Source organism: Talpa europaea (genome assembly GCF_964194135.1).
Source record: "Talpa europaea genome assembly, chromosome: 3".
Taxonomy (NCBI): domain Eukaryota; kingdom Metazoa; phylum Chordata; class Mammalia; order Eulipotyphla; family Talpidae; genus Talpa; species Talpa europaea.
Window position 1 is genome coordinate 62790063 of NC_140069.1, and position 68940 is coordinate 62859002.

General features: G+C 38.0%; 1 protein-coding gene across 4 annotated transcripts; it reads left to right on the plus strand.

Annotated features, from left to right (window-relative positions):
• Nucleotides 1-26435: 26435 nt before the first annotated feature.
• LYPLA1 (lysophospholipase 1) lies at nucleotides 26436-60210 on the plus strand (the record flags this gene model as incomplete). 4 transcript variants are annotated; one of them, XM_084230150.1, is made up of 9 exons in its annotated part: nucleotides 26436-26504; nucleotides 27339-27370; nucleotides 47735-47800; nucleotides 49313-49360; nucleotides 51008-51078; nucleotides 56322-56395; nucleotides 57684-57785; nucleotides 59110-59286; nucleotides 60157-60210. In XM_084230150.1, the coding sequence occupies 9 exons, from the start codon at nucleotides 26436-26438 to the stop codon at nucleotides 60208-60210; spliced, it is 693 nt and encodes a 230-aa protein (XP_084086276.1). The 4 variants fall into 4 exon arrangements, with proteins under 4 accessions (XP_084086276.1, XP_084086278.1, XP_084086279.1 ...); XM_084230152.1 differs by having other exon boundaries at nucleotides 59152-59286; XM_084230153.1 differs by lacking the exon at nucleotides 57684-57785.
• Nucleotides 60211-68940: the final 8730 nt, after the last annotated feature.

The window sequence follows — 68940 nt, forward strand, 5'->3', positions numbered from 1 at the left end:
ATAGTCTTTCACATTCACAAGGGAAAATAAAAAGAGATAGGTTTACATACATGTGTAGTAGTGGCACATTATAATTGTATTGCTTTTTTTTAAAGATTTTATTTATTTATTTATTTATTTATATAAGCACTGGGTACAGTCAGAAGTGTGGGAGGGTGTCTACGGCCATACCACCCTGAGCGCACCCGATCTCATCAGAAGTGTGGGAGGGTGAGAGAATTCACCAGAGCCAGAGCAGAACGGAACAGGCAGACTGACGGAAATACACTGCTGAGGGGAGCAGCGGGTGCGACAGGAGAGATCTGTCACGCCATGTGGGACCCTTGCCGGCAGCCAGGGATCAAACCGGCGCTGCAGATGCTGTGGACAGCTTCGCAGCCCAGCGCTCAACTGCTGCGCCACCAGGGGAGGCCCTGTATTGCTTTTAAATCAGTTTCAGGGAAGGAAAAAATTTTCCCTCTACACATCTATGTACCCAAATGTTAATAAAAGACATTAATGAAGAAATTCATATAGAACCACAAAAAAATGCAAATAGCCAAAGCCCTACTGATGAAAACAAAGGAGAATGGAGGTATCACACTTCCACACTTCAAACTATACTATGAAAACCATAATAGTTAAAACAGTATGGTATTGGAACAAAAACAGACTCACAGACCAATGAAACAAAATAGAAAGCCCATAAATAAAGCCACACATATATAGCCAATTAATCTTTGGCAAAGGAGCAAAGAATATGCAATGGAAGAAGCAAAGTTTGTTCAATAAATGGTCTTGGGAAAATTGGACCACTACTTGCAAAAGAATGAACTAGACCCAAATTCCCCAAAATAGATGACTGGCTCAAGATGTGGTATTTGTACACAATGGAATACTATTCAGCAATCAAAAAGATGAACTCATGCTATTCACAGCAACATGGATGGAGCTAGAAGGAATTATGCTCGGTGAAATAAGCCAGAGGGAAAAAGAAAAATATCGGATGGTTTCACTTATAGGAGGAATATAGGGGAACCAAATAAGACATGAGATGGGTGGAATAACAATACAAAACAAAAACAAACAGATAATTATAAATCAGAGACATCCTGCAGGGAGGAAGAGGGAGAGGGATCAGAAGGAGGGAGGAAGGAGCACAGGGGACTGTGGTGATGGTACATGGGTGCATTGGTAAAGGAAATTCTATGGGGACTATACCTGGGGGAAGGGGGAGGAAGCAAAAATTGTTTAAAAATCAACAGTGATGTAAAAAATATAAAAATAAAATAAAATAAAGCCCAAAAAAAGACATTAAGAGGAGGAAAACAAACAAAAGCATGTTCATTAATATGCCTCCTGTTTATAAAGAAAGATTTGGAAGAACTGAGTAACTTCCCAAATTGGTCCAAGCTATCACCTTAAATATCTCCTTCAGCTAAAGATAAAACAAAGATGGGTGGTGAAGGAGAAGCCAGTTATGAGAGATGACCAAACAAAGCAAAGCAAACAAAATTAGGCAGATTTAAGCAAATGTCTTTGAGTCATAATCCACTCTATCACCACCTTCTTTCCCAACTCAGAGTGACATCAACTCTACTCTAGACAGCTATGGACAAGAGGATGGGACTGTCTCTCCTCTTTCCTCCCAGTCTCAGGTGTGTGTTTCTTTCTGAGACGGTATGCTGCTGGCCTTTCTAAAGTGCTCACCATTGCGTTGCATAGACCCTATTCTAAAGTCAGTGCAAGAGAATTGAAACTCCTTTTATCCAAACAGGTCCTGACTTGTAGGGTGGAAAGTACCATGGCAGATGGTAGGCTGAATATATTGGCCCTGAGAGTCCACACCCCAGTGTCCTCACAGGGTGCAGCTTGTTATGTGACAAATGGTATCCCTGTGAAATTCATTTATGAAGAGTTAACTCCCAGAACCTTACAATGTGACTGTGTTGAAGGAAGGATTCTTAATTATGTAATTAAATTAAAATGAGGTCATTTGGGTAGGCCCTAATCCAGGATGATTTGTGTCCTTGTAAGAAATGAAAATTTGAACCATGACCTGTTTAGAGGGAAGATATCGTGAAGACACAGGAAAAAAGATGGCTATCTGCAAGCCAAAAATGTCACCTCAGAAGAAGCCAATCTTGCCAACACATTGGTCTCCAAAATTATAAATATTTATCTATATGTGCATACAGATATGTTGTTTAAATCACCTATTCTACAGTGCTTTGTTATGGTAATCTTAGAAAACTCCTACAGATTGGTACCAGTGTAGGGTAAATGAATGTCAGGTTTTTCTGCCCTCCTGTCAGTGGGATTAATGATGGATCCCTGTTATCCTGAATGCATGCCTGATAGTGGGCACCTGGAGTAGGGTGTGGGCATACGTACGTGGGATTACCTGGGCTGAGACTGGGCATATAAGGGTGGCATCACTAGGACGCCAGAGGAATGAAGTGAGAGAACCAGAAGAGAGAAAAAGAAGCAGAAACTTTAGTCTAGAGAGCTTTCGAGACCATGAAAGAACGCCAGAGAGCCCAGAAAGAGTGAAGACTTGCTGGAGGCTTGGGAGGCCTCCCAGCCTCCCTGACAGGGGTGCCTGCCAGGCACCCCTGCCTGCCATGTACCTGGTAAAATACCAACAAAACCCTGAAAAAGCCATGGAGGGCTCCAGGACTCTCCTTTACCCATCTGCTCCAATCATAGAGATCCTGCACTGTCCCTTCTTCCTGCCACTACAACCAGTCAATAGGATTCTGCTCTAACAAACACTTAAAATTGTGGGAGTGTTTTTGAAACTAGGTAAAGGTTAGAAGCTAGAAGATTTTTGAGGTGAATATTTGAAAAAGGAACCAAAACATAAAGATTTAGAAAATTCTCAGCTTATACGTAAAGCACAAAAAAAATGAGAAAGTAAGTTGTAGTGCCAGCTGGCATGGAACAGGTTTTCTATGGATCTGGGCAGATGGATAAAGGAGAGTCCTGGAGCCCTCCATGGCTTTTTCAGGCTTCTAATGATCTCTCTACACCATTTATAGTGAGGCAACCAGGTGCAGGGCAGGCAGGGGAGCCTGGGGGGGGGGGTGTGGGAAGATGCAGGCCTCCCTCCCCTCCCCGCCACTGCCCCAGCAAACCTTCACTTCTGGGCTCTCTGGCATTTTCGCGTGGCCTCTTCCCTGGTCTCTACTGCACTCTGCCAGAAGTCTTCTGCCGCCCCATCCTCTGCTGCCACCCTTATATGCTCAGTCTCTAGGCTCAGGTGTGCCCACTCACGCACACCTGAACCACACTCCAGGTGCCGCCATCAGGCACACGTGTAAGACCATAGGTGTCGATCGTTGATGCTACTTGTGGGAGAGGAGAAAAACCTGATCACTTCCATTTACCTTACACATGTTCTGAAGAAAAAACCAAGGATGTGACTAAACAATAATTTACTAGAGGGTTTCAACATTAAGTTTGAACTGAAATGAAAAAATCAGATTGATAGTGGTAATGTATTCTGAGGAAAAGAGAAAAAAGAATGATAAGTGAACAGAGCCTTAGAGAACTGTGAGACACCATTTGGAATATCAACTTGTGTGTGCATATGTAACAGGAGAGGAGAATGAAAGAAAGGAAAAGAACAATATTAACTACTGTAGGGTAAGTAATATGGTCAGCCTTTTATGCCGCTGGCCTCTGTGGCTATTACCTGCAGCCTTGAATGCAGGAGGTACTTGGGAGCGTGAGCATGGGACACGCATGCCTGATGGTGGACACCGAGCACGGTGTGGGCATGCATAAGTGAGCACACCTGAGCCTGGAGGCTGAGGCAATAAACAGGGCATCTCTCAGAGACAGGAAGACATCTACAATGGCAGGCTACAAGAGGACAAGCCAGAGTTGCAAGAGCAAAAGACCATGAGAAATGCCAGCGAAAGCCCAGAGGAAAGAGTGTATAGAGATTAGCAAGTTGCTATCTGCCTGCTGGCTTGTTTCCCCTGTGTACTATTAAAAAACCTGTGGGGATGATGCCAAGGGCTCCAAGTTTCTCTTTTAAGCTGCATGAATTGACTGTGAACCTACCAGCCTGGGATGGTTGCAAAATAACCATCTAGTGAATGAAAACTTCTCAATTATGATGAAAAATGGTCCATGTCCACGAAGCTCAAAAACCTTCCAGGGAGGAGGATAGGCCTCCCTGGTGGCCTAGAGATTAAGTCTCAGGGCTATCACACTATCTCTGCTGTGGCCTAAGTTTGATCCCCAGTCAGGGAGCTAACCTATATGGTGCAGCAGACCTCTCCTGTCTGGCGCGCTGCTCCCTTTAGCAGTGTATTTCAGTGGATCTACCTGTTCTGCCCAATTCTGTCTCTGATGAATCCTCTCACCCCCCACCCCACACATCTGGCCTAATCCCCAGTACTTCTAAGCATAAGTAAATAAATAAAAAATCTTTAAAAAATAAAAAAAGGGCCTCTCTGGTGGCGCAAGGGGTTAAGCACCACACTATGAAGCAATCCACAGCCTCTGCAGCATGAGTTCAATCCCTGGCCAGAAATAAACCCAGATGGCACAGAAGACCTCTCCTGTCTCACCCACTGCTCCCCTCAGCAGTGTATTTCAGTCAGTCTGCCTGTTCTGTTCCCCACTCTGTCTCCGGTGAGTCCTCTCACCCCCGCATTTCTGGCCTCTACCCTGGTTCTTGCATGCATAAATAAATCTTTTAAAAAAATTTAGGGGGGCTTCTGGCCTGCAGTCCCAGCCCAGAGGGGGAGCAGGAAAACACCACTGGGGCAGACCTGGTGCACAGGGAGTGCATCCCGCATTGCCATTTTAGAACAGGGACATTTCTTCAGTAAAGACTGCCTGAAACCAGCAGAAGGCTCCCAGAGGAGCCAGAGGTGATCTGGGAAGTTCGCCCACGCCAGGCCTCTTCTGGCCTGCAGCCCAAGCCAAGAGGGGGAGCAAGAACCCACCGCCAGGGCAGACCAGGCACGCAGGGGAGCATGTCCCCGCAGCAGCATTTTAGAACAGGGACCTTTCTTCAGTAAAGACTGCTTGAAACGTACAGATGTCTCTCGGAGGAACAAGAGAGGAGCAAAGAAGTTCACCCAAGATGCCAGCCAGTCCCAGCAACTCAGTGTCCCAATGCATATGGCAAATTAGAAAAGAAACAGTAGGGAGTAGAAGAACCACACGCAACCTAGCAACTCCTCAGGAAAAAAGCACACCACAAAAAGAAAACCACCCCCCAGATTGCAACGACAGTAACTTGGAAGAACTTCTGAGCCTTCCAGAAAGAGAATTTAAAATTGCCATGATTAAAAAACTGGCAGAAGTCCTAAAGGAAAACAATGATAAGGGAAAAATAATCAATGACCAGAGGAATGAAATCGAGTCCCTAAAGAGGCAAGGAAAAGAAATGCAGGAGATCAAGGAATTAATGGAGGCACTAAAGAACTCTGGGAAAAGCAATGAAAGCAGAATAGATGAAATGGAAGAATGAATAAGTACTCTTGAAGACACAGAAATTAAAAGAACCAAAACAGAAAAGGAAAGAGAAGTACGAAGGAAAAAGACCAAAGAAAGACTTTGAGAACTATTTGACTCCATGAGGAAAGGAAATATAAGAGTTATAGGAATACCAGAAGGAGAGGAGAGAGATGTAGGAACAGATAAAATATTCAAGGAGATAGTTGAAAAGAACTTCCCAAACGTGAAGAAGGAGATGAAAATTGATATATAAGAAGCAAGAAGAACACCAAACTTCCACAACAAAAGGAAAAATACAGCAAGACACATAATAGTAAAGCTCCCAAGAATCCGGGACAAGAAAAAAATAATGAAGCTGAAAAGAGGGAAGAAACAGATAACATTCAAAGGGAAACCAATCAGGCTGACATCAGACTTCTCCAAAGAAATACCACGGGCAAGGAGAGAGAGGAGGGACATAGTCAACAGACTCCAAGAAAACAGATGCCAACCAAGAATACTCTATCCCACAAAGCTGTCCTTCCTCTATGAAGAAAGAATAAGGACCTTCCCAGACAAACAGAAACTCTGGAATTTCATTACAATAAACCCCCACTCCAAAAAATACTACAAGGAGTCCTAAAGCCAGAACCTCAGAGGGATGAATAACAACGAAAGAAGGCCAAAAAAAAAAGTTATTAAAAGAATAAATAAATAAAATAAAAGGAAAGACAAACACAATGGCAAATACAGATGATAACATATCAATATTAACTCTTAATGTAAATGGACTAAACTCTTCAATAAAATGACACAGAGTCACAGGCTGGATTAAGAAACAAAACCCAACCATTTGCTGTCTCAAGGAAACACATTTAGCTACAAAAGATAAAAATAGACTCAAAGTTAAAGGATAGAAAACAATCCTACAAGCAAATGGACAAAAAAGAAAGCAGGAAAAGCTATACTTATATCAGATAAAACAGATTTCAAACTCAAAAAGATAAAAAGAGACCCCAATGGTCACTACATTATGATCAAGGGGACAATACTTCAAGAAGAAATAACACTCATTAACATAAATTCACCAAACGAAGGAGCACCAAAATATATCAGACAACTATTGTCATCTCTGAAAACAGACATCAGAGAAAACACATACATAGTGGGAAACTTCAACACACCACTATCAACAATGGATAGATCAACGAGACAAAAAATAAGTAAAGACATTAAAGCTCTAAATAAGGATCTAGAGTGCTTGGGCTTAACAGACATCTATAGAACACTAAACCCAAAAAAAAATGAAGTACACATTTTTCTCAAGCGCACATGGATCAACTCCAGGATCGATCACATACTGGGACCCAAGACAAATATCAACAGATACACCAAGATTGAAATCATACTAAGCCTCTTTTCTGACCATGAAGGCATCAAACTAGAAATAAACCATAAAAAGAAAGCAAGGAACTCTCCTACCTCATGGAGATTGAAAACTACACATCTGGAAGACAACTGGACTAACGAGGAGATCAAAGAAGAAATTAAAAAATTCTTTGGGTTGAATGACAAGGAGGACACCAATATCCTAAATGTATGGGATGCAGCAAAAGCAGTAATAAGAGGAAAATATATAGCAAAAGAGGCTCACATCAAGAAACAAGAAAGAACTCAAAGAAACAACCTAATATCAAAGCTCAGAGACATAGAAAAAGAACAACAAAAAAACCCCAATCCAGTAGAAGAAAAGAAATAATAAAAACCAAAGCAGAAATAAATGAAATTGAAACTAAAAAAAAATCCAAAGGATCAATGAAACCAAGAGCTTGTTCTTCGAAAAAATCAATAAAATAGACAAATCCCTAGCCAGGCTCACAAAGGGAAAAAGGGAGAAAGCACAAATAAGCAGGATCATAAATGAAAGAGGAGAAATCACAACAGACACAGCAGAAATCAAAAGAATAATCAGTAACTACTATGAACAGTTATATGGAAACAAGTTCAACAATCTAGAGGAGATGGACAAATTCCTACAACTCTACAATCACCCAAAGCTAGATAAAGAAGAAATAGAACACCTGAACAGACCAATTACAAGCAGCAAAATTGAAATGGTAATCAAAAACCTCCCCAAAAACAAAAGCCCAGGACCTGATAGATTTACAAATGAATTCTACCAAACATTCAGAGACGAATTAGTGCCTATCCTTCACAAACTCTTCCAAAAAATTGAGAAGGAAGGGACAATACCAAACACGTTCTATGAAGCCAACATTACACTGATACCAACACCGAACAAGGACAACACAAAAAAGGAAAACTACAGGCCAATCTCCCTAATGAACACTGATGCAAAAATCCTCAATAAAATTTTAGCCATCAGAATCCAACAATGTATCCATAAGATAATTCACCACGACCAAGTAGGATTCATTCCAGGGACACAAGGATGGTTCAACATGCGAAAATCAATCAACGTTATTCAACACATCAACAAAAAGAAATATAAAAACCATATGATAATATCAATAGATACTGAGAAAGCTGTCGACAAAGTGCAACACCCATTCATGATAAAAGCCCTTGAAATTCTTGGGATACAAGGAACATACCTCAGCATCATAAAGGTCATATATGACAAGCCAACAGCCAGTATCATTCTCAATGGTGAAAAGCTGAAAGCATTTCCATTAAGATCTGGAACAAGACAAGGATGTCCACTCTCACCATTGCTTTTCAACATAATACTGGAAGTCCTAGCCAGAGCAATAAGACAAGAGAAAGACATACAAGGAATCCAAATAGGAAAAGAAGAAGTCAAACTATCACTCTTTGCAGATGATATGATAACATACATAGAGAACTCCAAAAACTCCACAGAAAAACTAATTCAACTAATCAATCAGTCCAGCAAAGTGGCAGGATACAAAATCAACACACAAACGTCAGCAGCCTTCCTATACACAAACAATAAATCTGAAGAAGAAATAAAAAAAAACATCCCTTTTATTATCGAAACAAAAAAAATCAAATACTTGGGAATAAATCTAATAAAAGAGGTAAAGGACCTGTACAAAGAAAACTATAAAACACCCTTAAAAGAAATAGAAGAAGACACAAAGAAATGGAAAGACATCCCCTGCTCATGGATTGGAAGAATAAACATTATTAAAATGGCCATCCTACCAAAAGCAATACACAGATTCAATGCTATTCCAATAAAAATTTCAATGTCATTCTTCAAAAATATAGAACAATTATTGATGAAATTCATATGGAATCACCAAAAACCCCGAATAGCCAAAGCTCTCCTGAATAAAAAAGAAGGGAATGGAGGCATCACACTCCCAGTCTTCAAACTATACTACAAAGCCATAATCCTCAAAACTGCATGGTATTGGAACAAGAACAGACACACAGACCAATGGAATCGAATAGAAAATCCAGAAATAAACCCACAGATTTATGGTCAACTAATCTTTGACAAAGGAGCAAAGACTATGCATTGGAGCAAAGAAAGTTTGTTCAATAAATGGTGCTGGGAAAACTGGGTTGCTACATGCAAAAGAATGAAGCTTGACCACTACCTCACACCGTACACAAAAATCAACTCAAAATGGGTCAAAGAACTAGACATAAGACCTGAAACCATAAAATACATAGAAGGAAATATAAGCGAAACACTACGTGATATGCACATCAAAGACATCTTTACAGACACATCACCCAAAGCAGTGATAGTGAAGGCAAAGATAAACAGCTGGGACTACATCAAATTAAAGAGCTTCTGCACAGCAAAAGAGACAATAACAAAATCAAAGAGAAACCCCACCGACTGGGAGAACATTTTTGCACAGAACACTAATGATAAAGGACTGATCACAAAAATCTGCAAAGAGCCAATGGGACTCAACAACAACAAAGAAAATAATCCAGTGAAAAAATGGGCAGAAGAGCTAAAAAGAAACTTCTCTGAAGAGGAAATGCAAATGGCCAACAGGCATATGTAAAAATGTTCAACATCACTTGTAATCAGGGAAATGCAAATCAAAACTACCATGAGATACCATCTTACACCACTGAGAATGGAACATGTTAAAAAAAACTAACAACAATAAATGTTGGCAAGGATGTGGAGAAAAAGGAACTCTCCTGCACTGTTGGTGGAAGTGCAAAGTGGTCCAACCAATATGGAGAGTTATGTGGAGATTTCTTGACCTACTAAACATAGAGCTTCCATATGATCCAGCAATTCCACTCCTAGATATTTACCCAAAGGACACAGAAACATTAATTCCAAAGAGCACCTGCACCCCTATGTTTATAGAAGCACTGTTTACAATAGCTAAGCTTTGGGAACAACCCAAATGCCCAAAAATAGATGACTGGATCAAGAAGATGTGGTACATATACACCATGGACTATTACTCAGCATTCAGAAAAGATAAACACATGCAATTTGCAGCAACATGGATGGTGCTGAAAGGGATCATGCTCAGCAAAATAAGCCAGAAAGAAAAAGAAAAATACCGGATGGTCTCACTCATAGCAGGAATCTAGAAAACTTAAATAAGGGACCAGGAAAATGAATAACTATAAGAATGTGAAAATCAAAATCAACAAGCAAAATAAACTAGAGACACTCTATGGGGGTTTGGGGGTGGGGAGGGGAGGGATCGTAGTTAAAGTAAGGGGGTTGTAATTGTATGGGGAATATAAAAATAAAATTTATTTAAAAAAAAATTTAGGGGGCCTCCCCAGCGGCGCAGCAGTTGAACGCTGGGTTGGGAAGCTGCCCACAGCCTCTGCAGTGCTGGTTTGATCCCTGGCTGCTCCCCTGCCACCAGAGGAGTGTCCAACATGGCTCGCAGACCTCTCCTGCCGTCCACTCTCCCCTCAGCAGTATACTTCAGTCCTTCTGCCTGCTCTGCTCCCTGCTCTGGCTCTGGTGAATTCTCTCACTCTTCCGTGCTTCTCACTGTACCCAGTGCTTGTATAAATAAATAAATAAATCTTAAAAAAAAATTAAAAACCCTTCTTTGATTGCTGAGTAATATTCCATTGTGTATATGCACCACATCTTCTTGATCCAGTCATCTATTATTGGGCATTTGGGCTGTTTCCATAGCTTAGCTATTGTAAATAGTGATGCTATAAATATAGGCGTGCAGGTGCCCTGTGGAATTAATGTTTCTGTGTCCTTTGGGTAATACCTAGGAGTGGAATTGCTGAATCATATGGAAGCTCTATCTTTAGTAGGTCAAGAAATCTCCACACAGCTTTCCATAGTGGTTGAACCACTTTGCACTTCCACCAACAGTGCAGGAGTGTTCCTTTTTCTCTGCAACCTAGCCAACATTTGTTGTTGCTAGTATTTTTAATGTGTCATTCTCATTGGTGTAAGATGGTATCTCATTGCAGTTTTGATTTGCATTTCACATGCAGTTTGCAGCAACATGGATGGAGCTAGAAGGGTCATGCTTAACGAAATAAGTCAGAAAGAAAAAGAAAAATACCGGATGGTCTTACTCATAGCAGGAATTTAGAAAACTTAAATAAGAGACCAGGAAAAAGACTAATCAATATAAAGTAAAAATCAAAATCAACAAGCAACCATAAATCAGAGACACACTGTGGGGGTAGGGGCTGGGAGAGGAAGGACTAGAGTCAAAATACGGGGGGGTGCAAAGGTATGGGGAATATAAACATAATGAAAATGCATACATTGTGCAAAGATGACAAATGATGTAAGAATTATATAAAATAATATATTTTAAAAAATTAAAAAACTCTCTAACTAGGATAAATGAAAGGGGTTATACGTACGTACACCCAGACATAAGTACGTACGTATGTATGTACCCAGATGTACGTACACCCATTACAGTTCAATGCCAAAATCTGAAAATGTATATTCAAAAGAATTGAAAACAGGAACTCAAACAGATATTTGCATATTTATGTTTATTGCAGCAATATTCACAAAAACCAAGGTGTAAGACCACAGGTGTCACATATTTAAAATGTACAATCAAAGAGAGTTATGCAATCATTATCATTATTCAGTTTTAGAAAATTTGTCTCCCACAATGGAAAGCCTATATCCATTTAGCATCACCCCATTTCCTTCTAACTCCTCCCAATCCCCTGGCCCTTGGCAACCATCAGTCTACTTTCTGTCTCTATGGAGCTACCAGTTCTGGACATTTCACATAAATGCATCATACAATATATGGTCTTTGATTGGCTTACTTCACTTACTATGGTTATCGATGTTGTAGCATGTGTCAATTCTGTTTACTGCTCAGTGATACTCCATTGTGTGGCTATACCATATTTTGTTTATTCATTAATTAGTGATGAACATTTGGGCTGTTTACACTTTGGAGCTTTTGTGAATCAATATGCTATGCTGTGAGCATATCAGGTTTTTGTGAGGACATATGCTTACCATTATCTTTGATATATACCTGGAAGTGGAGTTTCTGTGTCAGATGATAACTTTATGCTGAATATTTTGAGGAACTGCCAGCTGCACCATTTTACATTCCCATTGCCGGGTAGGAGTGTTCCCATTTTTCTATGTCCTTGCCAACATTTGTTATCTGTCTTTTCAATTATAGCCATCCAAGTAGATGGGAAATAGTATCTGAAATAGTATCTCGGTTTTTTCCCCAGACAAAACTTCTTCAAATGTTTACTTTGTTTTTCCACTTAAAGGGACAGAATAAAGGCTAAAAAGTAAGAAAAGCAGAACAGCTTTCAAGAAACTTAGTTTTTCTTTACAGGCAAGAACACAATATTTATGATTTTTTTTCCCCAGTCTAGGGGTGTTCTTTTCCTAAGTACAAGCATTAATGAAATATTAATAGGTTGTAACTCTAACCGAGAAATCTATTTAACCAGCTGAGACTATTTTTTTTCTCTTAGGTACAAATGAAATAAATGACAGTCTTTCATTTGTAGAACCATATTAAAGCATTCTTGTTACACTTTAACACTAAGCTATTAGAGACTCATCTTTAAAAACAAAAACAAAACTAGGGAGACTGAACTTGAAATCTTACCAGATACACGATAGTTAATATCACACTCATGGGGCCTCCCTGTGGCAAAAGGGGTTAAGATGCAGCACTGTGAAGCAATCCGCACCCACTGCAGCATGAGTTTAATCCTGGGCCAGGGAGGTGACCCACACTGTGCAGCAGACCTCTCCTGACTTGCCTGTTGCTGCCCTCAGCAGTGTATTTCAGTCAGTCTGCCTGTTCTGCTCCCCACTCTGTCTCTGGTGAATCCTCTCACCCCCAACACCTCTGGCCTGGACCCCAGTTCTTGTATGCATAAATAAATAAATCTTTTTAAAAAATCACACTCCACTCATGCTATAATCATAATCCTGTATTTAGAGATACTTTTCAACTTTTACAACCACCAAGAAGAATAGATAGTAATGTATTTCAGTGGGATCTGGAGAGAGCTTAAAGGGGGAGAAGGAGGACTGAATATATATTTTTTCCTAAAAGGCTAGTAGTCTACTCTGAAGAATGATGTTCCATTTTTTGAAAATCACTTAGCATGTATGGTTTCTTTGTCCAAAATGAAAGCTGTGCAAAGTATACACATTCATGCAAAGACGAAAAAGGTAAAAATGGATTCCTTTTGCAGTTATTAGTAACAGATATATTCAGGAGCACCGGGACAGGACTCCCTCCACCACAACCTTTGGGTAAGGTAATATAAAATCAGATAACTGTAAGTTAACTAAAGTTTTTAACGTTCTAATTTAAACGAAGTCGTTCTGTTTGTTTGTTTATTTTTTGTTTGTTTTAAATTAAGGTAACCTTGGTTTACAACATTGTATATCTTTGAAAAGCAGATGAGTAAATGAAAAGCACAGCCAAGATATGAGAAAGAATTTTCAAAAATCTGTCTGACAAAGTACTTGTGTCTAGAATGTATATCCTTATAATTCAAAATATAAACTTATAAAAATAAGTCTAAAAACTCAGTAATAATAAGACAGACAACCCGGTGAAAGCATGGACAAAACTAGTTTTGCTAGTTACGTAAAATAATTATTTTGGAACAGGTTTTTGGGAGAAAGCACAAATACACAGGATCATAAATGAAAGAGGAGAAATCACAACAGACACAGCAGAAATCAAAAGAATAATCAGTAACTACTATGAACAGTTATATGGAAACAAGTTCAACAATCTAGAGGAGATGGACAAATTCCTACAACTCTACAATCACCCAAAGCTAGATAAAGAAGAAATAGAACACCTAAACAGACCAATTACAAGCAGCGAAATTGAAATGGTAGTCAAAAACCTCCCCAAAAACAAAAGCCCAGGACCTGATGGATTTACAAATGAATTCTACCAAACATTCAGAGACGAATTAGTGCCTATCCTTCACAAACTCTTCCAAAAAATTGAGAAGGAAGGGACAATACCAAACATGTTCTATGAAGCCAATATTACACTAATACCAAAACCGAATAAGGACAACACAAAAAAGGAAAACTATAGGCCAATCTCCCTAATGAACACTGATGCAAAAATCCTCAATAAAATTTTAGCTATCAGAATCCAACAATGTATCCATAAGATAATTCACCACGACCAAGTTGGATTCATTCCAGGGGCACAAGGATGGTTTAACATCCGAAAATCAATCAACATTATCCAACACATCAACAAAAAGAAATATAAAAACCATATGATAATATCAATAGATGCTGAGAAAGCTGTCAACAAAGTGCAACACCCATTCATGATAAAAGCCCTTGAAATTCTTGGGATACAAGGAACATACCTCAACATCATAAAGGCCATCTATGACAAGCCAACAGCCAGTATCATTCTCAATGGTGAAAAGCTGAAAGCAATTCCATTAAGATCTGGAACAAGACAAGGATGTCCACTCTCACCATTGCTTTTCAATATAATACTGGAAGTCCTAGCCAGAGCAATAAGACAAGAGAAAGACATCCAAGGAATCCAAATAGGAAAAGAAGAAATCAAACTATCACTATTTGCAGATGATATGATAATATACATAGAGAACCCCAAAAACTCCACAGAAAAACTAATTCAACTCATCAATCAATTCAGTAAAGTGGCAGGATACAAAATCAACACGCAAAAGTCAGTAGCCTTCCTATACACAAACAATAAATCTGAAGAAGAAGAAATCAAAAAAACCATCCCTTTTATTATCGAAACAAAAAAAATCAAATATTTGGGAATAAATCTAACAAAAGAGGTAAAGGACCTATACAAAGAAAACTATAAAACACTGTTAAAAGAAATAGAAGAAGACACAAAGAAATGGAAAGACATCCCCTGCTCATGGATTGGAAGAATAAACATTATTAAAATGGCCATCCTACCAAAAGCAATATACAGATTCAATGCTATTCCAATCAAAATCTCAATGGCATTCTTCAAAGAAATAGAACAATTATTGATGAAATTCATATGGAATCACCAAAAACCCTGAATAGCCAAAGCTCTACTGAAAAAAAAAAAGAAGGAAATGGAGGCATCACACTCCCAGACTTCAAACTATTCTACAAGGTTTTTGAAGGTTCTTAAAGAGTTAAATCTCGCCATTCATATGACCTAGGAACTGGCCCCCCCCCCAGAAATTGTATGCACATATTTAAATGACAACTTGTACAAGATTGTTTATAGCAGCATTTTTTGTGTGTGTGTGATAGCCAAAAACTGGAAACAACTCAAAAGTTCATCAGCTGAACAGATTTAAAAAATATGGTAGACTGACATAATGGAATGCTACTTAGAAAAAAACAAATGAGCAACTAATTCAGCATGGGTAAATCTCTAATCAACTATGTCCAGCAAAGAAATACTAGAAAACAAAAGAGAATCTATTGCGACAAAATAATCAGAGGTTCCCTAGGGATGTGGCACAGGAGGAGGAAACTCGCCCGCTGCTCCCCTCAGCACTATATTTCAGTCGATCTGCCTGTTCTATTCCCCACTCTGTCTCTGGTGAATCCTCTTACCCCCACACTTCTGGCCAGTACTCCAGTTCTTATATACACAAACAAATCTTTAAAAAAAAAAAGCATAAGAAAAATTTGTCTGTGATGGATGCATTCATTATTTTGATTGTGGTGATAGTTTCAGCAGTATAGACTAATACAAAATTCATCAAATTATACACTTAAAATATGTGCAGTTCATGTGTATCACTTATATGTCAATAAAACTGCTGAAAGACATAACACGATATTTTGAAGTTGTTAAATTTCTTTGAAAGGTCTTTTGTAATTTGTTGTTTTAATTCAATACGGCTTTGGAAATCAGCTTATGCTGATATGTTTATATATTGAAACATTTTTACCTTTGTATAATATCTCATTGTACGAACATAACACAGTGAATTTATCCATTTTCCTATTGATGAGCGTTTAACTAGTTCTCAGTTTTTCACTTTACAAAGTATTTTGCTGTTAATAGTCCTATATGCCTCTCTGTGCACACATCTGTGAAGCTTTCCAAGGCGTACTCTCAGAGTAGAAGTGTTGTGTCGTAATTATTCACATCTGCAACTTTATAAGATTTTCCCAAATTGTCCATGAGCATCATTTCCCTGTATACTCCCATTAGCTGTGTATGCAATGTAACCCTGTTCTGTTCTTTCCAATAATAAGAACCTAAAGTAGTAAATTGTATTTATGTGCATTTCTTTAATTATTAGAAAAGTGTACTTCTTTGTTTTAGTCTTTTGCATGTGTCCTTCTGGAAACTGTCTAAAATTTGGTGGGGTTGTAACAGGGACCCCACAGGGCCAGGAGGCTGTGTGGTAGCAACGGTTGCCACCCCATTGCTCCAGTGTGTGCAGGGTCAGGCCAGCACAGGAGGCTCAGAAAGCAGCAGAAGCAGTGAGCATTTCACCCCCTCTTCCAGAGCAAGCAACCCCACTGGAGTTCCGAACAGCTTTGCTTGGCAGCCTGCCTTGACCTGCTGCCTACAGGCATTCCCCTTCCCTTGTAGCAGCCAAAAAACCGGCTGGGCCAGGAGGATTTGAAAGCTACCAGCAGAGGTGGCAGCAACTTTGGTTCCACGCCCAGCGGCTCCATGCCATACTGCCTCTCTTGGGCTGCATCTGCAAAGATTGCAGATTCCACAGCAAGCTAGACCTGGGGATCCCACAGCAGCTACTGTTCTGGACAACATGGTGTGCTTCCAACAGAGCCCAGCCCGCAGCTGGTAGGAACCATGTCCCAGGGCTGTTGCAGGCCCTACCACCCACACTGCTATGTTTTCCCTTTTGTATTGTGAAACATTGTTGCTATGGGTATGACAATAAGGGGCTTGTTGGATTGATCACTGTAGAAATGGTGAGGAGAGTTGAAAGTTGGGAAATTTAAGCCAGATCCTCATGGCAAAACCTGCTTTTCCCTGCTTCCTGAGTGGTGGAGCATGCTGTCTTTGTTGGGGCTCAGGCCAGCTGCCTCAGCCAACTGCCTGTGGGTGATCCCCCTCTCCCAGCCCCAGTGTGTACAGTGGTGACAGGCATTTTACTGCCCATAGCCCCCAGTGGCTGACCCAGGATGCTCTAAAGCTGCCTTAGCATGCTGTCAATGGACAGTCCCTCTCCTGGTGCCAACCCTGAAACCATGGGAGCCCTGAGAGGTGGGGCACTGGGAGGTGGAGGCACCCTAAGTTCTACAACTCCCAGTTTGTGGCTACAGGGAGAAATGTTGGTGTACTCCCAGTGGAGCCTAGCCTGCAGCAGCTGGGCCCCATGTCTCAGTGCTACTGCAGGCAACCTGCACCTGCCCACCCCCACCACCTGGTTACACCCAGTCAAGCTAAGGGGGTACTGGTTACAGTGTGCCTCTGGCTCCCACCAAGGCCAGCTCCAGTTGTGGCACCTCAGAGCCCACTGACCCAGAGCCTGCCCTGACCTCAGTCCAGGTTGGGTCTGGGCAGGTAGCGGGCTTTTCCCTTTTGTGTCTGGTGCCAGGATGGTAAGTGGACCATTCAGGTTTAAGCTCCTCAGCTGTCAATCAAGGGCTTGAACTCATAGGAACAAGTTGATTGGTGCTTAACAGTTAAGACTGAAAAACAGTGTCATCAGACTTAAAGGGTGGGGGACCTTTAAGAAGGTATAAGCACACAGGAGCCGATTTGGGATTGACTCAGCAGTCAGTCTCCAAAGAAGAAGCATTGAGCAGATGACCTCTGTGGGGTTCTAAAACCTCTGCAGACTCTGAGACCTCTGTAGACCTGCAAACTTCCACAGACCTACAGATCTCACAGACCATCACAGAGAGCTGGCCACTGAGCCTGCCTCTGTGACATCACATACAAGGAGCACCAGTGGCTTGGGCCCAGCGTCTCAAAGAACTGTTGGCCATTGGTTCATACCAATAGCTCACACAATGCTATTAACACTGCCTCATAGTGACTGGAGCTGACTGGCTGTCTACTGACCAGTTACCATCTCCCTGTGTCCAGCCACCTTTGAGAGCTGTCCACCACTTCTGATCATCTGGCATTGCCTCCTGGTGCTGTTGCTTCCATTGCTATCTAGTCCTGTGTCCAGTGCTGTCTAGCCAAGGCCTTCAGACTGTTGCTGTGAGCTGCTGCAGTGTCACCTCAACCTGTGAGTAGCTCCAGCTGCCACTATGAGTTGGATCCTGGCTCATTGCTTACCAATGTGCCACCAACTATAGGCTCTCATTGACAGGACAGTGCCATCTTGTATGAATGGCCTTTATTTGGGACTGCCAGGTACTGCAGACACTAACTGGGGTGAGACAGCCTATCACTTGTGGACTTAGAAACTCTTTGGTTTCCCCAATTTCTTTTCTGTTTAATAAACCTCATTGTAGTTGCTCCCTGAGCCTAAGTCTTCTGGTAAATAGTCGTACATGGGTGAGGACCCACAGAGAGTGACCTGTCCCCAACTCGGCACTGTTCTTTGATATTGTTTTAGTACAGTTTTAGGGGGAATATTGGAAGAACTAGTTGAATTTTCTTCCAGATGCAGCCAGTCAGCTGATAGCATTTGCTGAAAAATTTTCTTTTTACTGATTTGAAAGGCTGCTCTTTATGTGTACCTGTTTCTCCCATGTGGTTTTTTTCCCCTGGGAGAGTTAATTCTGCTCTAGAAATAAATTCACGCATCTAGAGTGTTCCATAAATGATCAGATCTGCTTGTCCTTTCCTGTGTTGGTAATTGGCTATGGTAACTTCTGTAATACTAGATGATGTCAACCTCAAACAATAAGGTAACGATATTAGCCAACAAAATATGATATAGCAGAAAAAGTTGGAGGAGATGCTTTGAAAGAAAGTTTATGGTGGAGACAAAGAATATGAAGTGGTGAAGGTATTTATTGCAGGTAAGAATTGTTTGATATTGTTGGATCAGCATGAAACCTTCCTTTCTCCTGCTGGGATCTACAACTGACAAGTGGTAGGGTGTGAGAACTTTCTTTTCAGGGCTTGCTGGCTCCATTTTGAATAAGGTTTTCCTTTATTTTCATAATATTTACCATGAGGGAAAACTTTTTCCTCTACTCTCTCAGGTTCATTGGCTGAAGCTCAGCAAGTAGAACTGTCAAAAGACATAAACAGGAGGATAGATTATTTTATATGCGTATGGAGAGCAGGGTGCTCATTAAAATGACATTTGTGGAGAATGACAAGATAAAAGGAAAGAGGTTTTGAGCTTCCAGAGGTGTAAATTGTGGGAGGGTAAATATATGGGGGAACTAATGGAAGACAAGGGTTATTTGATAAAGTTTGTTATACAGGCCCATCTTGGCACTAACTTTTCATCTTCATGGCTTATAAAATGTGTCCAGGGGCAGGGAATTTACAGCAATACTAATTTCTCAAATGTTTATGTTCCTAGATAAAAGAAGTTCTGAGAAGGTTTGTGTCTACATCTATTGATTTTCAGTGATCCTAACTGAAAGCAATTCATATGCTAAGTGGCATATTTTGGTGTGGCATATTCTAATCCCCTTTTATATCAAAGTTCAGTAGAGTTAGTAGCGCCAATTTCACTATTACTTTTTTTTTTTAAAGATTTTTTATTTTTATTTATTTATACAAGCACTGGGTACAGTCAGAAGCGCGGGAGGGTGAGAGAATTCACCAGAGCCAGAGCCGGGAGCAGAGCAGGCAGAAGGACCAAAGTACACTGCTGAGGGGAGCAGCGGGCCGCAGGAGAGGTCTGCGCGCCATGTGGGACCCTCCTCGGGTGGCCGGGGAGCGGCCGGGGAGCGGCCGGGGAGCGGCCGGGGAGCGGCCGGGGAGCGGCCGGGGAGCGGCCGGGGAGCGGCCGGGGAGCGGCCGGGGAGCGGCCGGGGAGCGGCCGGGGAGCGGCCGGGGAGCGAACCGTCGTTGAAGAGGCTGCGGGCAGCTTCGCAACCCAGCGCTCAACCGCTGCGCCACCGGGGAGGCCCTCACTATTACTTTTTAAAATGATTTTTTGGGTAACCCTGCATATTTATTCTGTCATGTTTATTAACTTTATAATTATTTTATAAAAATTAAAAATCATTAGGATATTCATGAGTAATTTTTATTAAAGTATGAAATATTGGAATTTTAATTGGGAGAACTTGCATTGGTAAAATAATTATGACTATATTAATAACCTTATAATATTGCATATTCCCACCAATTATTTGTCTTTTCTGTACGTTGGTAGTTTCATATTTTGTCTGATATAGGTCTCATACATTCTTTTAAATTTTGCCTAAAAATATTTTAAAACTTCTAATGTGAATATTTTTTCTTCTGTTAGATAATTCTAAGCAGCTTTTGTTTGTATATAATAAAGCATTCTTTTTTTGTATATTGATTTAGTAACTGGATATATTTGCAGAATTTTTCTTAGTATGTAGTTGTTCGTTGTAATTTCTAATATTCCTTTGTATCTGTACTCTATCTATAGTAATTTCTCCTCTTTCATTTCTAATTCTGTTGATTAATGGTTTCTCTCTTCCTTTCTTCTTGAAGAGGCAAATATTAGTTTCATTGATCTTTTGTAAATTCTTTTTTGCTTCTATTTCACTTATTCCGCTCTAATATTTTATCTCCTTCCTTCTACTAGGTTTAGATCTTGCTTGTACTATTTTATTTGGAATTTTTCTTACTTCTTAATATGAACCTGTACTGCAATTATTTTCCTTCTTGAAACCATATTTGTTGCATTCCATAACTTCTGATAACATGTATCCTCATTTTCATTGGCCTCAAGGTAATTTTTGATTTTTGTTTTAATTTTCTCTTTAACACAGTAGTTGTTAAGAAGCATGTTGTTTAATTTCTATGTGTTTACAGTTTTTCCATTTTTTTGTTAAGCTTTATGGCATTATGATCAAAAAGAGTGCTTTGTATTATTTTAATCTTCATAAGTTTATGGTCAATTGACTTATGTTCCCACATATGGTCTATTCATGAGAATATCCCATACATACTTGAAAAAATATATATATACTCTGGTTTTTGTGGGGAGTGTTCTGCAGTTATCTGTGAATCCTATTTGGTCTAGCTCATCATTTAAAGCTATTGTTTCCTTATTTATTCCATATTTTGTTGATCTGCCCATGTTTATAAGTGGATTATTAAAATCTTCTAGTATTACCAGGTTGTTGTCAATCTCTCTCTTTAGTCCTGTTAATAATTGCTTTCTTTAGTCCTATTAATAATCTTGATGCTTCATCATTTGGTGGATGGATGTTTAAAATGTTATTTATTCTTTTTGTATTAAGTCCTTAATCATCATATAATGTCTGTCTATCTCTTTTAACCTTTTAAAATGATCAATCTATTTTATCTAATACAAGTTCAGCTGTCTTAACTTTTTTTTTAAAGATTTATTTATTTATTTATTTATTTATTTATTTATATAAGAACCGGGGTATAGTCAGAAGCATGGGAGGGTGAGAGAATTCACCAGAGCCAGAGCGGGGAACAGAACAGACAGACCGATGAAATACACTGCTGAGGGGAGCAGCAGGCGTGGCAGGAGAAGTCTGCGCAAGGGCCGGGGATAGAACAGGTGCAGCAGAGGCTGCGGGCAGCTTCGCAGCCCAGGGCTCAATGGCTGCGCCACGGGGGGAGATCCTGTCTTAACTTTTTTGATTACCACTTCTTTGCAGGATTGTTTTCCAGCCTTTAAGTCTGTTGCTGTCTGTGGTCATAAAGATGAATTTCTCAGAAACTATAGAAGGTTGGCCTTTGTTTTATAATCTATTCAGCCACTCTCTACCTTTTAAGTGGTGAATTCAAGCCATTTGTATTTAAGGTGATTATAGAGACATAAATGCTTATCACCAGTTTTCTTTTTTGTATTTTTTTTTGGCTGTTTTGTCTTTTTGTTTTTTGATATCTTTCTTTTATATTTTGTTTGGACCCATTTTCATTGTCTTATGTGTTTCCTTGTACTGATTTTTGACTTGTGACCGTTAAATAGCTTGACTCAAACTCATTCTAATGGTCCACATCTTTACTCTTCTTTTGAGCCATGTTGTGTAAGTCAGTTGTCTAAATAGGATGAATTTTGTCGTCGTTTTATAATAGTACCTTTACTAATTCTTTCAAGTCTGACTTTGGTGTTGATATGTTCTTTTAGTTTTTATTTTTCTGTGAAGCATCTTCCCCCTCATTCTTTCTTGACTATTAGTTGGAGGGATAAAATATTTTAGGTTGGAAATCTTTTTTTTTGAGGCTTTAAATATTTACTGCCATTGCCTTCTTGTGTGCAAGGTTTCCACTGAGACATTCGGAGTCTAATAGACTTTCCCTTGTAGGTAACTTTTCTCTCTCTCAATTATTTCAGTAATTTTTCCTTGTTAGTTTTCAACAGATTGATTATAGTATCTTGAGGTGTGTCTGTTTGGTATTAATTTGGAACTCTTATGTTAGGATTGCTGGTTCCTTTCCCAGATTAGGGAGTTTCTAGGCTATCACTTCTTTAAAAATTTCCTATGCCTTTCTCTTCCTTGTCTCCCTTGGGATCCTCATGATACATCTATTATTTCTCTTTAAATTATCCTAGGGAGATCTTACACTGTTTTAATTTTCGTTTACTATTTTTTTTTTTTTACAGTTCTATATGGGTGTTTTCCACTACAGGCATTCAATTTTGCTGATTCTATTTGTTACTTGTTTTTGTCAACTATTGAGGCCCTCTAATGTATTTTTCAACCACTTATAATATTCTTCAGATCCATTAACTCTACTTGTATCAATCTCATATTTTCTCTATCTTTATTTGTATTTTTGTTTTTGTTGTTTCTTTGTTCTTATTTTGTCAAGCATCCTTATAACTTTTTCCTCAAGGCAGAATCTGTATTTCTGCAGTATTAAAACTTCCTTTGTGGTGTTTTTGTTACAGCATTTGTAGGATTTTCTTCTGTTTCCTCATTTGTAGTTTGTGTGGAGATAAAGAGCTGCTTCTTATGGTCTTGATAAGTTAGCTTTATACCATGCTCACAGGCATCTGGGTATATTCCTAGTTTGTTTGTTTTTTTTTAACCTAGGATCCTTAGGTGTTTGTCGTTTTGTACACTAAACCCTCCATACCTGTTCATATGATGGGGCACTACTAGCAATAAGGGTAGTAGATAGGAACTGGGGCAGGAAGGCACCAAACTGTTACCTCCAATGAGTGTTAAGGATTGATGCTTTTTAAGATGCCACTGGAGGGTAGGAAGCCATATTGTTTCTCTTCCATCAGTCAACTCCTAAGCCAAAACATCCTGAACAATCTCATGCCAGCCTCAACCACTGAGTTGTGGTTGAGCAGTAGAGGTAACCGGGAGGGCATTATGGTTGAGACAGGGTCACAGGCTGTGATTTCTTTACTTCTCCTTTCAAGTGTGGAGATTTGTTAGGTTTTTGAACTCTGGTTAATGGCAATATAACATTTTGTTGTTACCTCGGCTTTGACCCTGGATATAAAGCAGATGTTTTACACAACACAGGTGCAGGTTACAGATGATAGTCTATTATGTAAGGGACATGACCTGATGTAGCCCTCTTCAGTGCAGACTCCAGCTATTCTTTTTTAGGAGTCTCAACACAAGGTGACAATCTCCAGCTCACACAGACACCACCACACTAACAATCACTAAGATTATCCACTCAGACTTCCCACTTTAGGGGTGGAGGGCATTTAACTTCCCTGCTCAGAGTGCCTGGCTTGCTGCTATGTGATTACAGGCATCTATCTACTAATTTAGCATTCTACTATAATTCTGCTGTGGTACACCCTCCATCCCATGTACTACATCTGTATACTCCCTTCTCAAGTATAGACCCTAGGTTCTAAAGTCCCCAGTGTGGGCATGGATCTTTCAGTCAACAATAGCAAAGAGGCTCCATATAGCAGCTGCCTCTCCTTTTTTTGGGGTTGAACTGCCTGTTATCACTCTGAACACAACTGAATTAGTTTTCCTGTCCCTTTCCACATTCTGTCCCTCTTGATGCATATAATACTAATCTGTTCATCACTTGGAGTCACTGTGCTTTGTTTAGGTGTGATTTGGTTATAAATATGAGGAGGCGGTGAGTGCATTTATCCACCATTTTGCTGGACTCCCCTGGTTAGCAATTTTTAAATAAGATTTTTTTAATTTCCCTTGTGCAATCATCTGAAAATAATAATTGTTGGGGTACAACTGAGTAAGTTAATAACTAAGCCCCCTCTCCTGACCCAGCAGGCAGATTTGGGAGGCTGGAATAGATTAGGGAATGGATAAGACTGTCTTGGGAACAAGCCAAAAAACTGACCACCATGACCAGAAAAAACAGCTCCAGGAATGCAGAAGCAGAGGTCAGAACACATTTCTGTGTCAAAGGCAGAGACCAGACATCCCAGGAAGTAACTGGTGCCCCAAGTTAGAAAACCTGAGAAAATAGAGTATAAAAGAGAGTCTCAAATTCTCCTTCTAGCACAGACTTCTTGTGTCGCACCCACTGCTTTTCTTTGCATTGTATTTCAATATTCCACCTGTTCTGTTCTCCACTCTGTCTGGTGAATTCTTTCATCCCTGTGTCTCCAGCATTACCCTGATCTTCTCCCCATAACAATTAATTTTGTCACATTTCAATTACTATATTTATTTCATTCCTTTGCTGGAGAAGAGAGAGAGGAATTAACTAGAATAAGGCTCCTTTGAGGATGTAGTGCTCTGGTGAACTTTGGAAAAATGGTAGTACTTGGGTTGAGAAAAACAGGAGGGTGGTTGCAATACATCAAATAGCACTTCCTACCTCCCACTAGTGGAAATTGATAGAAACAATAGGTATCCCCCAGAACTCTACATATTCCAGTCATAGGAAAGTTCATGTATTTCTCACTTAAAACATGTGGTAGGAACTAGAGATAATTTTATTTTCTCTATTACCATCACAGTGTAAAAGCCTGATATAAATGTATACTGCTACTAAAAATGTCAGTCACATCATCATAATTTTCAGTAAATCAGCTTCACTTTATCATTTTTGAGAAACATTATTAACATTTTCAGCATTTAAATCCAAGAATGGTAAAAAGTTCTATGAATAAGACCCCACCCCAATCTTTCAGTATTCTGCATATGAATTAAAGTGGAGTTTTATTTTTTAAGCCTTTTGTTCTTTAGCTTCCCGCCCTATATTACATCGAACATCCTACATACATATATTCCCTGTTTCTCACTTGTCACTGATTTATTATAAAGTATACAAATCAGGGCCTCCCTGGTGGCGCAAGAGGTTAATCACTGCATTATGAAGCAATCCACAACTTCTGCAGTGAGAGTTTGATCCCTGGCCAGGGAGCAACCCACCTGGCGCAGCAGACCTCTGCTGGCCTGCTGCTCCCCTCAGCAGTGTATTTCATCCCTCTCTGCTCGCGTGTTCTGCTCCCCGCTCTGTCTCTGGTGAATCCTCTCAAGCCCCGCATCTTTGGCCTGTACCCCAGCTCTTGTATGTGTAAAGAAATAAATCTTAAAAAAAATATATACAAATCAACAGTCAGGTGGAAGAGGTACATAGAGCAAGGTATGGGGAAAAGGCACAGAGTTTTATTCCCTCTCCAGGCTTGCCATCTCTTCCAGATCCTCCTGTTCACCAGCCCATAAGTTTTGTGAACCCACTTCCTCTCATGATTGTATATATTTCTAAGATTCTCCACGGAATTGTAAACTTCTGAAGGTCACGGCATTTGGCTCTAAGTTTTGTATTCCTTGCCTCCTTCCAGAGCCTACCAAGTTTTTGATAAGCCCAGGAAAGGGGCAGACTAGGGTCATGCTTGAATCACTACACTACTCAGTCAACATCTGTCAATAAAATAGTATGGGTCAGTTGAGGGAAGTAGTTGGTTGACTCACAGGGACAATAGAACATTTGCCTTTTGGGCTAAAGTTCAAAGACGGGGAGTTAACCACAAATCTGCACAGTCGCTTAGTCCCCAGCGGAAACACAACACTGGTCTTCTCAGACTAATCGTTTGACTTTTACAAATGTGTGACCCACACGGAGGAAACAAAGTACCCGGGCCTCGCGGGAGTGGCTCTGGGGCTATTTCTTTTCCCTAAGGTGACTAGAGAGAGGAACATCAGGCCAGGCTCTGGGGACTCCGCGGCCGGCCCGGGCCTGAGAGCGCCGTCCCCAGGGCGGCCCGGACGCCCGGAGGGAAGGAGCGCCGCGGGCCGCCCCGCGGAGATCCGAGCGGGGCAGGGCAGAGCAGGTCGGCCAGGGTCGCGGCGGCGCCGCAGCCAATCCCGCCGACCGCGGAGCGGGACTTTGTGACGCGCGGCGGGAGGGGAACGGCTGGGAACGAGGCGGGCGCGCGAAGTCGACTGAGGGCGGCGCGGCGCCGCGTTGGCGCGCACGCGCCCGCGGGGGCGAGCCGGGACTCTCCGCTCGCACGCCCTTGGGCCGTGGCCGGGCGCCCTCTCTCCCTTCCGCTTCCGACGCGCGCCGCGTACCAGCCGGTGTATGTGCGGCAATAACATGTCGGCCCCGCTGCCCGCCGTCGTGCCCGCCGCCAGGAAGGCCACAGCTGCGGTGAGCGTCGGCGTCCGGGGCTTGGAGGGGCCGCTCGGCCCGCCGCGGGGTCCGCTCCCGTGCGGGGTGGGCGCCGCAGGCCGTTTGGCCCCCCGAGGGGGGGGCGCGGCGCCCTGGCGGGGGTGGGCTGCGGGGAGGTGGGGTGTCGGCGCCGCCCCGGCCGGACAGCGCTGGGATCTGGGCCGAAGGGTCAGTGCCCTCGCCCCACCCTCCGCCCGGAGCTTCTGCATTGCGGAGCGATTGCGGCCGCGGGCCCCCCCGGGACCCACTGTGACCCCTGCCTGCCGGGTCACCGCGTCCGTGGAGACGCGCCCCGACTCGCGGTGACCCTGTAGCATGTTTTTGCCTTGAGAATGGGAGACCTCTTAAGTCCCGAAGAAAATCACTTTATTTTCATGTGTTGCACTCTTGTCCTCAGTGAAAGTAATTTGAATATTTAATGTCTGTAAGATCATGGATGCCATTTTTCAGGAAACTTGTGTATGAATATCTCAAGCTTATTTTTGCCCGCGAAAACTCCTTTTTGTAATGAGAAAATGTGCACTATATATGTGATTTTCATGGTTTTCGTTGAGACAAACTTTTTCTTAGAATGTGATCTTTTGCCACTTCTTAAGAATGTGTAACTAGGACTTCCAGTGCTAAAACCCCACATTAATTATCTTAGGAACTACAAGGAGAGAAGTAGTTTTGTCTTTAAAGAGAGGTCCGTAGCGATTAACTTGACGGTAGTGTTGTGTAATTCTGGTATCTACTTTGGCAAAGATACAAGTTTGACAATTCTGGGCGGGTTAATTCAGTTACCTTTTATTAATTTTTCCTCTTATCTTACAGGTGATTTTTCTTCATGGACTGGGAGATACAGGGTAAGTAGTGTGTTTAGTTACAGTAATGAAATGGGGCTGCAACTCTATGCAAGTAATCAAAGGTTTAATATTTATGAATGCTTGTATTGTATTATATTAAAAATGGTGCTAGTAGTATTTCTGAAAAGTCCAGAAATAAGGTAGTCTTTTATTTTTTTGAAAAGCACTCGAATTTCTCTCATCATCTTGAATTTTACCCACTTTCAACTCCTATTTCTGGAACATTAAAATTGCAAACTCCTCCTTGAGTTGCAGTGGGTACTGGATACCAGAGATGGGTGGAATGTTTGTGGAGACAATGCAATTGAGCTCTCCAGAGGAGTTAAAATTTCAGAACAGGTTTTGAGGAACTATTTGATGTTAATAAGGGGAATAATAGCAATGTGATGTATATAAAACAGTACTTGAGAGATTAGCTGTTCTCTTAAGGAGAAAAAAATCAGTTAAAGGGCAGGGGAGGCCATGAAAAGATTTATTAGGAGGCTTATCATTTTGTTGTGCTGACTTTAGATATATGGATTTATCTTTCACTCAGGCTTTTTAGATAAAATGTGAATGTTGTTACAGAATTGCAAAATTGGGAGAAACTGAAGATGATTAGTCAAGAAATTATCAAATCTTTTAAATAGGTGTTAGTTTAGATTAATTCGTCAAAGTAATACCTTATATTTCATGATACTAAAGACAGGCACATGACACATACCATGTGTGAAGTCAGAAAATGTTTTAGAACTCTTTCTGGCAGTCAGGTAATCTATGAAAATGACACATCTATTTTGCTATTTGTTTATTTTGCTAAACAGGTTTAAAGAAGCTCTATTTTATAAGCAACCCCCTCTTGCTGCTAAGAGCTGGGGAGGAACTTGGCTATTTTTCAACTTTCCTGATAAAGAGAGCTATGCCCAAAGAATTAGTTCAAGATAAAAAAACTTCAGTGTAGGAAGCTTATTTGTGAACCCAACTTAGCCGGAATCCATACACTGAAAGTAAGAGCAAAAATGATGAATGAAATGAACAGTGTGAGATTTGAAATATTGACTTCCATGACATTTTGACTAAGACAGTTTGACTAATAAAAAACTAGTCTCCAGTTTTAAAAATACTTTCTGAGTGAGCACTAAAGAAAAGTTGACTCTAGATTAATTCCATAAATATGTGATGAAATTCAGAGCCAACCAATATGACAAATGGCAATTTAATGTTTAAAGTACTTTTGGAGAACTAGTTAAAGTACCTTTGTCAGGTTACTTTGGAGGACAATGGAGAAATAAATTGGCAGCTTCTGCTCTTTTCTTGTTAAAGTTCGTTTTGCAGAACCAGCCAAGGTGTGCTGTGTGGTCTTGCAGTCTGTGTTTTTTTAGATTCCTCATGAAAAAAAATGTTTTGTGGCTTACTAAGATTGGGAGACTCTGTAAATTCCACATTTTCTTAATTCTAATGTTTCCTTCACATGTCTATTTCTATGATTGCTACTCTTCGTACTGCATGTGTATTATGGTGGCAATTTTTTTTTTTTAACTTCATTAAAAGCCTTTTTTCTAGTTCTGACTCTTATATTTTATTTTAGTGTCTAGGAAATATATGACATATTTTCCTCTTGAAGATTTATAGCGTGTTTAAAACTCTGAAAAGTTCTACTGTAAGGAAACAAATCTGACCACCAAAATGTTATTATTCCTAATATGTACAATACTGTGAAACTCATATTCAAAGAATTAAATACCTTTTAAGTCATATTGCATGAGATCACAGTTCTTCCAACATAAAAATGACTTTTATGTTTATGAAAATGTTTTGTTGAAACTTCAAGATGCAAATATAATTGAGAAGAGAATGAAAAACCAGTTGAACTCCTACAACCCAGATATACCTATTTTTTATAGCATGTTAAAAAATATTCTATTTGAAATGTTTTCAAAGTCATAGAATTGTATGAATAATAATACAGATTCCTCAATCTCTTTTCTCTCTGTTTATTGAATATATTACTGTATTTGCTAAGCAATTTTGAGTAAATTGCAGATATCATGATTTTTTTTTTAAACTTTTTTTTTTTAAGATTTATTTATTTATTTATACAAGCACTGGGTACAGTCAGAAGCATGGGAGGGTGAGAGAGTTCACCAGAGCCAGAGCGGAGAACAGAACAGACAAAGTACACTGCTGAGGGGAGCAGTGGGCGGAAGGAGAGGTCTGTGTGCCATGTGGGACCCTAGCCCAGCGGATCCAACCGGCGCTGCAGAGGCTGCGGGCAGCTTCGCAGCCCAGCGCTCAACTGCTGCGCCACAGGGGAGGCGTGATATCATGATTCTTTGTTTCCAAACACTATAGTATTTCTTTCCTAAGTACAGTAGAATTTTTTATGTAACCACATACCTGTTATCAAATTCAGGAAATGTAGCACTTACTTGATATTACCTAATTAATATACTACATACTCAAACTTTATAGGTTGTCCCAGTAAAGTTCTTTTAGTAATCATCATCCCTTCCCCCTCATCCCATCCTGCACCTTCCTCCATCTCCCCCTGTCCAGTTCCCAGTTACACATTGCATTTAATCTTTTCTAATCTGAAACAGTTCCTTACTTAGCTTTTCTTTATTTTCTGACATCTTTGCAGAGATCCGATAGTACCTCAATTTAGGTTTATTTGACATTTCCTCATGATTAGATTCAGTTTATACATTTTTAATGAGTACCATATAGGTTATATGTCTTAGTTATTGATTCACATTAGGAAAAATGATGTCCTTTGTCCCAGATTGATACTAACTTGGTTCACTTGATTAAGGTGATATCTTCTAGGTTTCTCTACAATAGTTGTTTACCCTTTGTAGTTAAAAAGCTGTTGGGTAATACTTTGAGACTATTCAAAGTGCGCATCAAACATCACATCATCCATTGATTCTTGATTACTGTGATGTGGTTTTCTGTCATTCTTTTTATCAGTTTTCATCTCTCTATTAGTGTGGGTTCAGACTTATTTAGTGGGTTTTATTCTGTCATTATTTTAAAAATTTTAAGCCTTTTGAAAATAACTTCAAATTTGCTTAAAAGTTACAGAAATACTATTTTAAACTTTATACTCTTGACCCAGATGACCCAATTATTAACATTTCTGAAACATTTGATAATTACCTATGGACATATTATGCTTCATTGCTGTAATAATCTGTACAAGGACACGCCTACATAATCACAGTATGAAGCCATTAGTCAAGAAGGTAATTTTTTTTTTTTTAGGATTTATTTACACATACAAGAACTGGGGTACAGGCCAGAGGTGTGGGGGAGTGAGAGGATTCACCAGAGACAGAGTGGGGAGCAGAACAGGCAGACTGACCAAAACACACTGCTGAGGGGAGCAGTGGGCAAGACAGGACAGGTCTGCTGCGCCATGTGGGTCAGCTCCTTGGCCGGGATTTAACTGTTGCTACACTGGCTACAGATAGTTTCATAGTGCTGTGAAGGTAATGTCGATCCAGTACTACCATTACGTCTACCAACCCCATTCACATTTCCTTGGTGTGACCCAATTATTTCCTTTATGGGCCCAGGATCCAAATCTACAGTTATGTAATGTACTTAGTTATCTTGCCTCTTCAGTGTCCTTCAGCCTTAAATAGTCTTCTTTTCATGACTTTGACACAGACCTATTACTTTGTACAATGTCCTTCAGTTTGGATTTACATTATTTCTCCTTCTGAATGAAACCTTTTTGGCAGGAACACCACAGATGTATTACTGTGCTTATTATCTCCATCCATAGTGTAAGGCATAGTATGTTGACTTTGGTGTCTTGCTAGTGATGCTGCATTTTATCACTAGGTTAAGATAGGGTCTTTAGAGTCTTCTTACAAGATTATTAAGTATATTGTATTTCAAAATATTTTACAATATTTTCAATACTGTGAAATATCTATTTCTGACCACATTTTCACCATTGAATTTAGCATCCATAAGTGATTTTTTTCCTGAAACTTGGTGTGATAGTTGCTAAACAGTGATCTTTTAAGAATTAATTGTAGGTTTACTCATTGGCAGACAATGGTGAGATATAGTTTTCCTTTTTTTCTTGTTTATTATGTATGCATGTATTCACTTACTCATTTTTAAACTTTAACAGATTCTTTAGCTCTCAGACTGAAACAGGGGTTAGTCTTATCTTAAATCAGCCATTATTTTGATGCTCATGTCATCCTAAACTTGGCCATTGCAAGCCAAGTGGATTGATTTTTAAGTCTTTAAGACATGTAGTCATTATTCCTTGAGTACTTCTTTGTTTTCTGGTACAAGATGTTTTCCATGATCATTGCAGATTTTTTCTTCTTCAGTCCTGGACTTAGCCAGTTTTCCACAAGCCCTGATTCCTTTAGATTTGTTTATTAGGAACCAAGATCTAAGTGCTTATGTGTGCTCATTATCAGCAGCCATTATTTTGATGCTCATGTCATCCTAAACTTGGCCATTGCAAGCCAAGTGGATTGATTTTTAAGTCTTTAAGACATGTAGTCATTATTCCTTGAGTACTTCTTTGTTTTCTGGTACAAGATGTTTTCCATGATCATTGCAGATTTTTTCTTCTTCAGTCCTGGACTTAGCCAGTTTTCCACAAGCCCTGATTCCTTTAGATTTGTTTATTAGGAACCAAGATCTAAGTGCTTATGTGTGCTCATTATCAGCATCATTACTTCTAGACTCTTTTATTGGGCATAGTTAGTAATGTATTAATGTGTATACACACACACACACGTGTATATACATCGCTTTGTCAGTTTTTATATATATTAAAAATCTTGAGTTTGCACTGATCCTCCAACTCCAGGTGCCCCATATGCTTGAACCCCCCCTTCTAACCCCCAACACCACAGGCAAATGTGATAACAGAAAACTCAGTTCTAGTTGAGGGTAATAGGGACGGAGAAAATGTAAAGTGGAAACTTGCCTCCCCATATGTGCCAGGAGTTAGTAATTTGTATTGATTAGTTTATGTGAGATTTTTCTAGGCTAAGGATTGTAAAAGCTTAGAAAACAAAGTTTGAAGGAGAGGAGTAGTTAAGTAGTTCTAATCTTACTGAGAAGTCAAATAAGGAGAAGATTGAAAAATTATACTGAATTGGTATTATGGGTATATTTTCTGACCTTTTGTTTGCAAGTTTTTCAGTAATCAAGAGCTATTAGAATTATAGAGTGTGACTTGAGGATTATTTAATTACAAGGAATAGAAAAATTAATGACTAAGCAAAATGGGATTTATGAAGGGATACAAGGATAGCTCACTACCTTGTAAACTCTGTGTAGGTTAATTTTTTTAAAAATTTCATTGAGATATGTCGCATTCCATAAAATTCACCTGAGAACAGGGATTTTTTTTTTTTTTTTCCTGTTTAACTAAACAATATATGTCCAGCACTGGAACAGTACCAGATGTGTAGTAATACTATATGTTGTATAAGTAAGTGAATGAATGAGGAATTAAAGGTCAGGGCATACAGTTATCAGTCACCCTGTATGTTAGTTCATTAGGGCTACAAACCATATAACTTGAAGCAGCAGATTATTCTTGAAGTTCAAGAGGCTAAAAGTCCAAAATCAAGGTGTTAAATGGGCTGCATATGCTCGTCTGAAGGCTGTATGGGAAAATCCTTTGCCTCTTTCAAAGATGCAAATCCTCTGCATCTTTGTGATGACTCCTTGCATTTCTTGACTTGTCTTGCATGGCCTTTTCTGCTGTTTATGTCTACTCCAGAATTTGCAAAGAACCTATTCCCAAATAAGGTCACATTGTGAAGTTCCAGGTAGACATGAATTTCATGGGGGTACTATTAAGCCAACTACAGCAAGGTTATTCTTACTGCCTTTTTTTAACTTTATAATTGCTCACATTTACGTGTTTCTGTATATTTGCACAATTTTCTCTGCTGAAATACTTTGTCAACCAGAAGTGGACCATCCCAGCTTTATATCAACCCTAATTTTGCTATTTTTAGTTAAGAATCTAACCCACCTTGGGTCTTTCTGCTTTTGGCCAGTTACTTATTAAGTCTCTGATAAGAATATATAAGGGAGATTCTATAACGACGTTGTGCTGCTGGGAGCGTGATGGGGATAGTGTTTCTTGTGCAAACCTGGACAGAATCGTTGAGTTTTTAGTTTCACACCATTTTACTGTGTCATAGTGAATGTAATGGAAATTTTTGGTGCCCTAAATTTCACTTTTTTGGACTGATAAATCTTGGCATGTCCGTGTTTTGTTTCCTTTTGTTTTCTAATAATCGAATGAAACATTTTGATAAGCCTAGATTTCTGTATATAAGATTCTAGTCAATTGAAGGTTGGTGTAGAATTATTAAATCTCTTGATATTTTTATTTACTTTGAAAATAAAGGACTTAGAAACTTGTTGGCTGTACTTTTGTTCAATATGGTTGGATTTAAAATCATCTAATACAGGGCCTCCCCGGTGGCGCAGCGGTTGAGCGCTGGGTTGCGAAGCTGCCCGCGGCCTCTGCGGCGCCGGTTCGATCCCCGGCTGCTCCCCGGCCACCGGAGGAGGATCCCGCATGGTGCGCAGACCTCTCCTGCCACCCGCTGCTCCCCTCAGCAGTGTACTTCCGTCCTTCTGCCTGCTCTGCTCCCCACTCTGGCTCTGGTGAGTTCTCTCACCCTCCCGCGCTTCTGACTGTACCCAGTGCATGTGTAAACAAAACAAACAAACAAATATAATAAATAAATAAAAACATGCCTCTATTAAAAAAAATAAATAAATAAAATCATCTAATACAGCCATGAATGGTAAAATCGAGTTCTAGAGAGACATTGATTTTTGTGTTTCAGCATGCTTCCAAATCACCTGAAAGGCTTAATTGTTGGACCCAATTGCTAGAGTTTCAGATTCAATAAGTTTGGGATGGAGCTCAGGAATCTACATTTCCAACAAGATCCCCGATGGTACTGCTACTCTTTGGGGATCACAATTTGGAAAACCACTAAACTGAATGAAGTCAGGTCACACTGCTAGGTAGAGGTAGAGTTGGAATAAGAATCCAAGATCATATTCCTTTTTCTCATATAAGTTTTTTTTTTTAATATTTTGTGCTCAGTTTTGCCACAAACATATTAAAATTTGAATGATACAGAGATTAGCATGGCCCCTGCACAAGGATGACATGCAAATTAATGAAGCATTCCATATTTTTAGATAACCTATAAAAGAGCTATGCTCTTTGACTTCCCTGAAGAAACATTATGGGCAAGGGAATAATAGAATCATGTGATCAAAATAGTTAATGAATTAAAAACAGACAGCCAAGAATACCCTATTCTGAAAGACTTGCTTTCAGATATGATGGAGAAAAAAAGACCTTCTCAGATAAACAGAGCTGAAGGAATTTGCAAAGACTATAACCCCCTCCAAGAAATGTTCGAAGGAACTCTCATGTCTAAATTGAACAGAATATACACAAAGAACTGAATATACACAAAGAACCGAATAGAAAGAACCACAAAATTAAGGACAAAATGACAGTAGCAGACTTTCATATGTAATCACTCTAAATATAAATGGAATGAACTCAGTGATTAAAAGGCACAGAATGGTTGGATTAGGGAAAAAAAAATCCAACTTTCTGCTGTCTCCAGGAAACATAGATGAGTCCCCAAGATCAACAAACACAGAATAAGGGTTGGAAAAACAATCCTACAAGCAAATGGTTTACCCAAAAGTAGGTGGGGGCAGCCACTTTATATCAGAAAAAGTAGATATCCAGCTAAAAGATATAGCACTAGGGATGAACACTATATATTGATTAAGGGAACAATACCTAAAAAAGACAAAACAATGTATACCCACCAAAGGGGCAGAAAAAGATATAAGGCAATTACTATCTAATCTGAAAACAGACATTAAGAAAAAATACATTCTTGACAGGGGACTTCAGTACCCCCTCTTTCACCAGTGCATATTTCAGCCAGAAAAAAAGTAAGGACACAATAACCTTCATGGACTTAGTAGACATGTGTAGAGCACTATAACCACAAAAAGCTGAATATACATTCTTCTTAAGTACATGTGGGACATTCTTAAGGATTGACTACATGTTGGGTCACAAGTATTAAATTCATGAAGATTGAAGCCATATCAAGTATCTTCTGCCACAATGGTATCAGACTGGAGATCAACCACAAAAACAAACAAACAAACAAACAAACAACAGGAAAAACCTTTAATATATGGGGGCTGAACAACATACTACTGTGACTTTTGAGTTAATAAGAAAATCAAAGAAGATAATTAAAAAATACCTTGAGACCAATGATAAGACAGAACATTCCAGAAATTATGGGACACAGCAAAAGCATTACTAAGAGGGAGGTATAAAGCAATACAGACCTCCTCAAGATACAAGGAGGAGCTCAAATAAGTAATCTTCTCTCTCAGCTAAAGGAATTAGAAAAAGAAAGCAAACAAAACCAGAAGCCAGTTGAAGGGAAGAAATGGCAAAAATCAAGGAGAAATACATGAAATTAAAAAGACAGTTCAAAAGATTAAGAAACCAAAAGCTGGTTCTTTGTAAAAATAAACAAAACAGACAAACCTGTAGTTATGCTTACAATGAAAAGGAAAGGAGAAAAATAAGATCAGAAACGAGAAATTATGATATCTCAGAACTATGAACGTTTGTAAACCAATAAATTGAATGACCTAGAGGAGATGTACAAATTTTCAGAAACTTAAAACCAGCCAAAACTGAACAGGGAAGAAATAGAAAACTGAACAGACCAATTACATGCAACAAAATTGAAAGTAATAAAAAAAATCTGTTCCCCAAAACAGTCTAGGGACAGTTTCATAAGTAAGTTCTAACAAACCTTCAAATATGAACTAATATCTAGCCTCAAAGTTTTCCAAAAAAATTGAAAAGGAGGGAATACCTTTAAATCCTTTTCTTAAGGTTAACATTACTGTACTACCAAAACCAGACCAAGGACAACACTCATACACACACACGCACACACTATCTCTCTCTCTCCAAACCAATTTTCTTAAGGAACAAATTCCTTAACAGAATCTTGGCAAATTGAATTTCATCCATACATTCAAAGGATTATATACCGTTAACAATTAGGATTTATTCCACAGACAAAAGGATGGTTCAGCATCTGAAACTCAATGTAATTCACCACATCAGTAAAGGAAAAGATTGTATCAGTAGATGCTGAGAAAACATTTGATGAGATTTAACATCCATTTATGATGAAAATCCTCAAAAAATTGATGCTAGATGAAACATACCTCAACATAATAAAGGCTGTATATGATAAACTCACAACTAACATCATTCTCAGTAGTGAAAAACTGAAAGCTTTCCCACTGAGATCTGGTACAAAAAAGAATGTCCATTTTCACCATTATTATTCAACGTATTGTTATTCAGTAGTGTTGGAAGCCCCAGCTAGAGCTGTTAGGCAAGGTAACAATATAAAATGAATCCTAATTGGGAAAGAAGAAATAAAACTATTATTATTTGCAGATGACATGATAATATACATAGAAAACTTTAAAGACTGCTAAAAAATTAAGTGAAACAATCAGTTCAGCAGTTACTGTACAAAATCAATACACAAAAGTCAGTTACCTTCATACATGAAAACAGTGAGGTAGAAGAGAAAATCATGAAAAAGTCCCATTTACAATTACATAAAGAAATACCTCAGAGTAAACTTAACAAAGGAGGTGAAGGACCTATGCAAAGAGAATTGTAAGACATTGTTGAATATAAGACTCAAAAATGGAAAGATAATCCCTGCTCATGGATTGTAAGAATTAATGTTATAAACATGGCCCTCTTAGCCAAAGCAATGTATAGATTCAGTACAATCCCTATGAAAGTTACAATGATATTCTTTAAAGAAATAGAACAAACATTACTGAAAATCAGATGGAACCACAAAAGACCCTGAATAACTAAAGGAATCCTGACACCCCCCCCAAAAAAAAGGTGGGGGCAGAATGGTGCCATCATATTCCTGGACTTCTAACTATACCACAATCCTGGAGCAAAAACAAACAGACCAATGGAGTAGAATTGAGAACACAGAAACCCACACTAATATGAACAGTCAATTTACAACAAAGAAGCTAAGAATATAAACTGGAGCAAGGAAATCTTCAATAAATAGTGTTGGGAAAACTGGATATCTACATGCAAAACAATGAAACTGGACCACTATATTCCACCATACACAAAAGTCAACTCCAAATGGATAAAAGACTTAGATGGAAGTTTTGAAACCATAAATATGTAGACAAAACATTCCATGACATAGGCTTCAGAGATATCTTTGTGGATTTGTCCCTTATAGTAAGGAAAACAATAGTGATTATTAACAGTTGGAACTACACAGAATTTAAAAGCTTCTACAGAGTAAGTGGGTAACCATCACTAAAACAAAAAACACCCTAATGAATAGAAAAAAAAATATTTATACAACATGTATGTGACCAGGGTCTGATATCCAAGGTCTACAAAGAACTCATACACCTCAACAAAAAGAAAACAAATAACCCAATCAAACAATGGGTAGGAGAGCTAAATAGACACTTCTCCAAAGGAGACATATTCATGGCCATCAGGCACATGAAAAAATGCTCAAAATCACTTACTGTCAGGAAAATGCAAATCAGCCGCAATGAGATACTACCTCACACTTAATGGGAATGGCATATATCAAAAAGATCTGAAACAAGTGCTGGCAAGGATGTGGAGGAAAAGAAACTTACATTGTTGGGGGAATGTAGACAGTTCAGCCCCTGTGAAAAAGTGTGGCAGGTTTTCAAAAGATTAAAAAATGGATCTGCCATTTGACCCAGCAGTTCCACTCCTAGGAATCTATCCAAAGAATACAAAAACTAAATCAAAGGGAAACATGTACTTCCCATGTTCATTTCAGCCCTGTTTACAGTTGTCAAGCTATGGAAATAACTAGGTCCCCAAATGCAGAATAGTGAATCAGGAAGACCTGGTACATATACACCATGGAATACTACTTTGCTATCAAAAAGGTAAACTTTTGCCATTTATGACAACAAAGATGAAGCAGAAGGGGATTATGCTAAGCAAAATAAGTTAAAAGGAAAAAGACATATACTGGATGGTGTTGCTTACATGTGGAATATAGGGGAACCAACCAAAGGGTCAGATCAAGCCAAACTAATTACAAATCTAGAAATTTTGTGGTAGAACTGAGGCTGCTGTGGCTGGAGGAGCAGAAGTAGAAATAAGAACTGATTGGGGAGAGAGCACAGTGGACTATGGTGATGAAGTGTAGGTATTTTTGTGGTAGGTGTGAGGTAACACGTGAAGTAGGAGATTGTGTACTTCTAAAACATATAGTTGCAAACCATTATTCTCTCAATTTTTTAAAAAAAGGTGGATTATTGTGTTACTGCTTCATCCTTACTACTGGGTCTGGGCAGTAATGAGGCAAATGGGAGTGTCTGGTAATGGGAATAGGGTTTCCTTTGGGTTGATGAACATGTTCTAAAATTAATTGGGATAATGGTTACACAATTCTCTAAATCTGTAGAATTCTATGTAAATCTATAGAATTCTATCTAAATCTATCTATACAAATCTATGTATAGATACTAAAAAACTAAAAATTTAACTTTGAGTAGTTGGACTGTATGTGTTGTGTTAGTAAAACAAAAAAACACAAGTTTGTCATTTAAGTTCTGCAATTTTGAGACTTTTCTAGCTTTACTTTATTGATTTTTAGCTTCATTCTGTTGTGGCCCGGGAAGATAACTTTTCGTGTATATATTTTTTTTAATAAAGATTTATTTATTTACTTATATAAGCACGGGGTACAGGCAGAAGCGCGGGAGGGTGAGCGAATTCACCAGAGCCAGAGGGGAGAGCAGAGCAGGCAGAGTGATGAAGTACACTACTGAGGGGAGCAGCGGGCAGCAGGAGAGGTCTGCACACCTTGTGGGACCCTTGCCGGTGGCCGGGGATCGAACCGGCGCTGCAGAGGCTGCGGGCAGCCTCGCAACCCAGCGCTCAACTGCTGCACCAGGGGAGGCCCTCGTGTATATCTTTTAAAATCTAGTAAGGCTTAACTTGTGACTCGTGATCTGCTCTGGAAAAGACACCATATGTCCCTGAAGAAAATGTTTATCCTGTTTTTGGATAGAGTACTCTGTATATGTGTTAGATCTTCTGTTTTCTTAGTTAATGTCCTCTTCCTCTGGTGCTTATCATAAATGGGATATTGAAGTCTGGCTATTATTGTAGAGCTTTTTGTTTGTTCTCCCAGTTTTGGTTTCATATATGTTGACCATCTGTCCTTTGGTGTATTCTTGCTGTATTGAACTTTTTTGATATATCATCCCCTCCTTTTATCTCTTGTAACTGTTTTTGATTTAAAGTTTATTTTGTCTGAGGTTAATATAGCCACTCTTTCTTTTGGTTAATTATCCTATTCCACCTTTTTACTTTCGATCTATTTATGTCTTTGGATCTCAAGTAAGTTTCTTTTACAAAGCTTATAGGTAAATCATGTATTTTTATCCATTCTGCCAATTAAAATGTCAAGTAATAGAAAATTTGATAAATAATTCTAGCAGCCTCTAAAAAGTATATTCTAAAACTGTAGTTAAATGGTATCTTCCCATAAAAATATAAGGGTATTGATTAAAATGTTAGCGAATGTTTTTCTTTCCCCCTCCTTGATTGTGTCACTACATGTGCTTTTTATTTTCCTTTGTTTTACTTTCTTCCCTAATTGTAAAAGGGAATAAAAGAAAATCCACTGTAGTGTTCTCCTCTATAAAGCGTTTCTGGATCTCCACAGCTGAAATTAATTTTAACCTCTTCTATATTCTGACATTCTTCATAAATTTTTTGTAGCACTTAAGTTTAGTTTGATGGTGTGTTTATATCTTTGTTCTACTAGATTGTAGGTTAACTGAGAACACAGTTCATATCTTAATCTTTGTATCCTTTGTAAAGATAAAGTTATCTTTAAAATGTTACTGTTTGGCATGTACATAGGGACAAAGCAGTGGATTATGTGGTATAAGCAAAAGTAGTTAAGAGTAGCAGCATATTGTAGGAAAAAGCACAAAATATAAATGATAATACTGATTGTGAGATTACAATTTTGGGCACAAATAGTATGTGAAGGCATACGTGGTTAAGTTTTTATGTGACAAGCTGCACTGTATTTATATTTAGGTTGAGTTATTGAAAAGGAACTGAAGACCTTTGAACTGCAAAATCTATATCCCAAAGCTCTTATCCTTTACTGCATTTGACTCTTGCTTTCTATTGTTACCCAAAAGTATATATGTATATATGAGAGGTACAGAATGCCAAAAAGTATGCAAAAAGTCAGCAATATAAATTTCTTTGTACAGAGAAAATAGTCAAGGTTTTACTACATAAAGAACAATTCTAAAATTAACATAAAATTTTTAAATTTTATTGTTTTCCTAGTTACCATTAACTTAAGTCTTCTCAGTAAACTTTATAAAGTGACTTCACTATATAAAATATAAGGGAGTAAGGCTGACAGTCACACTAGCAAGCCATGGAAGGTCAAGATTTTATTCTATGTATGCTTTCAGGAACATAATTGAACTTATTCCCTTTTGGATTCAGATTGGAAAATTGTGTTTTATAACTGTTATTTTTAATGGCTGCATTCCCAAAGCTATGATTAGTTGATTATTTTCTTAAATTTCCCCTAATATTAATACAAATCTTGAAGTAGAAAATACAGTATAATAATACAATTAAGAACTAGAAAAAGACATTGAAACAGTATATATAAAATCAGTATTGGCACCCACCATGGAAAGGACATTTTGTGAGATAGCTGTAATACAAAAGTATATAATACCTTTTGCATGAGTAGCAGATAGTTTTTATATTTTTTTTTAAAAGATTTATTTATTTATTTATTTGTTTGTTTGTTTTGTTTATACAAGCACTGGGTACAGTCAGAAGCGCGGGAGGGTGAGAGAATTCACCAGAGCCAGAGCGGGGAGCAGAGCAGGCAGACTGACGAAGTACACTGCTGAGGGGAGCAGCGGGCGGCAGGAGAGGTCTGCGCGCCATGTGGGACCCTCCTCCGGTGGCCGGGGAGCAGCCGGGGATCGAACCGGCACCGCAAGGCCGCGGGCAGCTTCGCAACCCAGCGCTCAATCGCTGCACCACTGGGGAGGCCCAGTTTTTATATTTTAAATGCTGCTATTTAAGTACTTTGTTGAAAGGTATCTAAGTATGGCAAAAACTAGTTAAATGTCTTGTCTGGTCCAAGATCTGGGAGTGGCAGCCCATGTGCCAAGTATCATTGCTGCATAAGATTGCTGATTATAACCCATTATAACACCATTTGCAAAGCTAGCTGGACTCCTAATTCTACTGAAAATATTTGACAAAATTTAGAGGTTATTAAACCAAAAAATAAATACATTGAATAATATATCATTATCAGGTGAAAGCCTATAATAAATTCAAGTTGAACAGAAAAAAATGAAATATCCATTGAAGTGTTTTTTTGACATAGTTTTGTAATACATACTGTAAGAGTCCCTACAGCACATACCTTTACACTTACTTATACTTACTGTAAAATCAGTAATCCCGCCTTGAAAATATTTCTCAAATAATTTCATACTTACCTTAGGACAACCAGTTACTTTTTTCCCTAACCTTTTATCTTTTGTACCCTTTAATATCCTCCAAGTCAGTAGTGTTTAGATATTCAATGAGCAGCATGTAGCCGAGGAGCCATATTTATTCAAAATGGCTGCTCCATTTTAAATGGGAAACTGAATCCTAGACAAGACCACACTTGACCATCTCCCATGAGTTTTATCTGAATACTTCTCTAGTGAGTGAGTATGGTCAGTAGAAGAGAATTTACAATTGATTTGCAGCTGTGCATGCAGTACTTTCTTTAAAACTCTAGTTCCCCATAATTTTTTTTTAAAGATTCATTCTATTTATACAAGTGATGGGGTACAGGCCAGATGCGCGGGAGGGTGAGAGGATTCTCCAGAGACAGAGCCGGGAACAGAATAGGCAGACTGATGAAACACACTGCTGAGGGGAGCAGCGGGCGAGGCAGGAGAGGTCTGCTAGCCATGTGGGTTGCTCTGAGGCCTGCGGGGATAGAACCGGCACTGCAGAGGCTGCAGACAGCTTCACAGCACTGCGCATAGCTGCCTGCACCACCAGGGAGGCCCACATAATTTTTTTTAATTGAGATAACATTGATTTACAACACTATCTGATTTAGCCAATGGAATAGAATTGAAAGCCCAGTAGTAAATCCACTTGTATGGACAGTTAATCTATTAATACAACAAAGGCACCAAGAACATATAATAGAAGGGAAAGACTCGTCAACAAATGGTGTTGCTAAAATGGGATAGCTACATGCAGCCCACCCTTGGCCTCCTCTCTTCTTCCCTCTGTCCCCCTCCTCCTTTCCTTTACCCTTTCCTTTCTCTCTGTTTTATTGAGATATACCACAGTTCACCCATTTTGAAGTATGCAACTCAATGCAGCCATTTTAATCACTTTACCAAAAAACCTTATACTTTTTTATCATTCTTAAGTCCCCCATGCCTCCAGTTGTAGGTAACCAGTAATCTACTATCACTATAAATGTATTTATTCTGGACATTTCATATCACTGGAATCATAGACTATGTAGTCCCTTATAACTGATTTCTTTTACTTAACATGATGTTTTTAAGGTTCATCCATGTAACAGCATGTATTAGTAATTCATTACTTTCACGATGAACGTTTCTTCTGTATGAATATGCCACATTTGTTTATTCATTCATCAATCAGTGGACATTTGTATTGTTCCCATTTTCAGTCTAAATATGTAGTGAACAAAATTTTTCAGTCCTCTTTGGTATAAACATAGGAATAGAATTGCTGGGTCATGTTTAATCTTTTTTTTAAAGAGATTTATTCATTTATACATACAAGAACTAGGGTACAGGCTAGAGGCATGCCGGGGGGAGAGGCTTCACAGAGACAGAGTGGGGAACAGACAGATGGACTGAAATACACTGCTGAGGGGAGCAGCGGGCGAGTCAGGAGAGGTCTGCTATGCCATGTGGATAGCTCCCTGGCTGGCTGGGGATCAAACTCGTGCTGCAGAGGCTGCAGGTAGCTTCACAGTGTGTTGCTTAACCCCTTGCGCCACCAGGGTGGCCCCGTGTTTAACCTTTTAAGGGTATGCTGGACTGCTTTCCAAAGAAGCTGCACCATTTGATATTTCTACCAGTACAAGAGGAGCTCCTATACTTCCCTGCAGCTCCTGGATCTGGGTGCGGCAGAGCTTGCCTTGCACTGACATCAGCTGTCTCGTGTTTGGGCACAATGGAGCTGGGGAAGCTATACTGCATCTGGTTGCTGATGCAGGCCTCAAAGTAAAGCTAGGGTTTTGGAGAAGCATTGCAGGGCAAAGTATGGGCAAATTAAAAGGTGTGAAGGCGCAAAGAGGGAGGATAAAAGGCAAATGGTTGTCCAAATTAAGGGTCTAGTTGAAGAATATTGGGGCCCAGTAACCCCGTTAGAGTGCTGGGTAGTTTTTAACATGGGGGGGATTATTTGATTGACTTTTTGGTGGATAATAGAGCTACCTATTTAGTTTTAAATCCTAAGTTAGGTCAGGTCAGTAAGAAAATTGTAAGTTCATCGGGCTATGAGAAGGCCGCAACAAAAAGTCTTCCTCTACGACCTCTCAAGTTCCAGTCTGGTGACACACACCTCAGCTGTCAGTATTCCCCAGTTTTATAAACTCGATTTTGGCAAAGCTTGGTTGAAAACAAATATATACATAAGTTGTATGATTGTATGTTTTCCCTTTTGCACCTAATAATTACACGTGTTACCTATAGAAATTGCAACAGGAGGTTCGTCCAGTTGAACACCATAGAAATGGTGACAAGACCTGAAAGTGGGGAAATTGTAAAGGGATCCCCCCCACTCCCTACAACTCCTGGATCATGGGTGCAGTGGAGTTTGCCTGACCCCACTGCAGGGCCTTCCTCAGCAACCAGATACAGTGGAGCTTCCCTAGTTACCTGCACACTAGTGTGAGATGGACGACTTTGGCATAGGGCAAGTTTGATGTGCTGATGGGATTTCAGTTGAAACTGGTAGGGTTTTGTAAACAGACTTTTTAGGTTTGAGCTCATGCTTACCCGAGTTTTAAAAACAACCAATCGAGTTTGAAAGATGGGCACCCTGAAGAGGATGTAACCTGAGGCTTCAGATAGCTTTAGACACACACACTTCTAGATTTGCTTAGGAAGACCTTCATGGAAACCTCTGGAACCTTCACTTCAGGGATACAAACCTCTGAGACCTTCAAGACCTCTGCTTCAAATCTCCACCTGACCACCAGGTTGCTAGACTGCTGTTCCTGCTTCTGGCACTACACATCACTTCCTGACTGGTACTGTTGCCTATACCCTGTGTCTCTGAAGAGCGGTTAACTGGCACCTGATCTGTTACCACTTCTGAAAGAGCTGTCTGCCACTGACCTGTGCCCAGCATCTCTAAAGAGCTGTAACACTAATCCTCAACCTAACCACCTGCTGACCAGTACTAACTGGCATCGTTCGCCTGTATTTGGTTGCCTATAAGAGCTTTCCGCTGCTCTGATCCTCCAGCATCGCTGCTCCTGCCTCCAGCATGTCTGGCATGCCTCCTAACACTGTTGTCTCCAACACTGTCTGGTCTGGCATTTGCTGTTGCAGGCAGCTTGGCCTTCAGATTGCTGTATGAACAACTTTTGGCTTAAACTACTGGACATTACAGACACTATCTGGGATAGAACTTATAGCCATGTGTAGCCTTAGAAATTCTTTCCTTTTACTCAGTTGCCCTTTGTTAATAAATACTTGCTGCACTCTGAGCCTGAGTCATGTCTTGTAGCTGTTAGTGCATGGGTGAGAAACCATGTACCATGATACTTCTTCCAGCTTTGCATGATTTTGCCAACAATATATGAGAATTCTTACTTCTCCCCATCTTTGTTAACACTTGGTGGGTGTGAAGTGGTATCCATTGTGGTTTTTATTTGCATTTACCTAGTGACAGTAATGTTTTGCATGCTTTCATGAACTCATTAGTCATTTGTATATCTTTGGAGAAATGTCCTTTGCCAGTTTTAATTGGAGGTTTTTTTTTATTGTGAAATTTACATAATGATACATTTTAATGTGAACTGCTCACTGACATTAAATACATTCACCATGTTGTGCAGGCATCACTTCCAAAACTAGAACGTTTTTACCAACTCATGAATACATTCCATACCCATTATGTAATTACGCCCAATTACTTGTCCTTTTTTCCCTCATCCTGTTGTAGGTAACCTTTGATTTGCTTTCTGTCTCCACAGGTTTCACTATTCTAGACCTTTCATACAAATGGAATTATAGTATGTCACCTGTTTATTTCATTTAACATGTTTTTGAGGTTCATCCAGTTGAGAGTATGAATGTTTCATTCCTTTTCATGACTAAATAATATTTCATTTTCTTTATATACCAGCATTTGTCTATTCATTCATCCACTCATGGACATTGTGTTGTTTCCACCTCTTAGCTTTTGTGAAAAGTGCCACTATAAATTTTACATATGTGATTTGTTTGAGTGCCTATCAGCCCTCTAGGAGTGAAATTGCTGGGTTATTTTAGAGGAACTACCAAATTATTCTTCACAGCAGACTGACCCTTTAAATTCTCACCAGCAGTGTTCAGTGATTCTAGTTTTTCCACATCCTTGCCAACCCTTGTGATTTTGTGATTAAAAAAAAAAAAATTGGGCCTCCCTGGTGGCACAGTGGGTTGAGCGCAGCGCTGTGAAGCTATCTGCAGCCTCTGCCATGCCAGTTCGATTCCCGGACAGGGAGCTACCCACGTGGCGCAGCAGACCTCTCCTGTCTTGCCTGCTGCTCCCCTCAGTAGTATTTTCGGTCGTCCACCTGTTTTGTTCCCTGCTCTGTCTCTGGTGAATTCTCTCACTCTCCTGCACCTCTGGCCTGTACCCCAGTTCTTGTATAAATAAATAAATCTTTAAAAAAAAAAACTATTATAGCCATTCTAGTGGGTATGGAATGTTGTATCATTGTGGCTTGAATTTGTTGTTTCCCTGATGCCTAATCCTGTTGAGCATCTTTATTGTTACTTTTGGCCATTTGTGTATCTTAGGAGAAATGTCTTTTCAAGCTCTTTACTCATTTATAAAGTAGGCTGCCTTTGAATTATAAGAGCTCTTTATATATTATGGATAGTAGACTATTAAATATGATTTGCAAATATTTCTTCCATTCTATAGAGTCTCTTTTCACTTTTTATTTTTTAATTATTTTATTTATTTTTACATCATTTTTCATTTTTGTACAATGTATGCATTTTCTTCATCATATAGTACCCATAAAATTCCCACCACCCTTGTTTTGATCCTACTCCCTTTTTCTTCATATAAAATGTGAATTATATTACTTATGATGTCTACTTTGTTAGCCACATTGTTGTTATAAAGAGATACAAAAAAAGTGTAACTGTATTTTGTAAAATTTATAAAATCCTGTAGGAATATATGAAGGAAACCACATTGCTCTTTAGAAATCATGACAGATTATCTTTATCCATAGTTAAATCTTAGATAATAGCCATTGGGTTGTTTCAGGATAATGGTTTATTTATTTTTAAATTTTATTTAATTTTTGGACAGTATAGGATTTCTCCCCTCAGGTGTGGTCACTGTAGTTCTTCTACCTCCAAAGCACCCATAGTCCATTACTGCATTCCCTTGTTTTCTCCCCCACTTTTATGTCTCCCCACCCTTCTTCCCTCCTCTCATGGATGCCTCATATCTTATGTGGTCAGCTTTTAAGTTTTGTCTTGGTGTAACCCTTTGTTTGATTTTTCTATATTCTCCATATAAGTGAAACCATGTGATATTTTTCTTTTTTCCTTCTAACTTATTTCCCTTAGCATCAACCCTTCCAGCTCTATATGTTGCCACCAATGGAAGTTTGTTTTTTGATCACTGACTAGTATTCCATAGTGCATATAGACCACATATTCTTTATCCACTCATCTGTTCTGAAACACTTAGGTTGTTTCCATATCATGACTATTATAAATAGTGCTGCAATAAAGGATAGTGGTTTTAATGCATTGGGGGTCCATACTCTTAAGCTATTTTAAGGAGTATCATTAAAACATTTTTTTTTAAAGTACTATCCTGTTACTAATTCATTGGGATTTAAAACAATATCTAGTGACATGTTTCACATATTTCTCTACCAGACATGGATGGGCAGAAGCCTTTGCAGGTATCCGAAGTTCACATATCAAATATATCTGCCCGCATGCGTAAGTACTTTTAATCTTTAAGCTTGTGCTTCATAATCTGGAAAGAAAGAATTGTGATAATTTTGCTTTTTCAGATAAACTTTTTATCTTTTAAATACTGAGTTTAAAATAAAAAATTCTTTAAAACTAAAATTTTATCTTGGTTATGTTGAATTTTTTTTTTTGCTCAGGAAATTTCTTTTAGCCAATCAAATATCTGTTAAGTTCTAAATATATCCATGAGGCATCTGAAGGTTATTTATCTGTCAGGTTTGTGAAGAATCTTTACTGTGTTGAAAATACTCCTACATTTTCTGTTTTGAGGTAATGTGGTATACTACAGAAAGAACACAGACTTTGGAGTCTGATAGATTTGATTTTGAACTCTTAAATTTTAAATTTAATTTAAATTTAATTCTTAAATTGGGAATTCTTTTTGAATTCTTAAAATGTGTGAGTAAAAATGTAAGTTTTCAGTAAATTCAGAAAATCAATGTAGTTGGCAAGTTTTAGATAAAAAGGTTACTGAAAGCAGTAGCCATGGAGAACACAAATGGGATTAGATAAATTCTAGTAGGTTAGTAATTCATCCTCAGAAGTAGTAGTAGCAGTAGAGCTGATAAACATGAAAAAGGGAATGGAAGGAGAGGAATGTCTGAGATTAGGTAAGAAAACATTCCTTCCTCTCTTTATCCTGAAATAGAGGGTTTATCTTATGTCTGTAAACTACAACTGAATGCTCTGGCTAGGATAACTGTGTCCTCTATTATTCTGACTTGCATGAGACAGAATTCTTGATTACATTGGAATTTTTACAGTATTGTTGTTGGCCCCAAGATTGAGTTTGGCTTAATGCTATTTTCTAACCCAAGGATGTTTATGTTCTAAAAGAAATTTAGTAAGGCCTCATAATCTCTAAGGTACATTTATTTCATAAGTCAGGAAGGTAGGGATGAGATGTAGTTATGCACATTTATTTTTCTGTGGTGTCTAGATGAATTCATTATCCAGCAAAATTTTCATCATTGACTTGAATTGGGTGTAATGAACACTTAGGCAAATCTTGTATTTCCCTTACTTATTTAGAAGTCTCCTAAAAACTAGCAGTCACATACCCAAGAACTAGAAATAAAGAAAAATGTGACCAGCACACAGGAATTGATACTACAGTATCTGTGCAATAAATTGCTTATCTCTTTACCCCCTTCACCAGAATACCATATTTTATACCTTTCCTATTATCTTGGTTACTGATTGCCCTTCACATGTCTGGTTTGAGAGCATTAAGTAAGGGTACTGAAAAAAGAAAATATTTTTTGTTTGCTGAGCTTAGTACTTTCCCATTGCTGCCCTGTCTTCAGAACACACTTGGGTGGTATGGAGAACAGAGTTTTACAGATGTGGATGCAGTGAAACAGCTCATATGTGAAAATTGTAGCTTTAGTTTTATGTAAGCCTTGTATATATGATGGGATTTATTAGGTTTTAGGCTTTATTATATTATTCTTATTTTGCTGTTTCTTTCTCATGTAGACCAGTTATGCCTGTAACATTAAATATGAACATGGCCATGCCTTCTTGGTAAGTAGGAATTTACTTATTCAATAAAAACTTTTTATTTATACTTTTTTAAAATCAGAAGTGCTTTTATATATAGCAGTTTTTAATTAGCTGTGATGTTACATAGTTATAATTATAATTAACTTTAAATTTAACCTTTTTCCAGTCATAAGCATTTATAGTTTAGATTCAGGGATAAAAAATTTGAGGAGCTGCACAAACAGATGGAGAAACAGGAGCAAATGGGTAAATAGAAATACTGTAGAGAATATTTTCTTCTTCTAGATATACCTTTGTTGATTTTGGTAATTAAATATTTGAATAACCCCATGTGGCATGTACTCAGATTAAGACACAAAATCATTATCCTTCCAACCTCTAGAGAGCTGTCAAATTTTTTAGGAAGTCATTTCTTTACTCTCACTGTTCTTGCGTTCCCAGTATACTTTATGGTTAGGAAATAGAGTCAGTTCTTTGTTCCTTGAGCCACCTCCAGACTGTGATTTCTTTTTTTCCATTTATGGCAGCAGGAGGTAGAGAGGAAATGAAAATATGAATCAGGTGTCAAAGTCATCTTTTTTTTTTTTTTTTATAGTATATGTGCTGTTGAAGTGAGCACAAAGTCATCATTTTTTAAAGGACCTGATGGCAGGTGTTTCAGAAAGCAGGTGGAAGAAATCACAGTCTAGAAGTGGCTCAGAGGAACAAAGAACTGACACTATTTTCTGACCACAATGGATCCCATTTAAATGGTCAATTCATGACCTAGACTGGCTTTTTACTTCCTTGACCCTTCTCTTTCCTAGTGACATTTTCTTCTCTCAACTTTAGTTACCCACAGTCATTTCTTGGGCCTTGTCAGCTGAAACTGTTCCATCTCTGAGTTTGCTTCCCTCCTGTATCCACACTGTATGTTCTTAGGGTATAGTCTATTGTCTTGCACTCTCTACTGTTCCTTTTTACCCCTGAACTTTTTTTTTAATCTACATTTTTTCTTAACTTTCTTTTTTATCTTTGGCAACTTCTGTGAGGTTCTGCCCCCACTTGCACTTTGATTCTTAAATCTTCCTGCTCTGGCAAAATTCCCATCTAGAACTAAAATTTCTATGCAATGTTGCTGAAGACCATAATCAGATTATATGAGTAAGAGAGAACAGTAGAAAGGACCAAAGGAAGGTTTCCCTTTGCTCTCTGGTTTGAGTATCATGGTGGAAAGTTTGGCAGAATATGGGTTGAGATCAGTATAAATACCTATATTCAAGAGTGACTTGATAAAGTAGTACTAATCCATTGTATTGACTTATGATGCAGTAGAAAGGGAAATGATTAGCTAGAATTGATTACAGACTTTTTAGTGTTGGTTGAGATTACCACTTGACTATAAGATTGGATTAAATGTTCTTATCCAGAAATTGTGTGGCATGTTGACTCTCACATTAGAATCTGTTTCTAACTAGGATGAAAAGAATTTAAGTTAATTGCTTGACCTCTGTACATATTTTGAGTTTCATGTTCTAAGAGAATTTCTTTGGTTAGCCCTTTGTATCCAGAATACCATGAGTTTAGTAAAATATACTTGCCTTTTATATCCAAAATACCATGAGTTTAGTAAAATATACTTGCCAGGAGAACATTATTTTAGAATAAAATTATTCTTTTATTTTCTAGGTTTGATATAATTGGGCTTTCGCCGGAGTCACAAGAGGATGAACCTGGAATTAAACAGGCGGCAGAAAATTGTAAGTACAGAAAAGTTTTATAAAGACAAAAGCATTTCTTTCTCATTGTTACCTAATTTGTTTATCATGATAGCCACATGGACTTATTTAACTCAGGTCAAAGGAGGTAAGATGGATGAGGAAGAATGGCATTTATCAAGCCTCAGCTCTGTCAAATACATAATTTTGCTTTGATTTACATAGGTAAGTGAAGAAAATAGAATTTTAAAAGACCAGTTATCTTCATTAAGAAGAGTTGAATTAAAGATATGTAATGATTTATAATAAAAATAATAATTAATATTAATGGTTAATTTTAGTGTGGTGATAATAGAAGCCACTGAATGAACACAGCAATTAAATAAGCTAGGCAATTCATAAAATTCATCTCATTTAACGTCCTCATGAAGTAAATGTTAGCTATACTTGACTGACTCTCCAGAGTCTTACTTTCTGATTAGTATGCATTTCCCTAATGAACATGATAATTCTGTTTATTATTTTTGGGTGAAAACGTAAAAAACACTAGCTCGTTGGGAGAAATAGCATTTAGAAAAAGCACAGAAGCATCTTTTAACACACACACACACACACTCTGAAGTATTTGTAAACACACAAATGTGGTGATAGGATTGAGTTTCGAAGAGTCTAGGTGGTGATATAGATTGCATTGATGAAACATGCCTGGCTGTGAATTTATCATTGCAGAAGTGAGAGGTGTGTATACAGGGAGTCAGTGCATACCCTTTCTACTTTTTATATTTGTTTGAAATTTTCCAAAATAATTCTAAAACCAAAAGCCAGTAGGATCCTTTAAAAAATCTTTTTTAAGTGCTTTCAAATAGGGAGGATGCATTCAAAATATATTGGATGTTTGGGAATGTCAAACTAAGAACCCTGATTTTTGAAGATCATCGAAAAGTACGTCAAAGCTATAATCCTAGAGCTAGGATTTTGCCAAAAATTATACATGACAAAAATATATATCAGGGTATGAGTGTGAGTTATTAGACCATATGAAAGATAAGGGGTTGAGCTTTGTGGGAAAGATAAGTGGTCTGGTGAGTTAGAGTGAAAAGTTCTGTCCTCATGAGAGAGTTGGCCTATGAAATACTTATTATTTCTTTTCTCTCTAAGGTGATAGCTGGAGAGTATTAGACACAGAGCTAGGAAAGAAAGGAGTATATTTGAGGACTGAAAGAATATACTACTGAATAAGGAAGAGAGTGTTCATGTTCCAAGGAACACAGAGGCACCTTTGCTCTTAATGCAAAAGGTGATTGAAATTAGAACCTACTGTTCCATAGCCAGTCTCTGACATCGTAGTTTGTTAAGTTTATCTCAGCAGATAGTGTAACCATCGGGAGTAGAGCTTTGTGGAAATGAGGGAAAATAGTCCCAATAACTCCCTGTTGACATGCAGCTAACATTTACCGAACCCCAACAACAGCTTTCACTCCTTACAGCTTGACTGTTTCTGCCACTTCTCTATCATCTTCTAACTGTGCAGTCTCCCCTCAATAAATACCTCATTCCTCAATAATTATTTTATTTCTAAAGCTTTCTTTATTGTTCTTTAGTCCATTTTCATGTGCTCTAGTCAAGGTAGGTACCCTTTACTTTTCATTCAATTGTAAGAACTAAAGTTAATAACCAAAAATTTTTTTACAATCTGATTAAGAAATGGGCAGAGGATCTGAATAGACAAACCTACAAGATGGTCAGCAGGTATATGAAAATATGCTCAAAATCACTATCAGGAAAATGCAAACCAAAGCCACAGTGAGAAACAGCCTATACCTTAGATGCCTATAAGAATGTGGTAAGAATGACTGTTCTAAAGGCCAGAGTTAACAAGTGTTGGCAAGGATATGGAGAAAAGAGAACCCTTGTATACTGTTGGTAGGAATATAAATTGATACAGCCACTGTGAAAAAGTAGTATGAAGATTCTTAAAAAAACTAAAAATAGGACTCCTGTATGACCTGGCAATCTCATTTTGGGGTATTTATCCAAAGAAGACAAAACACTAATTGAAAAAGATACATGTATCCCCATATTCATTGCAGTATTACTTACAGTAGTAGCAAAGATATGGAAGTTACCTCCTGGATAAGGAAAATACAGCACACACGTGAATATTACTCACCATAAAGGGAAGCAAATCTTGAGGGCATGATACTAAATAAGTCACAGAAAGACTAATAATATATGATTTCATTTATACATGGACTCTTAAAACACCGAGCTCATAGAAACAGAACAGATTCGTATTTAAGAGAGTTAAAAATACAGTTATAAAGTCAGTCAGTCTTGGGAATGTAATGTACAGCATGGAGACTATAGTTAATAATACTGTATTATATTTTTAAAAGTTGGTAAGAGAATAGATTTTAAAAGTTTTTATCACAAGAAAAAAATTTTGTGTGTCAATAACTGTGGTGCTGGATTTTAACTAAATACTTATGTAATGTCAGTTTTCAGCATTTTGGTGGAAAGACCATCCTTTTATTATTTTTGTTTATTTGAGTTGCTTCTTTAGAGTAGATTTCTGAAAGTGGAATTTTCTGGTCAAGGAACTTTACATATTTAAAGCAAGATGTATTTTGTATAATTACTTTCCAAAAGGGTGGCATTTATTTCTAATACTAGTGTATGAGACTGTTCATCTTTCTATAGCTTAAAGGTCAATACACAGTAATAGTTATTAAATGTTAATTGATTAGAAAAATATCTCATAAAGGAGGATAGAATTTTGTTGTTCTTTTTTAAACACTTTTTTTTTTAAAGATTTATTTATTTATTTATTTATTTATTTATAAAGGCACTGGATACAGTCAGAAGGGTGGGAGGGTGAGAGAATTCACCAGAGCCAGAACAGGGAGCAGAGCAGGCAGAAGGACCGAAGTACACTGCTGAGGGGAGTAGCTGGCGGCAGGAGAGGTCTGCGCGCCCTGTGGGACCCACCTCCGGTGGCAGGGGAGCTGCCGGGGATTAAACCGGCGCTGCAGAGGCTGTGGGCAGCTTGGCAACCCAGCGTTCAACCGCTGCGCCACCAGGGAGGCCCAAGGAGGATAGAATTTTGAATTTGGATATTTGATAATTTGTAGTACCCTAATGAAAGCCAGTTTTTATTTTTTGATCAATAAGGAAATATATAGTTGGAAGTTTTTATCATAAAAAAAATCTTTGTGTTTTAGATGTGTAGGACCTTCCCCTTCAGATGGTGTTGACATTCTGCACCACCATTAAGCACCCATAGTCTGCCACCATGATCCATTGTGCTCCCTACCCACTTTGTTCTCACCCCTCCCCTCCCCTTCGTGATAGCCTCAGTTCTGTAGTCAGTTTTGTAAGGTTTATTGTTAGTTTGGCTTTATATGACCCTTTGTTTGGTTTCTCTATATTCCAGTGTAAGTGACAGCATCCAGTATTTGTCTTTCTCCTGACTCACTTCACTTAGCATAATTCCCTCTTGCTCCATCCATATTTTGGCAAATGGCAAGAGTTTATATTTTTAATTGCGGAGTAGTATTCCATTTTGTATATATGCCATGTCTTCCTGATTGACACATTTGTATTTGGGTACTTAGGATGTTTCCATAGTTTGGCTCTTGTAAACAGTGCTGCAGTGAACGTGGGTATGCATATTTTCTTCTAATTAGTGTTTTTATCTATACTTTTAAGAGAGATACCTAGGAGTGAAATTCTGGGTCATATGACAGAACAATTTTAATCTTAAGAAACCTCCACACAGTTTCCCATAGGGCTGACCCAGTCTACATTCCCCCAACAATGTAAGAGTATTACTTTTTCTCCACATCCTCACTAGCATTTGATTTGGGTCTTTTTGATGAGGGCCATTCTCAGAGGTATGAGGTGGTATCTCATTGTGGTTTTAATTTGCATTTCCCTGACAATAAGTGGTGATGAACATTTTTTTCATATGCCTGTTGGCCTTTTGTATGTCTTCTTTGGAGAAGTGACTGTTTAACTCTTTAGCTTCTTTTAATTCAGTTTTCTTTTTGTTAGCTGTATATGTTCTTTGTTGATCTTAGCTATCAGCCCCTTTTTAGATATATGTATGCAAGTATTTTATCTCATTCAGTAGTGTGTCTTTTTGTTTTGGTGATTGTTTATTTTGTTGTCAGAAACTCTTTAGTTCTATGTCCTTCTGATTGTTGATACTCACTTTTGTTTTCCTTACTGTTGGGGACAAATCTACAAAGACTTCTCTGAAGACTATGTCGTATAGTGTTTTCCTCTTGTATTTATGGTTTCAGGTCTTAACATCCAAGACTTTTATCCATTTCGAGTTGATTTTTGTGTACAGTGTGAAATAGTGGTCTAATTTCATTCTTTTGCTTGCAGCTGTCCAGTTTTCCCAACACCAATTATCGAAGAGGCTTGTGTATTCTTAGCTCCTTTGTTATAGATTAACTGTCCATATATAGGTATGGGTTTACTTCCGGGCTCTCAATTCTGTTCCATTGGTCTGTGTCTGTTTTTGTTCCAGTACCATCCTGAGAGACAAAATTTTCCCATAAGTCAAAAATTAAAAGAGATACTTATTTGTAAAAGGTGCAAGTATACAAAAATGTAGGACTAAGGCAGCTTTTCCTGCCACTTGTGTCTTTGCAAGTGTCTTTTACTCTTCTGTCCCTTTTCTAATAAGCCTGTTCTTTAAATAAAAAAAAAAAAATACAGGACTAATTGAAAAGCAAAGTAAAATCTAAGAGTAATCAAGTAGTATGTTTAATTATGTGTGTCAAAGTATTTTGCAGAAACTAAGGTCCTCATTTGATTTTCTCCAGTCACTTACTGGCTATAGGAAAAATTAATGTGTTTTTAAATAATAGAATGAATTGTTTAAACACTGTAAACCCAAAACCATATAATTATTTAACTACTTCAAATTTAAAGTAACAACTTCTAGGTAAAAATGTCTGCAATTAATTGATAAGAGAAAAACAAACACATATGAGCAGAATTGACTATATAAAAAAGGAATATTTATTAATGAGAGAAAGAACTGTAGTCCCCAAACTATAAAACAAGAAATAATTTAAGTTTAAGCAGCACCTGTGAAATCTGAGTTTTATTTTTAAAAAATGCATTCTTATTTTGTATTTTAATGGATTGCTTCAAGTTTTTCACTCATTCCACCTTACTATATATTTTACTTTTATGTTATTTTTCCTATTTAAGTTGTATTCATTGGCTTAACTTTGAGAATATTAGTGATTTACTTTCCATGTTTTTAGTGAAAGCATTGATAGATCAAGAAGTGAAGAATGGCATTCCTTCTGACAGAATTATTGTAGGAGGATTTTCTCAGGTAAGATTGTGAAAGTTTGGTTTGTATGTCACTACAATCAGTATATTTATCTGGAAGTAGTGGTTTCAATCCATTTTCTATGGAGGAATTCGTTTTTTAGAAGATATTGAGTCTTGATTATATACTACTTTGATGCTGAATTAAGTTTGGACTAGAAACAATTACTAATAAAGCACTTCATACTCTCTTTTGTTTTTCTACTTTTCTTCCTACATTTGTAGCCTACACCTTATAGGTTATGCCTTGAAAACAAGTTAAATAAATTGATTGGAATCTGGAATATAGTTTCTTAAAATAACCATATATATGTTATATAAATACATATATGTGTCAATATGTTTCTAGTTCTATGTATCCTTTTAAAATTCTAATTTAAACATAGGTATAAATCCTCCCTCCTAGGAGGGCACTACTGATCATAGAGACAGAAGACAATCGAATTTCTTTACTCTTTCTATCATGTAAAATAGGATTTTGGGCCTCCCTGGTGGCCTAGGGGTTAAGTCTCAGTGCTGTCACCTCTACAGCCTGAGTTTGATCCCCAGCCAGGGAACTAGCCCATATATAAGGTGCAGCAGACCTCTCCTGTGCTGCTTCCCTTAGCAGTGTGTTTTAGTAAATCTGCTTGTTCTGCTCCCCACTCTGTCTCTGGCGAATTCTCTCACCCCTCCCACCCTCCCACCCCCAGCCTACACCCCAGTTCTTTTTTTTAAGTTTTTCTTTTAAAAAATTTTTGAAGTAATTTTTGTTTTATTTTATTAGTTTTGTATGGAGGAACTGGAGTGTAGGCCAGAGGGGCAATGGGGAGGGGTTGATGTGTCATCTTGATGACTGAGGAAGGAATATAGTTTCCAGGCACAGGGCGTTGTGAGCTGGGAAGGCAGATATTTTAATGGTATCTTCTCCATAGTACTTATTATCTTGAATACCTATTTTGGAAAACAATACCAGTGTAATGCTAGATTTGATTTTATACATGACTTTTCAGAAGAGAATATGGTATTTATAAATTCAGAATATTCCTAAGACAGTTGTAAATGCAGCAGTTTATTTTACTATTAACTATGTCTTGACACTGATCAGGTAGTCACTGTGTTGTGTGGTCTTCACTGTAAGGAATATATCCTTTAGGACATGGTGAGGTGTACATGTATTTCTATTAGTTTGCCGGTTTGATTTGACATCAGCTTCCCAGTTTGCTTTCTTATGGACATTAAATATAGAGAAATCTCTTAAGTTACTGTAGCAGAGGATATGTTCTATTAATTTTCTCTACCTCTTTTTCCAGGGAGGAGCTTTATCTTTATACACTGCTCTTACCACACAGCAGAAATTGGCAGGGGTCACCGCACTCAGTTGCTGGCTTCCTCTGCGTTCTTCTTTTACACAGGTATCCTGATTAATACATGAAACATTAATATTGTGGAAAGTATCATCTTATTTATTTTTAAAATTAATAAACCCAAAGTTTTTAGGACAGTTTCAGGTTTGCAGCAAAATTGCATAGAAAAAATTTCCCATAATACCTCCTCCCCCCATACTCATGCAACTTCCTCCACTATTGACATCTTGCATCTGTTACAGTTGATGACCCCACAGACTCATCATTATCATCAGAAACCCATAATTTACATTAGTAACCATTTTTAAAGAATTTTCTTAGACCTTTACAATATATTATTAGGCTTTATCTGTATACTATATTATCTTCAAACTTTACATTTGAAGGGTCATATATATGAAATGATTTATTTTTTGCACATAGAAATATTTTTGAATGTTGAATTTGCTGTTTGATAGCAGAATTTTGCCATAAAATATGATTTTTTATATACTTAGCAGTAGGTACTTGAATAATAGTTTGTTCGTCATTTTGTTATAACATTGATTTAAAAAAAATCAGTTCCCAGCCAACGCTACTATCTGTGTGGAGTTTGCCCATTCTCCCCACATCTGCCTGTTTTCTCGTGTACTCCCAAGGATGTGCACATGAGGTTCATTGGCATTTCTCAGTTGTCACAGATGGTGTGAGAGTGGGTAGGTATGTGAGTGCACCTGTGATGGAAGAGTTTCCTGTCTAGGGTTGGTTCCCATCTTGCATTCTTCCCAGATAGACTGAGACTACTCGTGAGCCTGAAATATGGAATAAGGGGATTGGAAGATGAATGGATGACTACACATTTTTGTTTAATATTACAAGTATTTTGGGTATTTATTTAGAAATTTGTTGATGTTTTGTGGCTATGCTGTAGGAACATGACTAGTTTTATCAATTAGCCTTTGATCAAATTCATTTGTGTGTCTTTTCATGTAAAGTCACAGTTTCCAAAAACCTATGGATAAGGATAAGTGAGGACTTACTGTATATAGTACATTTGGGAGATGTGGTTAAATAAGTTAAATAAGTTAGAAGAACATGATTGAACTAAAATGTACTTCTAATGTCATGATAATGAAAATACCTAATACTTAATATACAGTCTTCTTAAAGGAACTGATTCATTTGGAAAATGTTCAGAATTAGACAGGATAATCATATGTGCTTTGGAAGTTTAGATAAAGTGATATGGGGATTATAGGGATGGAAGGAATTTAATTTCTGTGGCTAAATATTATAATAACATTGTACATGTACATCTATTCATAGTTTTAAATGCCTGGCATAATGTTTTATACATTTGAATAAATAATACTTGTTTTTTTTTTTTTTGCAGGGTCCTATCAGTGGTATTAATAGAGATATTTCTGTTCTCCAGTGCCATGGAGATTGTGACCCATTAGTTCCCCTAATGTTTGGCGCTCTTACTGTCGAAAAACTAAAAACATTGGTAAATCCAGCCAATGTAACCTTCAAAACCTATGAAGGCATGATGCATAGTTCATGTCACCAGGTAAATGTTTGGAAGCAGTGATTAAAGGGACATACTGGCAACTTTTTCCATGTGGCATTTTTAAGATAAGTGCATTTGATTGAGATTCAGTTTAAAGGAGTTAATCAAGTCATACTTCAGAATTTTAAAGTGTAGAAAAATAGACTACTTTCATGCTGTAGTTTTCTTCTCAGTGACCCAATTATAATCACAGTTTCTCTTTAATTGATAATTTGTGAGTCTGCGAAGCTTTAATCCTTGAAATGCTAGAGATAATAGAGGGAAATATGATTGAGGGAGGTGTGAAAAAGGAGTCAGCTACTGGAGTCTTCTATAAAAGTTATTTTCATAAAAATAATTTGGTATGTTCACTTTCATATCTTTTTGGGCCTAACTTAGTTCCATGCTCTCTTTCAAATGGGTGGATGGTTGTATATAAATCTTTATGAAAGGCACAAAATATTTTATGTTATGAATTTAGCATTTCATTCTAATAAGTAAGTATTTAACTTTTCCAATGATACTTTAAAGTAGTTGTATATTGACTAAGACTTCTCCATATAGATATTGGCACTTCTAAAACACCCATCCTCCTCCCCACCCCACCAGTGTTTTGTTTTGCACAAGTATTATATAGAAAAATGCAAGCCATTTTTATGGGATTAGATAATAGAAGGGAGTTATCATTTTAATATACCATTATAATCATAGGTAAAGTTCTAAAATTTGGAACCTCATTTCTCTATTTTTTTAATTATGATAGTAAAAATATGGTGTCATCTTAATTCATAACATGGATTTAGGTTAGTGGTATTTTAGTAGGTGTTTAATTTCTGGTTTGTTTAATTTCTGGTTTTAACTGTTCATTAAAAACCACTTTATTCCAAACAGGAAATGATGGATATCAAGCAATTCATTGATAAACTTCTACCTCCAGTTGATTGACTTCACTAAGAGGCCTTGTATAGAAGTACACCAGCATCATTGTAGTAGAATATAAACCCTTTCCTGTGCCCAATCTTGAAACTTCTAATGTTTGCAGTGTTAAAGTTTTGCAAATGCACACCAATGACACAGACTAAATATCTCCTCATGGGAAATTTATGATCCTTTAAGTTTCTGTACTTGCATTTGTATATGATCCAGAATATACTAGTATTAAAATAGATGAATCAGCTAGTTTCTTTTCCCAAATGTAATTCAGCAAAATAATAAAATAATGTAACCAAATTTTTATTATATCATTTGAAAATTATTAGTATGCTTAGTGAAAACTTGTCCAAGTATAAATGAGCAGTTATGATATAAAGTTTATCCATGCTGTGACTTAGGCTGTGGACTTACTCCAAAATTACTTAGTCACCATGTAGTATCTGTATTTTTATATATGTATTCAAATATTCGTAATTATTACAATATATAAGGATGAGGTGGTGTTAAATTATTCAATGAGGTGGTATTCCATTATTCCTAATAATAGGGATAATGATTCTAAGTCAGTAAGGAGTAATGTTTTCTTTTCAGATAGTGGCCCTTTTATTTTGGGGACCAGACTTTTCTTTCCCCACTTAGCATTTCTATTTTAAATTTTTTCCTCTCTACAAAATAAATGTGTTCTTTTATTAACCTTCATAACAGACCAAATATTCCCTCCTTGCCATAGACATCTGCTGTCAAATATATGCTGTAATTTGATATTCTGAATCGAGGATATGGTGTTTAAAATGTATTTATACTTATATAAAGAAACCAGGCATCACTTCAAACTTCCTATACTTATTTCTTATACTATATATTTTAGTCCAGAGTTAAACCTCTTTAGTTCTTAGAATTGCCATTTTAGGTAATAAGTAATTTTGGTTTTAATTTTCTGTAATCAACTGAACATTTAATTAGGCCATATTCTAGTATGTTCTGGGATATTGAAAATTTATCTTAACTTCTGATTCTCCTTACAGAGTATTAGTTTACTGGTTTTTATATATGTTTGAAACCAACTACTGTACGAAATGAACAATCCATTAGAAAAATTTGCTTTACTGTCATGTAACAATGGACTTAATTGAAATTTTCACTTTAGTTGTGATTTTTTTAACTAGTTTTTGTGCAAACATAAAAATAGAAATTATTTGATTTTAAATAGTCAAAGCTTTCAAATTAGTGGTAAAAATTATTTGAAAACAGATACATGGGTAATAAAGTTTAGTCAGAACTCAGTACAGTTGGTAGTATTACCACAGTTTAATGTGTACCAAAAATGTACATTCAATGTTCTCAAACTGTTCACTTTTCTGCTGTATTCCAACTGACTGAAAAAACATTAAGAATGCATTTTTTATAAATGGGTGCTAATTGATAATGGAAATAATTTAGTGATGGACTATATAGAATGTTAACAGTGAAGCCATATGTTTATCTCTGGATTTAAAATTTTTAAACAATCATTTATGAAGTTATTTTGCTTTACCTTCAAGAATGTAAACTGTTTTCGTTACACAAATTAGCAAGCTCTAACTTATGGCCAGGAATTCCGTTGAAATGTTGTGCTATAATGTGGGATATATAAATCCTTTTTCATGGTTTCCAGCAATGTGAAATAAAATTTAATTCTGACTTTTCTGTGACTGCCTTTTTGTTTGTTATCTTTACTGTTTGATTAAAGAACTGAATGACTGTCTATAATGAAAATGAGGATAATGACAGTGTAATCACAAGAGTATACATTTGCCGAAAGTTTTGATGATAGTTTAAGGTTGGCCTGGAATGGATCCAGGCATAGTGAAAGCTCCTGTCACTCAATTTTAATAAGGTGGGGAAAAAGTTATAATTTGGTTTTCTGTCCTCCTAGCTTATATAAAAAGTTTTATTGAGTGTTTTCCTTTGTCTCTCCCTTTTTTGTAGTATTCACAGGGGTAACTTAGTGTCATAAATCATTTATCTAAATAGTTTTTCTCCTATTTCACTGTTGACTTCTAATTTCTCCCAATAAAGAAATCCCTTCTGTTCTGTATCTTAAGTAGGCCTTCACTTTCTGCTTTTACTTAAGAGTCAAGAGATTTTATGAGACTGCTTATTTATTTTTAAATAACCCTAATGCTAAGAGAGTTCTATACAAAAATGTCTCAAACTTCAACCCTTTTTTAGATTTATACTCAAAATAGCACTTTATTTCATGTGATAAACTTTTCAAAAACATCATGCTGCTGTGTTCTTATTTTTAACATGAGCAATATTTGAAATTATTTGAACAAAATATATGAACAGTATTTTAAAGCATTGTGAATACAGTTCAACATAATAAAGGTCATACTACAAACCCACCGCCAATATCAAACTCGATGGTGGTAATAAAAAAATTTCCTTTAAGATCAGGAGCAAGGTGAGGATGTCAACTCTCAGCACTTGTATTTAATTTTAATTTAGTATTAGAGGTCTTAGCCCGTGTACTTACATGCTAACAAAAGAAAGAAAAGGGGTCCAGATTGGAAAAGAAAGAAAATCATTATTTGCCAATTATATTAAAAACCCTAGAGATGCCACCAGAAAACTATTAGAAATGCTGCAGTGGCATAGCGGGTTAAGTGCAGTGCTGTGAAGCTGTCCACAGCCTCTCCATAGCCAGTTCAATTCCCGGTCAGCGAAGGAGATTCCCACATGGTGCAGCAGACCTCTCCTGTCTTGCCCACTGTTCCCCTCAGCAGTGTATTTCGGTCCTTCTGCCTGTTCTGCTCCCTGGTCTGTCTCTGGTGGATTCTCTCACCCTCCCGCATCTCTGGCCTGTACTCCAGTGCTTGTATAAATAAATCTTAAAAAGAAGGAAAAAAATGAAGCCATCCCATTTACAATTGCTACAAAAAATAAATGCCTAAGAATGAATTTAGCAAATGAGGTAAAAGATCTGTACAATGAAAAGTATAACACAGTTAAAAGAGAACAAGGTCGCAAAAAGATGCAAAGAGATCCCACATTCATAGAGGGAGAATTATTATAGTCAAATGGCCATCCTGCCAAGAGCAATGTGCAGATAGATGCAATGCAATCTTAAAATTTCAAAGCCATTTTTTCAAGAAAATAGAACCAAAAATACTAAAATTTATATGGAACCATGAAATATCCAAAATATGTAAAGCAATTTTGAAAAAGAAAAATAGAGGCATATTACCGGGCTTTAAACTATAAGCAACAGCAATTAAAACTATGGTATTTGAATAAAAATAGACATAGACAAGGGAATAGAACAAGAGCTCAGAAATAAATCCACACATATTGACACCTAATTTATGACAAAGGATGTATCACCATATAATGGAGAAAGAAAATCCCTTAAATGGTGATAGGGAAACAAAAGAATGAAATTGGATCATTCATACTATCCATAAAAATTAATTAAAAATGAATTAAGGATTTGGATGTAAGACCTGAAGACCTAAAATACATAGTAGAAAACATCAGTGATACATTCCATGACATCAGTTATGTTGGGGACAGCACCACCAGCAAGAGAAATGAAAGCAAAATTTAAGAAGTAATGGACATTAAAAATTACCGGAGGTGAAGAGTGGGGATCAGAATCAAGTTGCGGGGGTTCTAATGGATGGTAATGGGTGTTTTGTCTTAAAAGTATATATTGTGTTCAAAATTAGATGTCAATGTGGTACTATTAATATCTGTACAGATAACAATGTCACATAATGTATATACAATAAGTTTTTTGTGTAAATAATATATATGCATCTAATATGTATATATTAGATACATAATAGGAAAATTTGCCTACTATTGCAGTTTTATTGCTTTTTCCAAGTCAGCATGTGACATTTCTACTCTCCCAGCTTAGCATTCTATTTTTAAAAATTACTAAAAGTGAAAATGTAACTTATTAAATACTTAACAGGTTCCAGATACTATACTAAGCATTTTATATTATTTATATATGTAAACTTCACAGCTTTATCTCCATTTTACAGAAGAAGAAACATACCTAGAGAGGAAACTATAGATTTGGAGCTAAGAACCAGGATATAAACAGGTGCCTAAATCCGTGTTCTTTACTGCCTTGTTCTATGCTCCTTGTTCTATGCTCCCGTTCTTTACTGCCTTGTTCTATGCTCCAGTGGGTTAACTTAAAATGCTTCTAAAGACCTTAAAACACTTCATTCAAAAAAACCTAGACATGCTGAATGAATAAACCATGGCTAAAAACCAGCTTACTATAAATTGCAAACTCCAGTGGCTCAGAACTAAAAAAGAAGTTGAAAATCTACGTGGTACACCTAACATTGGGGCTCAGAAAATAATTCACCATTACAAGGCTAGGACCCTTTTAAGGACTGCACTCTTTTTCACAAGGTGCAGAAGGAAAAAAAAAATGCCTCCCCAGCACAGGGACGGGAAGGGGACACTGTTATTTTGACCTGAGCTCTGAGTGGGCAAGAAAGGAATTACTCCCTTAAAGCTGTTAAACCAGGAACTTGTCCTCACATATTTGGATTTTGAATTTGTGCTATGTGCCCTGAAAACATACACTCATAACTTAGTTAACATCAAGAATTTTCTCTTTCTTAAGCACCTAGTAGAGGCAGTCTTTTTTAGAGAGTGACATCCTCTACCTAGGATGCCAACACCATCAAGCTCAACACCCTCAAGACACAAACCATATGAGGGAAAAGTCTACCTGCCACAAATGAGTATTGAGTGATACAAAAAAATAAAAGTACCATTAGACTTTCAGGAACCTTAACAGGTAGATAAGAGAATGTTAAACTGATCAGAAAAGGATAGTATTAAAAATTTAAATTTGAAAAAAATGCTAGCAAGGAAAGACAAGTGAAAAATCTTAATGTGGAAGCATTATTTATGACAGTAAAACATTTGAAGCAACTCTGGGTGGAATAAAAGTGGACCACATAAAGAAACTATCGTAACTTTTATACAAAGGAATGTTGTTATAAAGGGAGGAGGATGTACTGTATTAACTTGGGAAGGATTCATATTACATTACTGGTGGGAGATACTATAAAAATCTGAAAAGGGTGGAGAAAGTAAGACCATACCTTTGACTTGGCTAGAATTTGCATTAAAAATTTTTAAATGCTATAGAAAATGAGCAAGAAGAAGAAATTAAAAAGCCATCTCATTTACAATCTATCAAAAAAAAATGCCTGGAAATTATCCTAATGAAGGAGGCAAAGGGCCTATCCAGGAAAAACATCGAACATTGTTAAAAGAAATAGAAGACACAAAGAAATGGAAAGATTCCCTGTTCATGCATAGGAGAATCAATGCAGTCAAGATGGCCTTCCTACCCACAACAATTCACTGATTCAATGCAATCCAGTAAAAATCCCAATGGCAAGAGGCAGATCAACATGGCAGCGAGGAAACGCTGCGAGTAAGATCTCCCATTAAAAAAAAAGATAATAGGGAGGAAAAGTGGCAGGTCCCAGTGAGAACTGGGACACGGAAGATAAACGGATGACTCCAGCAAATTACCCAAAGAAGAAAGTTGCCATAAAAGAGGACTAGAAGGGAGGAAAGCTCAGAACCCTGCTACCCTCCCCCACCCACAAAGTCGGCATTCTCTGACCAACAGATTTTAGTATATGTGCTGCCAAAGCAAACACTCTCTGACCAACAGAAAGGAGGAAAAAACAAAAAACTAAAACAACCAACAAGAACAAACTACGCATAAAGCGGGACTGTGAGCAGAAAGGAACTATTTCAGCCACCACACCCCATGAACTGGAGCTGTGGAGAACCCTGCAGGATTAGCCGCAGAGGTGAGCGAACGGCTCCGGGCGCCATTAGAGAAAAACAGAGACTCACAGAGACCTGCACACAACCCCAGGCCAGTGGGTAAGCTTGTGCGGGAAAGTGGCGCGCTTGAAAAGCAAACGTGGATCGCAACTGCCCAGGTCCCTGCGCCTGTGACCTAGGCTTGCAGGGAGACGCACAGGGGTCCTCACTGAGGTGAATGTCCCTCCCTAAGTAATCAGAAATCAGGCGCCCAGGCACAGGAGCGGGGTGCAAAAGGAGCCATTTCTGTAGACACTGAACTGGGCTACAGCCCATGTCCTGGACCTGAGGGCTTTGGAACTGAGACCCGGGGCATGAAATTTGGGGCGTGGGTTCCCCACAACGGTGGGGCACAAGGCAGACACAGCACCCCAAAGACATTGAGGCTTTTCCCACCACTCCCACTCTGTTCCCCGTCCCACGGGGTGAAAAAAAACAGCTCCTAAGGACACTAGGAGAGATCTCTGGCGCCAAATAGCGACCAGAAAAAAAACACCAACACCCCATAGAACAGGGACCTTTCTTCAGAAAAGACTGCTTGAAAACGGCAGAAGGCTCCTGGAGGAGCCAGTGGTGAGTTGGAAAGTTCGCCCACGCCAGGCTCCTTCTGACCGGCAGTGCAAGCCCAGAGGGAAAGCGGGCATCCACGGACGGGGCAGACAGGGGGCACAGAAAAGTGTGCCCGAGACCGGGCACGTGGGGAGTGCGCGCACATCACCATTTTAGAACAGGGACATTTCTCCAGTAAAGACTGCCTGAAACCAGCAGAAGGTTCCTGGAGGAGCCAGAGGGGATCAGGGAATTTCGCCCACGCCAGGCCCATTCTGGCCTGCAGTCTGAGCCCAGAGGGGGAGCGGGAACCCACCACCGGCAGAGACCAGGTATGCAGGGGAGTGTGTCCCTGCATTGCCATTTTAGAACAGGGACCTTTCTTCAGTAAAGACTGCTTGAAACCAATAGATGACTCCCAGAGGAGCTAGAGGGGAGCGGAGAAGTTTATCCAAGATGCCGGCCAGTCCCAGCAACACAGTGTCCCAATACATACGGCAAATTAGAAAAGAGATAGCAGGGAGTAGAAGAACCACACTCAACCTAGCAACTCCACAGGAAAAAAGCACAGCACAAAAAGAAAACCACCCCCCAGATTGCAACGACAGTAACTTGGAAGAACTTCTGAGCCTTCCAGAAAGAGAACGTCAAATTGCCATGATTAAAAAACTGACAGAAGTCATAAAGGAAAACAATGATAAGGGAAAAATAATCAACGATCAGAAGAATGAAATTGAGTCCCTAAAGAGGGAAGGAAAAGAAATGCGGGAGATCAAAGAATTAATGGAGGCACTAAAGAACTCTGGGAAAAGCAATGAAAGCAGAATAGATGAAATGGAAGAACGAATAAGTACTCTTGAAGACAGAAATAAAAAGAACCAAAACAGAAAAGTAAAGAGAAGTACAAAGGAAAAAGACCGAAGAACGACTACAGGAATTATCTGACTCCATGAGGAAAGGAAACATAAGAGTTATAGGAATACCAGAAGGAGAAGAAAGAAATGTAGGAACAGAGAAAATATTCAAGGAGATAATTGAAGAGAACTTCCCAAACGTGAAGAAGGAGATGAAAATTGATATACAAGAAGCAAGAAGAACACCAAACTTCCACGATGAAAGGAAAAAATACAGCAAGACACATAATAGTAAAGCTCCCAAGAATCCAGGACAAGGGAGAAATAATGAAGCTGTCAAGAGGGAAGAAACAGATAACATTCAAAGGAAAACCAATCAGACTGACATCAGACTTCTCTGAAGAAACACTATGGGCAAGGAGAGAGTGCAGGGACATAGTCAACACACTCCGAGAAAACAGATGCCAACCAAGAATACTCTATCCTGCAAAGCTCTCCTTCCTCTATGAAGAAAGAATAAGGACCTTCCCAGTCAAACAGAAACTCTGGTATTTCATTACAATAAACCTCCACTCCAAAATATACTACAAGGAGTCCTAAAGCCAGAACCTCAGAGGGACGAATAACAATGAAAGAAGGCCAAAAGAAAAAAAGTTATTAGAAGAATAAATAAACAAAATCAAAGGAAAGACAAACACAATGGCAAATGGAGATGCTAACATATCAATATTAACTCTAAATGTAAATGGACTAAACTCTTCAATAAAAAGACACAGAGTCACAGGCTGGATTAAGAAACAAAACTCAACCTTTTGCTGTCTCCAGGAAACACATTTAGCTACAAAAGAGAAAAATAGACTCAAAGTTAAAGGATGGAAAACAATCCTACAAGCAAATGGACCAAAAAAGAAAGCAGGAACAGCTATACTTATATCAGATAAAACAGATTTCAAACTCAAAAAGGTAAAAAGAGAACCCAACGGTCACTACATTATGATCAAGGGGACAATACTTCAAGAAGAAATAACACTCATTATCATATATTCACCAAACAAAGGAGCACCAAAATATATCAGACAACTGTTGACATCTCTGAAAACAGACATCAGAGAAAACACATACGTAATGGGAGACTTTAACACACCACTAACAGCAATGGATAGATCAATGAGACAAAAAATAAGTAAAGACACTAAAGCTCTAAATAAGTACCTAGAACACATGGCCTTAACAGACATCTACAGAACACTAAACCCCCCCCCAAAAAAAAGAGTACACATTTTTCTCAAGCGCACACGGATCATTCTCAGGATCAATCACATACTGGGACACAAGACAAACATCCACATATACACCAAGATTGAAATCATACCACATCTTTTCTGACCATGAAGGCATCAAACTAGAAATAAACCATAAAAAGAAGGTAAGGAACTCTCCTACCTCAGGAGATCAAAGAAGAAATTTAAAAATTCAA